Raw genomic sequence first — 72,087 nt, forward strand, 5'->3', positions numbered from 1 at the left:
CTTATGCACTAAACTGAGTTACGCCCGGTCTGGGGGCGAGGGTGTATGCGGCGGAGGAGGAGCTAACTCTTTTTTTGTATACTTAGTGTCAGCCTCCAGACGGCAGAAGCACACACCCACAGTCTCTGTGTCCCCCAATGAGCGTCTCGGAGAAAAGGATTTTACGGTGAGTACTCACAAAAATCCATGTTTTCTCTCCTCAAACTAGGAGTATGGACTCTAAGTTAATTTGATATGTATAATCTGGATATGTAATGAATGTATGTACAATCCTAGTGAATTCAGTTTTGCATTATTGGAGGAATGTTATTTGTATTTGTTTGGTTTTTACAATAAAAATTGCCCCTATGTACAAGAATATTACTACTATAATACTGCCCCTATGTACAAGAATATAACTACTATAATACTGCTCCTATATACAAGAATATAACTACTATAATACTGCTCCTATGTACAAGAATATAACTACTATAATACTGCCCCTATGTACAAGAATATAACTACTATAATACTGCTCCTATGTACAAGAATATAACTACTATAATACTGCTCCTATATACAAGAATATAACTACTACTAGATTATGGCCCGATGCTATCGCATCGGGAGGATGCGATAGCATCACACCTCTTGCCATGTTAACCCTCAACACACACTCCTATCAACCTTTCACCATCTCCACTCACTCTTTCACTCCACATACGACCCCTTCTCTCACTCCGTCTCTCATACTCACGCCGTCATCGCCGCTGCTCCACGATCCCCGACATCTTCTTCCGCCGGCGCCATCCTGGATCCCGACGTCGTCCACGCCGGCGACATGTTCTTGCGGCGACGCCATCTTGAGTATCGTGAAATCCCGCGATAGTCAAGATAGCGTCGCCGGAAGAACATGTCGCCGGCGTGGACGACGTCGGGATCCAAAATGGCGTCGGCGAAATCTCGCGAGTTTTCGCCGACGCCATTTTGGATCCCGACGTCGTCCTCGCAGGCGACATGTTCTTGCGGCGACGCCATCTTGACTATCGCGGGATTTCGCCGATCCAAAATGGCGTCGCCGCAAGAACATGTCGCCGGCGTGGACGACATCGGGATCCAAAATGGCGTCGGCGTAATCTCGCGAGATTTCGCCGACGCCATCTTTTTGGATCCCGAGTCGTCCACGCCAGCGACATGTTCTTGCGGCGACGCCATCTTGAATCTCGCGGGATTTCACGAAATCCAAGATGACGTCGCCGCAAGAACATGTCGGCGGCCTGGAGAACGTCTGGATCCAGGATCGCGGCGGCGGAGGAAGATGTCGGGGCAGCGACGATGACGGTGTGAGTATGAGAAACGGAGTGAGAGAAAGGAACGTATGTGGAGTAAAAGAGTGAGTGGAGGTGAAAGGTGAGAGGAGTGTGTGTTGAGGCGGTGTGGTGTGTTGAGGGTTAACATGTGCGTGTGTGTGGTGACGTCACCGGTTACAACTGGACGGAAGTTGTTACAACCGGAAGCTGCTTAGGGCATTTATTATTATAGATGATGAGGAAGAAGCCGTCTGTTGTTGGCGGTGATGGCGTGTAGAGGCTTCTTCAGCCAATGTAATAGACTTAGAGTTAGGGGATTCGTGTGTGAGACGACGGCGTTTATAAGCCTTAATCTTGTCAAGTCGATGCTTTTTTTCCTCAGGAGTCTCATTAGCACGGCGTTGTTTTTGTCGTAGTGCTAAAGCTGCTTTCCTTTCACTGGCATTGGCATACTGTGCATCGGTATTGAATGGTGGTATTGATAGGGCAGAAACAGATTGCTGATTAGTTATGTCAGTGAACGGCATATGGGATGAAGTGTAGCAGTAAATTGTTCCACATGCTGATGTGGAAGCATCCTGTTGTGAGTCTAATAATAATGATGAGGAAGAGGCCGTCTGTTGTCGGCGGTGACGGCGTGCAGAGGCTTCTTCAGCCAATCTTATGGATTTAGAGTTAGGGGATTCGTGTGTGAGGCGACAGCGTTTATAAGCCTTAATCTTGTCAAGGCGATGGTGTTTTTCCTCAGGAGTCTCATTAGCACGGCGTTGTTTTTGTCGTAGTGCTAAAGCTGCTTTCCTTTCACTGGCATTGGCATACTTTTTGCTATGACTCATGTTGGCACAGGTAAAGGAGTCTATTTGGCAGTTATCTGGCAGTGAAGAAGGCGTCCTGGAGTATTGTAGAGTAAACAGATACTAATTGACCCTGTAATTGCCCAGCAGTAGTTATGAAGTGGTAGTGGCAAATTGGCCCTGTAGTTAGACACCGGCAGAGGAGCAAGGCAGCAGTAGTTATGGCGGTAGAGGCAAATTGATCCTGTAATTAGACACCAGCAGAGGAGCAAGGCAGCAGTAGTTATGGCGGTATTGGCAAATTGATCCTGTAATTAGACACCGGCAGAGGAGCAAGGCAGCAGTAGTTATGGTGGTACAGGCAATGCCAAGCGTCCGCACAGCAAGTCGGCGTGAGGTAAATGACGCAATTTCACGAATGCAAGATGGCGTCGGCGAAATCTCGCGAGATTTCGCCGACGTCGTTAAGGCTGTGTGCACACGCTGCGGATTAGGTGCGGATTCATCTGCGCGGATTTTGTAAAATCCGCAGGTGAAACCGCAGGTCAAAAGACCTGCGGTTTTACCTGCGGATTGCTCTGCGGTTTTGCCCTGCGGTTTTTCATCTCCTCAATAGAGGAGATGGCAAACTGCAGGAGAATCCGCAGAAAGAATTGACATGTCAATTCTTTCTGCGGATTGAAAACCGCAGATAATCCGCTCGGAAAATTCCGCACCGTCTGCACTGCGGTTTTTGATTCCCATAGGGAATCATGGTACTGTACACTGCAGCAAAAACTGCTGCGGGTCCGCAGCGGCCAAAACCGCTGCGAAACCGCAGTGGCCAAAACCGCTGCGGAACCGCAGCAAAATCCGCAGCGTGTGCACACAGCCTCACACCTCTTGCCATGTTAACCCTCAACACACCACACCGCCTCAACACACACTCCTCTCACCTTTCACCTTCACTCATGTCCACTCACTCTTTCACTCCACATACGTTCCTTTCTCTCACTCCGTTTCTCATACTCACACCGTCATCGTCGCTGCCCCGACATCTTCCTCCTCCGCCGCGATTCAGGATCCAGACGTTCTCCAGGCCGCCGACATGTTCTTGCGGGACGCCATCTTGGATTTCGTGAAGTCCCGCGATATTCAAGATGGCGTCGCCGCAACAACATGTCGCTGGCATGGGCGACATCGGGATCCAAAATGGCGTCGGCGTAATCTCGCGAGATTTCGCCGACGCCATCTTTTTGGATCCCGATGTCGGCGGCCTGGAGAACGTCTGGATCCTGGATCGCGGCGGCGGAGGAAGATGTCGGGGCAGCGACGATGACGGTGTGAGTATGAGAAACGGAGTGAGAGAAAGGAACGTATGTGGAGTGAAAGAGTGAGTGGACATGAGTGGAGGTGAAAGGTGAGAGGAGTGTGTGTTGAGGCGGTGTGGTGTGTTGAGGGTTAACATGTGCGTGTGTGTGTGTGTGTGTGTGTGTGGTGACATCACCGGTTACAACTGGACGGAAGTTGTTACAACCGGAAGCTGGTTAGGGCATTTATTATTATAGATAATACTGCCCCCTATATACAAGAATATAAGTACTATAATACTGCTCCTATGTACAAGAATATAACTACTATAATACTGCCCCCTATATACAAGAATATAACTACTATAATACTGCTCCTATGTACAAGAATATAACTACTATAATACTGCCCCCTATATACAAGAATATAACTACTATAATACTGCCCCCTATATACAAGAATATAACTACTATAATACTGCCCCCTATATACAAGAATATAACTACTATAATACTGCCCCCTATATACAAGAATATAAATACTATAATACTGCTCCTATGTACAAGAATATAACTACTATAATACTGCCCCCTATATACAAGAATATAACTACTATAATACTGCCCCCTATATACAAGAATATAACTACTATAATACTGCCCCTATGTACAAGAATATAACTACTATAACACTGCTCCTATGTACAAGAATATAACTACTATAATACTGCCCCCTATATACAAGAATATAACTACTATAATACTGCCCCCTATATACAAGAATATAACTACTATAACACTGCTCCTATGTACAAGAATATAACTACTATAATACTGCCCCCTATATACAAGAATATAACTACTATAATACTGCCCCCTATATACAAGAATATAACTACTATAATACTGCTCCTATGTACAAGAATATAACTACTATAATACTGCCCCCTATGTACAAGAATATAACTACTATAATACTGCCCCCTATATACAAGAATATAACTACTATAATACTGCTCCTATGTACAAGAATATCACTACTATAATACTGCTCCTATGTACAAGAATATAACTACTATAATACTGCCCCTATATACAAGAATATAACTACTATAATACTGCCCCTATGTACAAGAATATAACTACTATAATACTTCCCCCTATATACAAGAATATAACTACTATAATGCTGCTCCTATGTACAAGAATATAACTACTATAATACTGCCTCTATATACAAGAATATAACTACTATAATACTGCTCCTATGTACAAGAATATAACTACTATAATACTGCCTCTTATGTACAAGAATATAACTGCTATAATACTGCCCCCTATGTACAAGAATATAACTACTATAATACTGCCCCTATATACAAGAATATAACTACTATAAAACTGCTCCTATGTACAAGAATATAACTACTATAATACTGCCTCTTATGTACAAGAATATAACTGCTATAATACTGCCCCCTATGTACAAGAATATAACTACTATAATACTGCCCCCTATGTACAAGAATATAACTACTATAAAACTGCTCCTATGTACAAGAATATAACTACTATAATACTGCTCCTATGTACAAGAATATAACTGCTATAATACTGCTCCTATGTACAAGAATATAACTACTATAATACTGCCCCTATGTACAAGAATATAACTACTATAATACTGCCCCTATGTACAAGAATATAACTACTATAATACTGCCCCTATGTACAAGAATATAACTACTATAATACTGCCCCTATATACAAGAATATAACTACTATAATACTGCCCCTATATACAAGAATATAACTACTATAATACTGCCCCTATGTACAAGAATATAACTACTATAATACTGTCCCTATGTACAAGAATATAACTACTATAATACTGCCCCCTATATACAAGAATATAACTACTGTAATACTGCCCCTATGTACAAGAATATAACTACTATAATACTGCTCCTATGTACAAGAATATAACTACTATAATACTGCCTCTTATGTACAAGAATATAACTACTATAATACTGCCCCTATATACAAGAATATAACTACTATAATACTGCCCCTATGTACAAGAATATAACTACTATAATACTGCCCCTATGTACAAGAATATAACTACTATAATACTGCCCCTATGTACAAGAATATAACTACTATAATATTGCCCCCTATATACAAGAATATAACTACTGTAATACTGCCCCTATGTACAAGAATATAACTACTATAATACTGCCCCTATGTACAAGAATATAACTACTATAATACTGCCCCTATGTACAAGAATATAACTACTATAATACTGCCCCTATGTACAAGAATATAACTACTATAATACTGCCCCTATATACAAGAATATAACTACTATAATACTGCCCCTATATACAAGAATATAACTACTATAATACTGCCCCTATGTACAAGAATATAACTACTATAATACTGTCCCTATGTACAAGAATATAACTACTATAATACTGCCCCCTATATACAAGAATATAACTACTGTAATACTGCCCCTATGTACAAGAATATAACTACTATAATACTGCTCCTATGTACAAGAATATAACTACTATAATACTGCCTCTTATGTACAAGAATATAACTACTATAATACTGCCCCTATATACAAGAATATAACTACTATAATACTGCCCCTATGTACAAGAATATAACTACTATAATACTGCCCCTATGTACAAGAATATAACTACTATAATACTGCCCCTATGTACAAGAATATAACTACTATAATATTGCCCCCTATATACAAGAATATAACTACTGTAATACTGCCCCTATGTACAAGAATATAACTACTATAATACTGCCCCTATGTACAAGAATATAACTACTATAATACTGCCCCCTATATATAGAAGAATATAAGTACTATAATACTGTCCCTATGTACAAGAATATAACTACTATAATACTGCTCCTATGTACAAGAATATAACTACTATAATACTGCCTCCTATGTACAAGAATATATCTACTATAATACTGCCTCCTATGTACAAGAATATAACTACTATAATACTGCCTCCTATGTACAAGAATATAACTACTATAATACTGCCCCTATGTACAAGAATATAACTACTATAATACTGCCCCTATGTACAAGAATATAACTACTATAATATTGCCCCCTATATACAAGAATATAACTACTGTAATACTGCCCCTATGTACAAGAATATAACTACTATAATACTGCCCCTATGTACAAGAATATAACTACTATAATACTGCCCCTATGTACAAGAATATAACTACTATAATACTGCCCCTATGTACAAGAATATAACTACTATAATACTGCCCCTATATACAAGAATATAACTACTATAATACTGCCCCTATATACAAGAATATAACTACTATAATACTGCCCCTATGTACAAGAATATAACTACTATAATACTGTCCCTATGTACAAGAATATAACTACTATAATACTGCCCCCTATATACAAGAATATAACTACTGTAATACTGCCCCTATGTACAAGAATATAACTACTATAATACTGCTCCTATGTACAAGAATATAACTACTATAATACTGCCTCTTATGTACAAGAATATAACTACTATAATACTGCCCCTATATACAAGAATATAACTACTATAATACTGCCCCTATGTACAAGAATATAACTACTATAATACTGCCCCTATGTACAAGAATATAACTACTATAATACTGCCCCTATGTACAAGAATATAACTACTATAATATTGCCCCCTATATACAAGAATATAACTACTGTAATACTGCCCCTATGTACAAGAATATAACTACTATAATACTGCCCCTATGTACAAGAATATAACTACTATAATACTGCCCCCTATATATAGAAGAATATAAGTACTATAATACTGTCCCTATGTACAAGAATATAACTACTATAATACTGCTCCTATGTACAAGAATATAACTACTATAATACTGCCTCCTATGTACAAGAATATATCTACTATAATACTGCCTCCTATGTACAAGAATATAACTACTATAATACTGCCTCCTATGTACAAGAATATAACTACTATAATACTGCCTCCTATGTACAAGAATATAACTACTATAATACTGCCTCCTATGTACAAGAATATAACTACTATAATACTGCCCCTATGTACAAGAATATAACTACTATAATACTGCCTCTATATACAAGAATATAACTACTATAATACTGCCCCCTATGTACAAGAATATAACTACTATAATACTGCCCCCTATGTACAAGAATATAACTACTATAATACTGCCCCCTATGTACAAGAATATAACTACTATAATACTGCTCCTATGTACAAGAATATAACTACTATAATACTGCCTCCTATGTACAAGAATATAACTACTATAATACTGCCTCCTATGTACAAGAATATAACTACTATAATACTGCCTCCTATGTACAAGAATATAAGTACTATAATACTGCTCCTATGTACAAGAATATAACTACTATAATACTGCCCCCTATATACAAGAATATAACTACTATAATACTGCCCCTATGTACAAGAATATAACTACTATAACACTGCTCCTATGTACAAGAATATAACTACTATAATACTGCCCCCTATATACAAGAATATAACTACTATAATACTGCCCCCTATATACAAGAATATAACTACTATAATACTGCCCCTATGTACAAGAATATAACTACTATAACACTGCTCCTATGTACAAGAATATAACTACTATAATACTGCCCCCTATATACAAGAATATAACTACTATAATACTGCCCCCTATATACAAGAATATAACTACTATAACACTGCTCCTATGTACAAGAATATAACTACTATAATACTGCCCCCTATATACAAGAATATAACTACTATAATACTGCCCCCTATATACAAGAATATAACTACTATAATACTGCTCCTATGTACAAGAATCTAACTACTATAATACTGCCCCCTATGTACAAGAATATAACTACTATAATACTGCCCCCTATATACAAGAATATAACTACTATAATACTGCTCCTATGTACAAGAATATCACTACTATAATACTGCTCCTATGTACAAGAATATAACTACTATAATACTGCCCCTATATACAAGAATATAACTACTATAATACTGCCCCTATGTACAAGAATATAACTACTATAATACTTCCCCCTATATACAAGAATATAACTACTATAATGCTGCTCCTATGTACAAGAATATAACTACTATAATACTGCCTCTATATACAAGAATATAACTACTATAATACTGCTCCTATGTACAAGAATATAACTACTATAATACTGCCTCTTATGTACAAGAATATAACTGCTATAATACTGCCCCCTATGTACAAGAATATAACTACTATAATACTGCCCCTATATACAAGAATATAACTACTATAAAACTGCTCCTATGTACAAGAATATAACTACTATAATACTGCCTCTTATGTACAAGAATATAACTGCTATAATACTGCCCCCTATGTACAAGAATATAACTACTATAATACTGCCCCCTATGTACAAGAATATAACTACTATAAAACTGCTCCTATGTACAAGAATATAACTACTATAATACTGCTCCTATGTACAAGAATATAACTGCTATAATACTGCTCCTATGTACAAGAATATAACTACTATAATACTGCCCCTATGTACAAGAATATAACTACTATAATACTGCCCCTATGTACAAGAATATAACTACTATAATACTGCCCCTATGTACAAGAATATAACTACTATAATACTGCCCCTATATACAAGAATATAACTACTATAATACTGCCCCTATATACAAGAATATAACTACTATAATACTGCCCCTATGTACAAGAATATAACTACTATAATACTGTCCCTATGTACAAGAATATAACTACTATAATACTGCCCCCTATATACAAGAATATAACTACTGTAATACTGCCCCTATGTACAAGAATATAACTACTATAATACTGCTCCTATGTACAAGAATATAACTACTATAATACTGCCTCTTATGTACAAGAATATAACTACTATAATACTGCCCCTATATACAAGAATATAACTACTATAATACTGCCCCTATGTACAAGAATATAACTACTATAATACTGCCCCTATGTACAAGAATATAACTACTATAATACTGCCCCTATGTACAAGAATATAACTACTATAATATTGCCCCCTATATACAAGAATATAACTACTGTAATACTGCCCCTATGTACAAGAATATAACTACTATAATACTGCCCCTATGTACAAGAATATAACTACTATAATACTGCCCCTATGTACAAGAATATAACTACTATAATACTGCCCCTATGTACAAGAATATAACTACTATAATACTGCCCCTATATACAAGAATATAACTACTATAATACTGCCCCTATATACAAGAATATAACTACTATAATACTGCCCATATGTACAAGAATATAACTACTATAATACTGTCCCTATGTACAAGAATATAACTACTATAATACTGCCCCCTATATACAAGAATATAACTACTGTAATACTGCCCCTATGTACAAGAATATAACTACTATAATACTGCTCCTATGTACAAGAATATAACTACTATAATACTGCCTCTTATGTACAAGAATATAACTACTATAATACTGCCCCTATATACAAGAATATAACTACTATAATACTGCCCCTATGTACAAGAATATAACTACTATAATACTGCCCCTATGTACAAGAATATAACTACTATAATACTGCCCCTATGTACAAGAATATAACTACTATAATATTGCCCCCTATATACAAGAATATAACTACTGTAATACTGCCCCTATGTACAAGAATATAACTACTATAATACTGCCCCTATGTACAAGAATATAACTACTATAATACTGCCCCCTATATATAGAAGAATATAAGTACTATAATACTGTCCCTATGTACAAGAATATAACTACTATAATACTGCTCCTATGTACAAGAATATAACTACTATAATACTGCCTCCTATGTACAAGAATATATCTACTATAATACTGCCTCCTATGTACAAGAATATAACTACTATAATACTGCCTCCTATGTACAAGAATATAACTACTATAATACTGCCTCCTATGTACAAGAATATAACTACTATAATACTGCCTCCTATGTACAAGAATATAACTACTATAATACTGCCCCTATGTACAAGAATATAACTACTATAATACTGCCTCTATATACAAGAATATAACTACTATAATACTGCCCCCTATGTACAAGAATATAACTACTATAATACTGCCCCCTATGTACAAGAATATAACTACTATAATACTGCCCCCTATGTACAAGAATATAACTACTATAATACTGCTCCTATGTACAAGAATATAACTACTATAATACTGCCTCCTATGTACAAGAATATAACTACTATAATACTGCCTCCTATGTACAAGAATATAACTACTATAATACTGCCTCCTATGTACAAGAATATAACTACTATAATACTGCCTCTATATACAAGAATATAACTACTATAATACTGCCTCTATATACAAGAATATAACTACTATAATACTGCCCCCTATGTACAAGAATATAACTACTATAATACTGCCCCCTATGTACAAGAATATAACTACTATAATACTGCCCCCTATGTACAAGAATATAACTACTATAATACTGCTCCTATGTACAAGAATATAACTACTATAATACTGCCTCCTATGTACAAGAATATAACTACTATAATACTGCCTCCTATGTACAAGAATATAACTACTATAATACTGCCCCTATGTACAAGAATATAACTACTATAATACTGCCTCTATATACAAGAATATAACTACTATAATACTGCCCCCTATGTACAAGAATATAACTACTATAATACTGCCCCCTATGTACAAGAATATAACTACTATAATACTGCCCCCTATGTACAAGAATATAACTACTATAATACTGCTCCTATGTACAAGAATATAACTACTATAATACTGCCTCCTATGTACAAGAATATAACTACTATAATACTGCCCCTATGTACAAGAATATAACTACTATAATACTGCCTCTATATACAAGAATATAACTACTATAATACTGCCCCCTATGTACAAGAATATAACTACTATAATACTGCCCCCTATGTACAAGAATATAACTACTATAATACTGCCCCCTATGTACAAGAATATAACTACTATAATACTGCCCCTATATACAAGAATATAACTACTATAATACTGCCCCTATATACAAGAATATAACTACTATAATACTGCCCCTATGTACAAGAATATAACTACTATAATACTGTCCCTATGTACAAGAATATAACTACTATAATACTGCCCCCTATATACAAGAATATAACTACTGTAATACTGCCCCTATGTACAAGAATATAACTACTATAATACTGCTCCTATGTACAAGAATATAACTACTATAATACTGCCTCTTATGTACAAGAATATAACTACTATAATACTGCCCCTATATACAAGAATATAACTACTATAATACTGCCCCTATGTACAAGAATATAACTACTATAATACTGCCCCTATGTACAAGAATATAACTACTATAATACTGCCCCTATGTACAAGAATATAACTACTATAATATTGCCCCCTATATACAAGAATATAACTACTGTAATACTGCCCCTATGTACAAGAATATAACTACTATAATACTGCCCCTATGTACAAGAATATAACTACTATAATACTGCCCCCTATATATAGAAGAATATAAGTACTATAATACTGTCCCTATGTACAAGAATATAACTACTATAATACTGCTCCTATGTACAAGAATATAACTACTATAATACTGCCTCCTATGTACAAGAATATATCTACTATAATACTGCCTCCTATGTACAAGAATATAACTACTATAATACTGCCTCCTATGTACAAGAATATAACTACTATAATACTGCCTCCTATGTACAAGAATATAACTACTATAATACTGCCTCCTATGTACAAGAATATAACTACTATAATACTGCCCCTATGTACAAGAATATAACTACTATAATACTGCCTCTATATACAAGAATATAACTACTATAATACTGCCCCCTATGTACAAGAATATAACTACTATAATACTGCCCCCTATGTACAAGAATATAACTACTATAATACTGCCCCCTATGTACAAGAATATAACTACTATAATACTGCTCCTATGTAAAACTGAAACTGAAACTGAATGGGAAGAGACACAGATTAGATATTAGAAATAGCTTTTTGACAGTTAGAGTGATCAATGAGTGGAACAGGCTGCCACGAGAAGTGGTGAGTTCTCCTTCAATGGAAGTCTTCAAACAGAGGCTGGACAGACATCTGACTGGGATGATTTAGCGAATCCTGCTTTGAGCAGGGGGTTGGACCAGATGGCCCAGGAGGTCCCTTCCAACTCTACGATTCTATGATTCTATGTACAAGAATATAACTACTATAATACTGCCTCCTATGTACAAGAATATAACTACTATAATACTGCCTCCTATGTACAAGAATATAACTACTATAATACTGCCTCCTATGTACAAGAATATAACTACTATAATACTGCCTCTATATACAAGAATATAACTACTATAATACTGCCTCTATATACAAGAATATAACTACTATAATACTGCCCCCTATGTACAAGAATATAACTACTATAATACTGCCCCCTATGTACAAGAATATAACTACTATAATACTGCCCCCTATGTACAAGAATATAACTACTATAATACTGCTCCTATGTACAAGAATATAACTACTATAATACTGCCTCCTATGTACAAGAATATAACTACTATAATACTGCCTCCTATGTACAAGAATATAACTACTATAATACTGCCCCTATGTACAAGAATATAACTACTATAATACTGCCTCTATATGCAAGAATATAACTACTATAATACTGCCCCCTATGTACAAGAATATAACTACTATAATACTGCCCCCTATGTACAAGAATATAACTACTATAATACTGCCCCCTATGTACAAGAATATAACTACTATAATACTGCTCCTATGTACAAGAATATAACTACTATAATACTGCCTCCTATGTACAAGAATATAACTACTATAATACTGCCTCCTATGTACAAGAATATAACTACTATAATACTGCCCCTATGTACAAGAATATAACTACTATAATACTGCCTCTATATACAAGAATATAACTACTATAATACTGCCCCCTATGTACAAGAATATAACTACTATAATACTGCCCCCTATGTACAAGAATATAACTACTATAATACTGCTCCTATGTACAAGAATATAACTACTATAATACTGCCTCCTATGTACAAGAATATAACTACTATAATACTGCCTCCTATGTACAAGAATATAACTACTATAATACTGCCCCTATGTACAAGAATATAACTACTATAATACTGCCTCTATATACAAGAATATAACTACTATAATACTGCCCCCTATGTACAAGAATATAACTACTATAATACTGCCCCCTATGTACAAGAATATAACTACTATAATACTGCCCCCTATGTACAAGAATATAACTACTATAATACTGCTCCTATGTACAAGAATATAACTACTATAATACTGCCCCTATGTACAAGAATATAACTACTATAATACTGCCTCTATATACAAGAATATAACTACTATAATACTGCTCCCTATGTACAAGAATATAACTACTATAATACTGCCCCTATGTACAAGAATATAACTACTATAATACTGCCTCTATATACAAGAATATAACTACTATAATACTGCTCCTATGTACAGGGATATAAATACTATAATACTGCCCCCTATATGATAATATACCCTCTCTAATGCTGCTGTGCAGGTACATGATGTACTGTTGTGCTAGCAGTAGGCCTTGTATAGGTGAAGGTCTACGGGTGGTGGATTTTGGTGTTTCGGATCGCTGCCGTTTGCACTGACTCTGCCTTTCTTCCTTGCAGCATGATTGTGATAATAATCCTCCTTGTTGCGGCCATTGCCCTCATCATCGGCCTCAGTGTTGCTGGTAAGGTTTCTTACACACAGATGTTTCCATCAGATCTGGTTGTATGATGTGACGCTCATCATCCTCCATTCTCTCCTCAGGTAACAGCAGCGCTAACGATGTGACGACCGTCAATGCGGTTGGACAGATCAGTGGGACGGTGATTCTCAGTTGCACTTTCACCCCAGATGTGAAGCAATCCACTGATGTCCTGTGGGAGAAGGTGGGAGACACTGGGGTCGTGTACAAATATGAGAATGGTAAAATATCATTGTCGGACCAGAACTCAAACTACAAGAGTCGGACGTCACTCTTCCTTAATGAGCTGTCGGTGGGAAATGCCTCTCTGATGATGAGCAGCTTGATGGTGGCGGATTCTGGAGTCTACAAGTGTACAATCACCAATTCCAACGGGAAGGGCGATAACAAGCTGAGTCTCAATGTAGGAGGTGAGCTAAAAGTAGTGGGGGGTCTTCAGGAGAATATCTTTTTTACTTTAGGAGTATAGCTGTGTGTTCAGGAGTATAGCTGTGTCTTCAGGAGTATAGCTGTGTCTTCAGGAGTATAGCTGTGTCCTCAGGAGTATAGCTGTGTCTTCAGGAGTATAGCTGTGTCTTCAGGAGTATAACTGTGTCCTCAGGAGTATAGCTGTGTTTTCAGGAGTATAGCTGTGTCTTCAGGAGTATAGCTGTGTCTTCAGGAGTATACCTGTGTCCTAAGCTGTATAGCTGTGTCCTCAGGAGTATAGCTGTGTGTTCAGGAGTATAGCTGTGTGTTCAGGAGTATAGCTGTGTGTTCAGGAGTATAGCTGTGTCTTCAGGAGTATAGCTGTGTCTTCAGGAGTATAGCTGTGTCTTCAGGAGTATAGCCGTGTCTTCAGGAGTATAGCCGTGTCTTCAGGAGTATAGCTGTGTCCTCAAGAGTATAGCCGTGTCCTCAGGAGTATAACTGTGTGTTCAGGAGTATAGCTGTGTGTTCAGGAGTATAACTGTGTGTTCAGGAGTATAGCTGTGTGTTCAACAGTATACCTGTGTCCTAAGCTGTATAGCTGTGTCTTCAGGAGTATAAATGTGTCCTCAGGAGTATAAATGTGTCCTCAGGAGTATAGCTGTGTCCTCAGGAGTATAGCTGTGTCCTCAGGAGCATAGCCGTGTCCTCAGGAGCATAGCCGTTTCCTCAGGAGTATAGCCGTGTCCTCAGGAGTATAGCTGTGTCCTCAGGAGTATAGCCGTGTCCTCAGGAGTATAGCCGTGTCCTCAGGAGTATAGCCGTGTCCTCAGGAGTATAGCTGTGTGTTCAGGAGTATAACTGTGTGTTCAGGAGTATAGCTGTGTGTTCAACAGTATACCTGTGTCCTAAGCTGTATAGCTGTGTCTTCAGGAGTATATATGTGTCCTCAGGAGTATAAATGTGTCCTCAGGAGTATAGGTGTGTCCTCAGGAGTGTTGCTGTGTCTTCAGGAGTATAGCTGTGTACTCAGGAGTATAGCTGTGTCCTCAGGTGTATAGATGTGTTCTCATGAGTATAGCTGTGTCTTCAGGAGTATAGCTGTGTGTTTAGGAGTATAGCTGTGTCCTAAGCTGTGTAGCTGTGTCTTCAGGAGTTTAACTGTGTCCTCAGGAGTATAACTGTGTGTTCAGGAGTAGAGCTGTGTTTTCAGGAGTATAGCTGTGTCTTCAGGAGTATAGCTGTGTCTTCAGGAGTATAGCTGTGTGTTCAGGAGTATAGGTGTGTGTTCAGGAGTATAGCTGTGTCTTCAGGAGTACAGCTGTGTCTTCAGGAGTATAGCTGTGTCTTCAGGAGTATAGCTGTGTCCTCAGGTGTATAGATGTGTTCTCATGAGTATAGCTGTGTCTTCAGGAGTATAGCTGTGTCTTCAGGAGTATACCTGTGTCCTAAGCTGTATAGCTGCGTCTTCAGGAGTATAACTGTGTCCTCAGGAGTATAACTGTGTTTTCAGGAGTATAGCTGTGTCCTCAGAAGTATAGCTGTGTCCTCAGAAGTATAACTGTGTCCTCAGGAGTATAGCTGTGTCCTCAGGAGTATAGCTGTGTCCTCAGGAGTATAGGTGTGTCCTCAGGAGTATAGCTGTGTGTTCAGGAGTATAGCTGTGTCCTCAGGAGTATAACTGTGTCTTCAGGAGTATAGCTGTGTCTTCAGGAGAATAGCTGTGTCCTCAGGAGTATAGCTGTGTCTTCAGGAGTATAGCTGTGTCTTCAGGAGTATAGCTGTGTCTTCAGGAGTATAGCTGTGTCCTCAGGAGTATAGCTGTGTCCTCAGGTGTATAGATGTGTTCTCATGAGTATAGCTGTGTCTTCAGGAGTATAGCCGTGTGTTCAGGAGTATAGCTGTGTGTTCAGGAGTATAGCTGTGTGTTCAGGAGTATAGCTGTGTGTTCAGGAGTATAACTGTGTGTTCAGGAGTATAGCTGTGTGTTCAACAGTATACCTGTGTCCTAAGCTGTATAGCTGTGTCTTCAGGAGTATAAATGTGTCCTCAGGAGTATAAATGTGTCCTCAGGAGTATAGCTGTGTCCTCAGGAGTATAGCTGTGTCCTCAGGAGTATAGCTGTGTCCTCAGGAGCATAGCTGTGTCCTCAGGAGCATAGCCGTGTCCTCAGGAGCATAGCCGTGTCCTCAGGAGTATAGCCGTGTCCTCAGGAGTATAGCCGTGTCCTCAGGAGTATAGCCGTGTCCTCAGGAGTATAGCCGTGTCCTCAGGAGTATAGCCGTGTCCTCAGGAGTATAGCTGTGTGTTCAGGAGTATAACTGTGTGTTCAGGAGTATAGTTGTGTGTTCAACAGTATACCTGTGTCCTAAGCTGTATAGCTGTGTCTTCAGGAGTATATATGTGTCCTCAGGAGTATAAATGTGTCCTCAGGAGTATAGGTGTGTCCTCAGGAGTGTTGCTGTGTCTTCAGGAGTATAGCTGTGTCCTCAGGAGTATAGCTGTGTCCTCAGGTGTATAGATGTGTTCTCATGAGTATAGCTGTGTCTTCAGGAGTATAGCTGTGTGTTTAGGAGTATAACTGTGTCCTAAGCTGTATAGCTGTGTCCTCAGGAGTATAACTGTGTGTTCAGGAGTATAGCTGTGTCCTCAGGAGTATAGCTGTGTGTTCAGGAGTATAGCTGTGTGTTCAGGAGTATAGCTGTGTCCTCAGGAGTATAGCTGTGTCTTCAGGAGTATAGCTGTGTCTTCAGGAGTATAGCTGTGTCCTCAGGAGTATAGCTGTGTCCTCAGGAGTATAGCTGTGTCCTCAGGTGTATAGATGTGTTCTCATGAGTATAGCTGTGTCTTCAGGAGTATAGCTGTGTGTTTAGGAGTATAGCTGTGTCCTAAGCTGTGTAGCTGTGTCTTCAGGAGTTTAACTGTGTCCTCAGGAGTATAACTGTGTGTTCAGGAGTAGAGCTGTGTTTTCAGGAGTATAGCTGTGTTTTCAGGAGTATAGCTGTGTCTTCAGGAGTATAGCTGTGTCTTCAGGAGTATAGCTGTGTGTTCAGGAGTATAGGTGTGTGTTCAGGAGTATAGGTGTGTGTTCAGGAGTATAGTTGTGTCTTCAGGAGTATAGCTGTGTCTTCAGGAGTATAGCTGTGTCCTCAGGTGTATAGATGTGTTCTCATGAGTATAGCTGTGTCTTCAGGAGTATAGCTGTGTCTTCAGGAGTATACCTGTGTCCTAAGCTGTATAGCTGCGTCTTCAGGAGTATAACTGTGTCCCCAGGAGTATAACTGTGTTTTCAGGAGTATAGCTGTGTCCTCAGAAGTATAGCTGTGTCCTCAGAAGTATAACTGTGTCCTCAGGAGTATAGCTGTGTCCTCAGGAGTATAGCTGTGTCCTCAGGAGTATAGCTGTGTCCTCAGGAGTATAGGTGTGTCCTCAGGAGTATAGCTGTGTGTTCAGGAGTATAGCTGTGTCCTCAGGAGTATAGCTGTGTCTTCAGGAGTATAGCTGTGTCTTCAGGAGTATAGCTGTGTCCTCAGGAGTATAGCTGTGTCTTCAGGAGTATAGCTGTGTCTTCAGGAGTATAGCTGTGTCTTCAGGAGTATAGCTGTGTCCTCAGGAGTATAGCTGTGTCCTCAGGTGTATAGATGTGTTCTCATGAGTATAGCTGTGTCTTCAGGAGTATAGCCGTGTGTTCAGGAGTATAGCTGTGTGTTCAGGAGTATAGCTGTGTGTGCAGGAGTATAGCCGTGTCTTCAGGAGTATAGCCGTGTCCTCAAGAGTATAGCCGTGTCCTCAGGAGTATAACTGTGTGTTCAGGAGTATAGCTGTGTGTTCAGGAGTATAGCTGTGTGTTCAGGAGTATAACTGTGTGTTCAGGAGTATAGCTGTGTGTTCAACAGTATACCTGTGTCCTAAGCTGTATAGCTGTGTCTTCAGGAGTATAAATGTGTCCTCAGGAGTATAGCTGTGTCCTCAGGAGTATAGCTGTGTCCTCAGGAGTATAGCTGTGTCCTCAGGAGCATAGCTGTGTCCTCAGGAGCATAGCCGTGTCCTCAGGAGTATAGCCGTGTCCTCAGGAGTATAGCCGTGTCCTCAGGAGTATAGCCGTGTCCTCAGGAGTATAGCCGTGTCCTCAGGAGTATAGCTGTGTGTTCAGGAGTATAACTGTGTGTTCAGGAGTATAGCTGTGTGTTCAACAGTATACCTGTGTCCTAAGCTGTATAGCTGTGTCTTCAGGAGTATATATGTGTCCTCAGGAGTATAAATGTGTCCTCAGGAGTATAGGTGTGTCCTCAGGAGTGTTGCTGTGTCTTCAGGAGTATAGCTGTGTCCTCAGGAATATAGCTGTGTCCTCAGGTGTATAGATGTGTTCTCATGAGTATAGCTGTGTCTTCAGGAGTATAGCTGTGTGTTTAGGAGTATAACTGTGTCCTAAGCTGTATAGCTGTGTCCTCAGGAGTATAACTGTGTGTTCAGGAGTATAGCTGTGTCCTCAGGAGTATAGCTGTGTGTTCAGGAGTATAGCCGTGTCTTCAGGAGTATAGCTGTGTGTTCAGGAGTATAGCTGTGTCCTCAGGAGTATAGCTGTGTCTTCAGGAGTATAGCTGTGTCTTCAGGAGTATAGCTGTGTCCTCAGGAGTACAGCTGTATCCTCAGGAGTATAGCTGTGTCCTCAGGTGTATAGATGTGTTCTCATGAGTATAGCTGTGTCTTCAGGAGTATAGCTGTGTGTTTAGGAGTATAGCTGTGTCCTAAGCTGTGTAGCTGTGTCTTCAGGAGTTTAACTGTGTCCTCAGGAGTATAACTGTGTGTTCAGGAGTAGAGCTGTGTTTTCAGGAGTATAGCTGTGTTTTCAGGAGTATAGCTGTGTCTTCAGGAGTATAGCTGTGTCTTCAGGAGTATAGCTGTGTGTTCAGGAGTATAGGTGTGTGTTCAGGAGTATAGGTGTGTGTTCAGGAGTATAGCTGTGTCCTCAGGAGTATAGCTGTGTCTTCAGGAGTATAGCTGTGTCTTCAGGAGTATAGCTGTGTCTTCAGGAGTATAGCTGTGTCCTCAGGTGTATAGATGTGTTCTCATGAGTATAGCTGTGTCTTCAGGAGTATAGCTGTGTCTTCAGGAGTATACCTGTGTCCTAAGCTGTATAGCTGCGTCTTCAGGAGTATAACTGTGTCCTCAGGAGTATAACTGTGTTTTCAGGAGTATAGCTGTGTCCTCAGAAGTATAGCTGTGTCCTCAGAAGTATAACTGTGTCCTCAGGAGTATAGCTGTGTCCTCAGGAGTATAGCTGTGTCCTCAGGAGTATAGGTGTGTCCTCAGGAGTATAGCTGTGTGTTCAGGAGTATAGCTGTGTCCTCAGGAGTATAGCTGTGTCTTCAGGAGTATAGCTGTGTTTTCAGGAGTATAGCTGTGTCCTCAGGAGTATAGCTGTGTCTTCAGGAGTATAGCTGTGTCTTCAGGAGTATAGCTGTATCTTCAGGAGTATATCTGTGTCCTCAGGAGTATAGCTGTGTCCTCAGGTGTATAGATGTGTTCTCATGAGTATAGCTGTGTCTTCAGGAGTATAGCCGTGTGTTCAGGAGTATAGCTGTGTGTTCAGGAGTATAGCTGTGTGTTCAGGAGTATAGCTGTGTCTTCAGGAGTACAGCTGTGTCTTCAGGAGTACAGCTGTGTCTTCAGGAGTATAGCTGTGTCTTCAGGAGTATAGCTGTGTGTTCAGGAGTATAACTGTGTGTTCAGGAGTATAGCTGTGTGTTCAACAGTATACCTGTGTCCTAAGCTGTATAGCTGTGTCTTCAGGAGTATAAATGTGTCCTCAGGAGTATAGCTGTGTCCTCAGGAGTATAGCTGTGTCCTCAGGAGCATAGCTGTGTCCTCAGGAGCATAGCCGTGTCCTCAGGAGTATAGCCGTGTCCTCAGGAGTATAGCCGTGTCCTCAGGAGTATAGCCGTGTCCTCAGGAGTATAGCCGTGTCCTCAGGAGTATAGCCGTGTCCTCAGGAGTATAGCTGTGTGTTCAGGAGTATAACTGTGTGTTCAGGAGTATAGCTGTGTGTTCAACAGTATACCTGTGTCCTAAGCTGTATAGCTGTGTCTTCAGGAGTTTAACTGTGTCCTCAGGAGTATAACTGTGTGTTCAGGAGTAGAGCTGTGTTTTCAGGAGTATAGCTGTGTTTTCAGGAGTATAGCTGTGTCTTCAGGAGTATAGCTGTGTGTTCAGGAGTATAGGTGTGTCCTCAGGAGTATAGGTGTGTCCTCAGGAGTATAGCTGTGTCCTCAGGAGTATAGCTGTGTCTTCAGGAGTATAGCTGTGTCTTCAGGAGTATAGCTGTGTCTTCAGGAGTATAGCTGTGTCCTCAGGTGTATAGATGTGTTCTCATGAGTATAGCTGTGTCTTCAGGAGTATAGCTGTGTCTTCAGGAGTATACCTGTGTCCTAAGCTGTATAGCTGCGTCTTCAGGAGTATAACTGTGTCCTCAGGAGTATAACTGTGTTTTCAGGAGTATAGCTGTGTCCTCAGAAGTATAGCTGTGTCCTCAGAAGTATAACTGTGTCCTCAGGAGTATAGCTGTGTCCTCAGGAGTATAGCTGTGTCCTCAGGAGTATAGGTGTGTCCTCAGGAGTATAGCTGTGTGTTCAGGAGTATAGCCGTGTCTTCAGGAGTATAGCTGTGTGTTCAGGAGTATAGCTGTGTCCTCAGGAGTATAGCTGTGTCTTCAGGAGTATAGCCATGTCTTCAGGAGTATAGCTGTGTCCTCAGGAGTATAGCTGTGTCTTCAGGAGTATAGCTGTGTCTTCAGGTGTATAGCTGTGTCTTCAGGAGTATAGCTGTGTCCTCAGGAGTATAGCTGTGTCTTCAGGAGTATAGCTGTGTCCTCAGGAGTATAGCTGTGTTCTCATGAGTATAGCTGTGTCTTCAGGAGTATAGCTGTGTGTTTAGGAGTATAGCTGTGTCCTAAGCTGCGTAGCTGTGTCTTCAGGAGTTTAACTGTGTCCTCAGGAGTATAACTGTGTGTTCAGGAGTAGAGCTGTGTTTTCAGGAGTATAGCTGTGTTTTCAGGAGTATAGCTGTGTGTTCAGGAGTATAGCTGTGTGTTCAGGAGTATAGGTGTGTGTTCAGGAGTATAGCTGTGTCTTCAGGAGTATAGCTGTGTCTTCAGGAGTATAGCTGTGTCCTTAGGTGTATAGATGTGTTCTCATGAGTATAGCTGTGTTTTCAGGAGTATAGCTGTGTCTTCAGGAGTATACCTGTGTCCTAAGCTGTATAGCTTCGTCTTCAGGAATATAACTGTGTCCTCAGGAGTATAACTGTGTTTTCAGGAGTATAGCTGTGTCCTCAGAAGTATAGCTGTGTCCTCAGAAGTATAACTGTGTTTTCAGGAGTATAGCTGTGTCCTCAGGAGTATAGGTGTCTCCTCAGGAGTATAGGTGTGTCCTCAGGAGTATAGGTGTGTCCTCAGGATTATAGCTGTGTCTTCAGGAGTATAGCTGTGTCTTCAGGAGTATAGCTGTGTCTTCAGGAGTATAGCTGTGTCCTCAGGTGTATAGATGTGCTCTCATGAGTATAGCTGTGTCTTCAGGAGTATAGCTGTGTCCTCAGGAGTATAGGTGTGTCCTCAGGAGTATAGGTGTGTCCTCAGGAGTATAGCTGTGTCTTCAGGAGTATAGCTGTGTCCTCAGGAGTGTAGCTGTGTCCTCAGGTGTATAGATGTGTTCTCATGAGTATAGCTGTGTCTTCAGGAGTATAGGTGTGTCCTCAGGAGTATAGCTGTGTCTTCTGGAGTATAGCTGTGTGTTCAGGAGTATAGCTGTGTCTTCAGGAGTATAGCTGTGTCTTCAGGAGTATAGCTGTGTGTTCAGGAGTATAGCTGTGTGTTCAGGAGTATAGCTGTGTCCTCAGGAGTATAGCTGTGTCCTCAGGAGTATAGCTGTGTCTTCAGGAGTATAGCTGTGTCTTCAGGTGTATAGATGTGTCTTCAGGTGTATAGATGTGTCCTCAGGAGTATATCTGTGTCCTCAGGAGTATAGCTGTGTCCTCAGGAGTATAGATGTGTCCTCAGGAGTATAGCTGTGTCTTCAGGAGTATAGCTGTGTCTTCAGGAGTATAGCTGTGTCTTCAGGAGTATAGCTGTGTCTTCAGGAGTATAGCTGTGTCTTCAGGAGTGACAAAGAAAAATGGATTTTCCTGCTCTTACATCTATAAAATTAATCTTTTTATTTGAAATTAATTTAAAAACAGGAGAATCCATCATCAGGATAAAACCCTACACATTTCTGGTGTACACAACACCCTTAGTCATAGGAATCATGTGCATGGCTGTGACATCAGGAGTATAGCTGTGCCTTTAGGCTTATGGCTGTTTCTTCAGGGGTATGTCTGTTTCTTAGAACATGGCTTTGTCTTCAGATGTAATGCTTTGTCTTCTGGAGTATAGCTGTGTCGGCTGTGTCCTCAGGAGAATAGCTGTGTCCTCAGGAGTATAGCTGTGTCCTCAGGAGTATAGCTGTGTCCTCAGGAGTATAGCTGTGCCCTCAGGAGTATAGCTGTGCCCTCAGGAGTATAGCTGTGCCCTCAGGAGTATAGCTGTGCCCTCAGGAGTATAGCTGTGCCCTCAGGAGTATAGCTGTGCCCTCAGGAGTATAGCTGTGTCGGCTGTGTCCTCAGGTGTATAGCTGTGCCCTCAGGAGTATAGATGTGTCCTCAGGAGTATAGATGTGTCCTCAGGAGTATAGCTGTGCCCTCAGGAGTATAGCTGTGTCCTCAGGAGTATAGCTGTGCCCTCAGGAGTATAGCTGTGCCCTCAGGAGTATAGCTGTGTCGGCTGTGTCCTCAGGTGTATAGCTGTGCCCTCAGGAGTATAGATGTGTCCTCAGGAGTATAGATGTGTCCTCAGGAGTATAGCTGTGTCCTCAGGAGTATAGCTGTGCCCTCAGGAGTATAGCTGTGCCCTCAGGAGTATAGCTGTGTCCTCAGGAGTATAGCTGTGTCGGCTGTGTCCTCAGGAGTATAGCTGTGTCCTCAGGAGTATAGCTGTGTCGGCTGTGTCCTCAGGAGTATAAATGTGTCCTCAGGAGTATAGCTGTGTCCTCAGGAGTATAGCTGTGCCCTCAGGAGTATAGCTGTGCCCTCAGGAGTATAGCTGTGCCCTCAGGAGTATAGCTGTGTCGGCTGTGTCCTCAGGTGTATAGCTGTGCCCTCAGGAGTATAGATGTGTCCTCAGGAGTATAGATGTGTCCTCAGGAGTATAGCTGTGTCCTCAGGAGTATAGCTGTGCCCTCAGGAGTATAGCTGTGCCCTCAGGAGTATAGCTGTGCCCTCAGGAGTATAGCTGTGTCGGCTGTGTCCTCAGGAGTATAGCTGTGTCCTCAGGAGTATAGCTGTGTCGGCTGTGTCCTCAGGAGTATAGCTGTGTCCTCAGGAGTATAGCTGTGTCGGCTGTGTCCTCAGGAGTATAGCTGTGTCCTCAGGAGTATAGCTGTGTCGGCTGTGTCCTCAGGAGTATAGCTGTGTCCTCAGGAGTATAGCTGTGTCCTCAGGAGTATAGCTGTGTCCTCAGGAGTATAGATGTGTCCTCAGGAGTATAGCTGTGTCTTCAGGAGTATAGCTGTGTCTTCAGGAGTGACAAAGAAAAATGGATTTTCCTGCTCTTACATCTATAAAATTAATCTTTTTATTTGAAATTAATTTAAAAACAGGAGAATCCATCATCAGGATAAAACCCTACACATTTCTGGTGTACACAACACCCTTAGTCATAGGAATCATGTGCATGGCTGTGACATCAGGAGTATAGCTGTGCCTTTAGGCTTATGGCTGTTTCTTCAGGGGTATGTCTGTTTCTTAGAACATGGCTTTGTCTTCAGATGTAATGCTTTGTCTTCTGGAGTATAGCTGTGTCGGCTGTGTCCTCAGGAGAATAGCTGTGTCCTCAGGAGTATAGCTGTGTCCTCAGGAGTATAGCTGTGTCCTCAGGAGTATAGCTGTGCCCTCAGGAGTATAGCTGTGCCCTCAGGAGTATAGCTGTGCCCTCAGGAGTATAGCTGTGCCCTCAGGAGTATAGCTGTGCCCTCAGGAGTATAGCTGTGCCCTCAGGAGTATAGCTGTGCCCTCAGGAGTATAGCTGTGTCGGCTGTGTCCTCAGGTGTATAGCTGTGCCCTCAGGAGTATAGATGTGTCCTCAGGAGTATAGATGTGTCCTCAGGAGTATAGCTGTGCCCTCAGGAGTATAGCTGTGTCCTCAGGAGTATAGCTGTGCCCTCAGGAGTATAGCTGTGCCCTCAGGAGTATAGCTGTGTCGGCTGTGTCCTCAGGTGTATAGCTGTGCCCTCAGGAGTATAGATGTGTCCTCAGGAGTATAGATGTGTCCTCAGGAGTATAGCTGTGTCCTCAGGAGTATAGCTGTGCCCTCAGGAGTATAGCTGTGCCCTCAGGAGTATAGCTGTGTCCTCAGGAGTATAGCTGTGTCGGCTGTGTCCTCAGGAGTATAGCTGTGTCCTCAGGAGTATAGCTGTGTCGGCTGTGTCCTCAGGAGTATAAATGTGTCCTCAGGAGTATAGCTGTGTCCTCAGGAGTATAGCTGTGCCCTCAGGAGTATAGCTGTGCCCTCAGGAGTATAGCTGTGCCCTCAGGAGTATAGCTGTGTCGGCTGTGTCCTCAGGTGTATAGCTGTGCCCTCAGGAGTATAGATGTGTCCTCAGGAGTATAGATGTGTCCTCAGGAGTATAGCTGTGTCCTCAGGAGTATAGCTGTGCCCTCAGGAGTATAGCTGTGCCCTCAGGAGTATAGCTGTGCCCTCAGGAGTATAGCTGTGTCGGCTGTGTCCTCAGGAGTATAGCTGTGTCCTCAGGAGTATAGCTGTGTCGGCTGTGTCCTCAGGAGTATAGCTGTGTCCTCAGGAGTATAGCTGTGTCGGCTGTGTCCTCAGGAGTATAGCTGTGTCCTCAGGAGTATAGCTGTGTCGGCTGTGTCCTCAGGAGTATAGCTGTGTCCTCAGGAGTATAGCTGTGTCGGCTGTGTCCTCAGGAGTATAGCTGTGTCCTCAGGAGTATAGCTGTGTCTTCAGGAGTATAGCTATGGGGGTGGTTACAGCTACATAATGTGACGAGGGTTTGGGGCACATGTTCAGAGTGTATGGTCACATGGTCTGTGATGTAAAGTCCTGGAAGGCCTGTGTGTTGGAAGGTCCTAGGAGTGGACGACATCCTGAAGAGCACATGGAGAGACTGTATGTGCAGAGTCTGTGACGGCACTGCGTTGGGGAATCTACCGTCCTTCTGAGGGTCTGGACTGTCAGGAGTGCCCTGGTCGCAAGGACGGTGATCTCAGTAAGGCGGTGATCTCAGTAAGACAGCTTCCCCAGGTGTGAGGACTGACAAGGAGTCAGCGTATCGAGCAGGAGCTCCAGAAAGGAGGTTATAATAACAGCAGACAAGTATCTGCCATTGGAACAGACTGTTGGTGCTTGTTGTGTTCCATGGATGTTAATGAACTGTTCGGCGTGCGGTCACCCACGGTAACTGGACGAAGTGTGAAGTCCGGCGTGTTTAGTGACTGCGAGTTAAAGCCGTATATTATAAAGTGCTGTGAACTATGTGTTAGGTCTGTGATGTGCAACATGGCATACGGAGCGGTTTATGATGTCTAAATAAACCAAATAGACGGTTTTGTGAGGAAAATGTGCCTGTGTGCCTTCATCCCGTTGCCAAGTGAGTGTCCGCCAACACATGCAGTAAGCGCTGTCTTACACTATTTAAGGGGATATGGGAGTGCTTACCAACCAACACCAGCTGACCAGCCTAAAAGAAGCTGCCAGCAAGAAACAGACATTAACTCTTGCTGGATCAAAAGGAAAAAACAACATTCAAATATCAGCAGAACCAGAGCGGCGACAAATCCCATAATGAATCGTGATAGCACCTGCCTTTCTACGAGGGGCCTCTGGAACCTGAAAACCGGACTTCACCAGAAATGACATACGGCAAGGATGCACCAACCTACTAGGATTCACCTCCGTAGTCATCTGATCCTCAGATTTAGGGCAAATGTAGCCCGATGGTGATAGTAATAACATAGGCTCCGGAGGCGCAACAAATCTCCAGAGCAATGACCTGTGGAATACGTTGTGTACGTGCATTCCTGAGGGTAACTCCCGCTGGAAAGTACCTGGGCTGACAACGGCAGACACCCGAAGGCCCAATCACCCTCAAACTCCAGGTCCCAGATGCATACTTCCACCTGATGTTTTTAGTGGACACCCACAGGTACTCATTCACAGACAGGTCCGGACCCGAACACGCACGTTTGGCACAAGATGGTCATCTCCTTGAGGGACAGAGAACAGAGGCATCCTCCTATGTCACCAAACTCATACCCTCAGGATACTGAGAAGGAACCACCACCCTCCCCTCACCACTCTTTCCAGGAAGACACCGAGATTCAGAGTTTTCCGCAGTAGCACCTTCACTTTCTCCACCAGAGAAGAAGGGGTAGATTTAAGAAGGACGGCAGAGATTGTAGCTCCCAGGCAAAACTTGCCCCAACTGACTACTTCTCTGGATCGCCAATCTATGACCAGATTGTGTTTCTTCAGCCAGGGAAGGCCTAAAATGACGGGAGTACGCAATCCCTCCAAGACGTAGCATGACATGGACTCTTCATGAAGAGTCCCTATGCGCAAGTTCACATTATGTACGACTTGGGTCAAACTCTTCTGGCTGAGAGGAACAGAGTCAATAGCACAAATAGGAATGGCTCTCACCAACGTCCTACCCATCAGACCATGAGTCTGAGCAAAACGAGAATCCACCAAACTGACTCCAGCTCCACTTTCCACAAGAACTGGAATAGTCTCAGTTTTATCACCAACCACTATTTCCGCAGAAATGATAAATGGAGATGTAAAAGTCGAGGAAATGTACACACTCTGGTCATCTCCCTCCACACGACAAGGGAGGGGAGCATGGCTTTTGTGATGGAGTACCAATTTTGGTGCGAAACGGACAGAGTTTAATATAATGATCAGTCAGACCGCAGTAAAAACATGCCCCCGTCCTGCAGTGAACTGCAGGCAGCCTAGTATGAATGGAGACACCCCCAACTGCATGGGTTCATCTGTCAGCACCTCTGTGTCCTCCTTCCTAGGAAGAATAACAGGGGCAGAGTTGGTGTGAGGCGTCTATCCACCTGGATAGCAAGAACCAGGCGTCCTCCAATGACCTTGGTGTAGGATACTGAACCAGAGAATCCTGAAGCCTAGCTGACTGACCCTGACAAAAATGACTGCTAAGGGCAGGGTCATTCCACTGAGTGTCAGCGGCCCATCTCTGGACCTCCGAGCAGTACTCCTCATCCGACTGGGCCCCCTACTTGATCTTATGGAGTTTAGACAGGAAGATGCCATCAGGATCACCATACACCAGGGCCAGAGCCACAAAAAGCTCATCTACAACTGCAAAGATGGAGAGTCGGTTGGTAGGGAGAAGGCCCAGGACTGGGGATCATGTTCAGGATTTTTCGCTTTTTTTAGCATTTTTCCCTGCAAAAACGCTTAAAAAACGCATACATTAAGCATCCCATTATTAGAATGCATTCAGCAATTTTTGTGCCTGTAGGGAAGGTGACCTGACGGATGGACATGTTAGAATAGAGAAAGATAGGTGTCAGTTACTACAGTGGGGAAACAGCTGAGAAAGTGTAGTGGACGTGCAGTACCTTGGGTTGACCATTAGAGGGCAGGGAGGAGTGTGAGCAAAGGACTTGACATCAGCTTAGGGCTTTAGAAACCGTTGGTCATGGGGGGCGGAGTTACAGGGAACCAGGAAAGATATAAATTTGAAGGAGGGTTCCAGAAAGTTCCAGTCCCCAGGGGGAGCTCCAGTGACAGGAGGACTGCGACAGTCTGTGCACTGGGAGGAAAACCAAACCAGGGGGACTGAGGAGAGAGAACGTCAGGGGGGTGGTCCTGACAGAACCGCAGAAGGGACGAGGCACGGGGTGAAGGACACCATATGTGTAACGACGAAACTGACCAGTAAAGTGCTGATGGTGTACGGGCCTAAAGCGGCCACAGTGACTGAGCTGACAGGATCGTCACAGCGTGAAAAGGGGCGGTACGTATAAATACGTCCCTGGTGTAACGTATGGTGTATGAAGCGGCCATGGACACAGAGGGCCGTGAGAGAGAGAGATATTGCGGTGTGCTGTGAGGGCCGTCAGTCGGACGGTGAACAATAAACTTGGACCTGTTGCACCCAGAATCTGTCTCCAGCCCACGAACCCTACATGCCCATGCTGCGTTTTTTTCCGCAAATGAATTATCTATTAACTATTCTATCCTATACGCGGCATCTGCCGGCTCTCTATCCATCTATCTTGTTACGATTGCGGACGTAGCGTGGTTTACCCAGCCAACGCTCCCACTTTGTCGAACAATAACAACGACGGGGTAAGCATCCAATGTGGACCCACTGGACCACAGGGGGGACCCAGGCCTACCCAAACGAGGGAAGGGTAGCGACCGGGGTCTGTGACAGCTAAGCTTGTGGACAAGATGGCCATATGCAGGACTAAAAGAAACCGCACAACTTCAGGTATGAAGAAACATAAAGTTTACTTAAATAAAGCAAAAAGACATCTAAACAGGCTCCCGATTACGCACATCACGAAGGGTACACATCTCAGGTTGACAGGCGAAGCAAGAGGTCATCACGGCTTGACGCAGTCCAGGGTTATCTGGGATGGGCTTCCTAAGAGGACTTCACACTTAGGCGTCAGGAGTGGCACAGGCACAGCAGGAGAACATCAGACACCGACCTCGGACTAGCTTGAGACGATGGCAAGAGGTCATCACTGGTTGACGCAGTCCAGGGACATCTGGCATGGACATCCTAGGATGACCTCTCTCTCGGCCCACAGGAGAGGCACTAGCTCAGCAGGAGAACATCAGACACCGACCTCGAATTAGCTTGAGACGACGGCAAAAGGTCATCACGGGTTGACGCAGTCCAGGGACATCTGGCATGGACATCCTAGGATGACCTCTCTCTCGGCCCACAGGAGAGGCACTAGCTCAGCAGGAGAACATCAGACACTGACCTCGAATTAGCTTGAGACGATGGCAAAAGGTCATCACGGGTTGACGCAGCCCAGGGACATCTGGCATGGGCATCTTAGGAGGACCTCTCTCTCAGCCCACAGGAGAGGCATTGGCTCAGCAGGAGAACATCAGACACTGACCTCGGGCAGACTTCAGACGATGGCTAGGGTCATCAAGGGTTGATGCAGTCCAGGGTTATCTGGCAAGGGCATACTAGGATTGCCTCTCTCTCAGGCCTAGGACAGGCACAGCAGTTGAACATCGGACACCGACCTTGGACAGCCTTCAGACAATGACAGGAGCCATCACGAGTAAGACCCCAGGGAACCAACAGGAACAGGACATCAGAACATAAGCAAGACACGGATAGCACAGATCCAGGAACGTTGGCACTACAGCACCGGGCATCGGCTGGTCAGGTCCAGGGCTCACTGGCGGGATCGTCACCGGGGAAAAGAGCTGCAGACCCAGGAACCACGAAGGAGGAATCCATCCAGGAACACAAGCGGGACCGACTCAAGGGCACAAGTTGGACCACCAGGACCACGGACTGGACATCTGGACACAGGCTGGACATCGGAACACGGACAGACATCTAGAATCAGGCAGGACATCAGGATTCAGGTAGGACAACAGGACTCAGGTAGGACATCTGGACATCAGGAAACAGGCAGGTCATCTAGAGATCAGGACTCAGGTAGGACATCTAGACATCAAGGCACGAGCTGGACGTCAGGGCACAAGCCGGACATCTGACAGCGATCGGCAAGCTCCGGGCATCAGGCAGCGAAGGATAGGATCTGGACATTTGGCGGAGGACGTCAAGCACCGAACATCTGGGAGCAGTCATCAGACACCGGACATCAGGCCGTGGTCATCAGGCTCCAGACAAGAGGCCACGGTCGTCAGACTCCGGACATCTGGCAGTTATGTAAAAAGAGACTCAAGCAGTCTGGTGCAAGCACCGCCGGGTTGGACTGGAACCGGCCGGGGATTGCACCAAATAGCAAGCTGAGTACAGAGTAGTAGAAACTCAGCAGAAACTCCGGACTCCAACTTCCAAGATGAACCCAGGTATATTCACAGAAAGTCAGTTAGCAAAAAGTCACAGTCATTGGGTATAGGGTTCAAGACACTGAATGACTTCAGGAACAACACACAGCAGGAATCAGGACAAGGACTTTGGTACCAACATATACACAGGGCAAGTCCAGGAACACAGACATCAGCTGTCCCAAAGCTGATAACAGACTGAACAGAAATGGATCTAGGTACTCTGCCCCCAGAGGAGGCGGAAAACAGGCATCAGCTTTCCTAGAACGGAATGCAGGCAGGATAGGAGCTGAACACCAAACACTCATAGCAAGACTCAGAAACTTAATGCAAAGCTCTGGCAACACCCCACAGGACAGGGGAATTTTATATAGGAGCTGCCCCTCAGCAATAGGCTGGGAGCAGCAATTCAAGCACACATCCATTCCTCATAAAAGCAGGGGAGGTGTGGCCGCACGCACCCTAAGCTCAGCCAGAAACAAATTAACATAGCAAAGGACACCTGGCAGCGACTGCAAGCCTGGACACATGTGGTAAGTCATGCACAACTGCAGAGGACCTTGCAACCCGCGGGTAGCTTCCACAGCGGCAGCCAGGGACTGCACATGTGGGTGGTCATGCAGCGCAGCGAAGACACTCAGGCACGTACGGCTACACAGCGGAGCTGGGAACTGAGCAGCGTCCATACAGGTAACTGACAATAGCATTCCAGCTCATTATGGAGAAAAGAGCGAAGAGTTAAAGCAGAGATATGCTGAGTAACACCGGGAAAACAGAGTACAAACACAGCGGCGTTACATATATATATATATATATATATATATATAATATACATACACACAGTGTGTCCGTAAAGTCATGGTGCACTTGTGACCAGTCACCGGAAAGCAACTAAAGATGATAGAAATGTGAAATCTGCTGCAAATAAAATAAAACCTCTCCCAGTCTCAGACCTCTTCATGTGGGCTCCATGTGCTGCCCTACACACACCCAGACGATAGTGAAGTTCCTGCCACACACGGGTCAGGACGTCTGGAGTAACGGAGTCAATAACGTCTGGGATTCTCTGTGCTAACTGATTAATGTCGTTGATATGTTCCATGCACACATGTTGCTTCACATAACCCCAAAAGTAAAAGTCTAAGGGCATCAGATCCGGGAACCGTGGTGGCCATGGCTGGACAGAACCCCTGCCTGTCCACCGCCGGGGGAATGCTCTATCCAGAAACTCACGAGCAATGGTGGGTAGTGTGGAGGAGCGCCGTCCTGCTGAAAGATGACACCTTCTGGAAATTGTGGCACGATATACAATTCCAACATGTCAAGACGTGTGTTTGCCGTCACAGACTGCTCCGCGAAAAAAAATGGGCCTATCACCTTATCAAGCATCAGGCCACCCCACACGTTCACTTCATGGGTGTTACGTTCGGACTCAACATAGGCCTGAGGATGTTCAGCAGCCCATATCCGGACAATGAACATGTCCACAGATATGGAACCATCTCGCTTCGGTGTAATTGTCGAGCACACACACGCACAGATGTTCTAGGGCTCCTTAGGTTGCTATCCCGTATAGCCTCTGCAGACTCGTCAATCATAGAATCGTAGAGTTGGAAGGGACCTCCTGGGCCATCTGGTCCAACCCCCTGCTCAAAGCAGGATTCACTAACTCATCCCAGTCAGATGTCTGTCCAGCCTCTGTTTGAAGACTTCCATTGAAGGAGAACTCACCACTTCTCATGGCAGCTTGTTCCACTGACTGATGGCCGCCAGAACGGGGCGTCTCCACCAAACTGCCGGCTTCCATTAACTGCTTATCCCATCGAGTAATGTTATTCCTCTGTGGTGGCGTTTCGCTATAAACGATATTCACAAAGCACTTTGGTCACTGATTCAAATTTAGCGAGCCACAGAACACACTGAACTTTCCTCTGCGCCGTCCACATCTCGCTGTATCACGGTGCTACGTCATCATCTGCGCATGTGCACGCGCTGCCACCTCATCCCACAGACTCCGGGAGGGTTATTCTCTCTTATTTGGAGCAGATTTCCCATTTCTGTCGTCTTTTGTTGCTTTCCGGTGACTGGTCACAAGTGCACCACGACTTTACGGACACACTGTGTATATATATATATACACATGGTACGATGTGCACAGTTGTGCTTTACAATGCGATTTTAACATGAGCTGATATATACAGAGAACGGCTCTATGTAAAGCCTCATGTTAAAATCACATTGCATCCGGATTGCATACACACGTCACATGGATGCTCAGTGGAAAAATCGCACGGAAAGCGCATTACACAAAGCACTCGTCCTGTTTTTCGGTCCGGAAATCGGACCTTTTTTCCTCACATATGGGTATGAGCCCTAACTTTGATACCTTTCACTGCTTTAAAACTTCACGGCCTTGTGCACACATTGAGTATTTGGGGAGTTTTTTACACCAATATTTATAAGCCAAAACCAAGAGTGGAACGGTCAGAGGAAAAGTAGAACAGAGGCCCGTCACCACTTCTGCATGTATCACCCACTCCTGGCTTTGGCTTACAGACACGGGTGAAAAACTCACCAAACACTGAATATGTGCATGTGGCCTTCCAACAAAAATATACGGTATATGTTTTACTGATTTTTATTCACTCTGGTTATTTTACATCAATTTCTCTATATGGTTATGGATTCTATACTGTACGAGTAGTGAGACTGTGGATTCTATATTGTACGAGTAGTGAGACTGTGGATTCTATATTGTACGAGTAGTGAGACTGTGGATTCTTTACTGTACGAGCAGTGAGACTGTGGATTCTATATTGTACAAGCAGTGAGACTGTGGATTCTATATTATACGAGCAGTGAGACTGTGGATTCTATATTGTACGAGTAGTGAGACTGTGGATTCTTTACTGTACGAGCAGTGAGACTGTGGATTCTATATTGTACAAGCAGTGAGACTGTGGATTCTTTATTATACGAGCAGTGAGACTGTGGATTCTTTATTATACGAGCAGTGAGACTGTGGATTCTATATTATACGAGCAGTGAGACTGTGGATTCTATATTGAATGAGCAGTGAGACTGTGGATTCTTTATTATACGAGCAGTGAGACTGTGGATTCTATATTATACGAGCAGTGAGACTATGGATTCTTTACTGTACGAGCAGTGAGACTGTGGATTCTATATTATACGAGCAGTGAGACTGTGGATTCTATACTGTGTACTAGCAGTGAGACTGTGGATTCTTTACTGTACGAGCAGTGAGACTGTGGATTCTATATTGTACAAGCAGTGAGACTGTGGATTCTTTATTATACGAGCAGTGAGACTGTGGATTCTATATTATACGAGCAGTGAGACTGTGGATTCTATATTATACGAGCAGTGAGACTGTGGATTCTATATTATACGAGCAGTGAGACTATGGATTCTTTACTGTACGAGCAGTGAGACTGTGGATTCTATATTGTACGAGCAGTGAGACTGTGGATTCTATATTATACGAGCAGTGAGACTATGGATTCTTTACTGTACGAGCAGTGAGACTGTGGATTCTATTTTATACGAGCAGTGAGACTGTGGATTCTATACTGTGTACTAGCAGTGAGACTGTGGATTCTTTACTGTACGAGCAGTGAGACTGTGGATTCTATATTGTACAAGCAGTGAGACTGTGGATTCTTTATTATACGAGCAGTGAGACTGTGGATTCTATATTATACGAGCAGTGAGACTGTGGATTCTATATTGTACGAGCAGTGAGACTGTGGATTCTTTATTATACGAGCAGTGAGACTGTGGATTCTATATTATACGAGCAGTGAGACTATGGATTCTTTACTGTACGAGCAGTGAGACTGTGGATTCTATATTGTACGAGCAGTGAGACTGTGGATTCTATATTATACGAGCAGTGAGACTGTGGATTCTATACTGTGTACTAGCAGTGAGACTGTGGATTCTATACTGTGTACGAGCAGTGAGACTGTGGATTCTATATTGTACGAGCAGTGAGACTGTGGATTCTTTACTGTACGAGCAGTGAGACTGTGGATTCTTTACTGTACGAGCAGTGAGACTGTGGATTCTATATTATACGAGCAGTGAGGCTGTGGATTCTTTACTGTAGAAGCCGTGAGACTGTGGATTCTTTACTGTACGAGCAGTGAGACTGTGGATTCTATAGTGTAAGAGAAGTGAGGCTGTGGATTCTTTACTGTAGAGGCCGTGAGACTGTGGATTCTATAGTGTAAGAGCAGTGACGCTGTGGATTCTTTACAGTAGAAGCGGTGAGACTGTGGATTCTATACTGTATGAGCAGTGAGACTGTGGATTCTATATTATACGAGCAGTGAGGCTGTGGATTCTATAGTGTAAGAGCAGTGAGGCTGTGGATTCTTTACTGTCGAAGCCGTGAGACTGTGGATTCTATACTGTACGAGCAGTGAGACTGTGGATTCTTTACTGTAGAAGCCGTGAGACTGTGGATTCTATACTGTACGAGCAGTGAGACTGTGGATTCTATATTGTACGAGCAGTGAGACTGTGGATTCTTTAATGTACGAGCGGTGAGACTGTGGATTCTATAGTGTAAGAGCAGTGACTCTGTGGATTCTTTACTGTAGAAGCGGTGAGACTGTGGATTCTTTACTGTAGAAGCGGTGAGACTGTGGATTCTATACTGTATGAGCAGTGAGACTGGATTCTATAGTGTAAGAGCAGTGACGCTGTGGATTCTTTACAGTAGAAGCGGTGAGACTGTGGATTCTATGCTGTATGAGCAGTGAGGCTGTGGATTCTTTACAGTAGAAGCCGTGAGACTGTGGATTCTATACTGTGTATGAGCAGTGAGACTGTGGATTCTATATTGTACGAGCAGTGAGGCTGTGGATTCTTTACTGTACGAGCAGTGAGACTGTGGATTCTTTACTGTAGAAGCAGTGAGACTGTGGCTTCTTTGCTGTAAGAGCAGTGAGATTATGGATTCTTTACTATTGCAGCAGTGAATCTCCAAACCGCTCGGCTACAACCTAATGTAATAATGGCCAGTTCACTAAACAAGTTCCTGGACGGCCTGGATGCCTTTCTTGTGAAATATAATATTACAGGTTATGGGTAGTAGTTTCCGTAATTCAACGTTAATCCAGGAAACGCATCTGAGTGCCATATGTGGAGTCGAGAAGGAATTATTTTCCTAGCATGGTGGCTCAGTGGTTAGGAACATCTGCAAGGAGTTTGTATGTTCTCCCCGTGTTTGTGTGGGTTTCCTTCGGGTTCTCCTGTTTCTTCCCACATTCCAAAGACATACTGATAGGGAATCTAGATTGTGAGCCCCATCGGGGACAGTGATGATAATGTCTGTGAAGTGCTGTGGAATTAATGGCGCTATATAGATGAGTAAAATAAATAATTATCATCGGCCTAATGGGATATTTGTCTTCCTCCTGATGAACATGTTGAGATGTAGGTTGAACTCGATGGACTTGTGTCATCTTTTCTAGTGCTGGGCGGATACCTGGATGTTCAGGTCTAGCGGGTTAGACTGAACAGTTAAAAAAAAGTTTGGGTTCGGGTAGCAGAACAGTATCCGGATCTGGACCCAGATCCCATTCACTTGATGACAGCACGGCTAACACTGCTTCTGATCGGCGGTAAAATCATTTCAGCCAGTCAGAGAGCTGCCGTTCCCACGCTGTCCAGCGAGCGTGAGCCAGTCGCTGTGATCGGAGGTATAAAGTTTACCTCTAGTCACTTGAGTCGGCTGATGGGACTACTACTATCAGCCTGCGCCTGGTGCCGCTAATAACAGTGAGAGCAAGAGCGGCTGATGGGAGTATTCATCACCCGCCACCTGCATTGTCAACAAATATTTTTTTATTAGTCTGTGACCATTTTATCCCTTTATTCATTGTTGCTTTTTTGTTTTTTAATTTTCTTTAACTAGTGCCACTTCCTCATCCATTGTGCTTACTGCACCCTCCAGCTCTGCCCTTCTCGTTGGCCTTTTCTACAATACATCTTTTTACTTGGTTCTCAAAGGTGACATCAATCCCACAAATATGAACCCCACTTGCCACCGCTACAGCTCAAGTGGGAAGAGCCAGGGAAAGCGCCAGAATTGGCACATCTAATAGCCTTTTCTGGGCGGCTGCGGGCTGCTATTTTTAGGCTGGGGAGAGCCAATATCCATGGCCCCTTACCAGCCTGAGAATATCAGCCCCCAGCTGTCAGCTTTAGCAAGGCTGGTTGTCAAAAATGGGGCGGACCCCAAGCTGTTTTTTAAATTACTTATTTAAATAAAAAAAAACAGCATGGGGACCGCTCTATTCTTGATAACCAGCCTTGCTGAAGCTGACAGCTGAAGGTTGCAGACCCTAGCTGTGAGTTTTGCCTGGCTGGTTATCAAAAATACAAGGGAACCCACGCATTTTTATAAAAAATTATGTATTTATTTATGGCGCAGGCTCCGGCTGATGAATAACACCACTCCTGCTTTCTCTGTTATTAGCGGCAGCAGCTGATGGGAGAAGCCGACACCTCTGTGACCGAAGGTAAACTTTTGACCTCTGATCACAGCGGTTCTCTGACAGGCGGTGATGATATTACCACCAATCAGAAGCGGTGTTTCCTGTGCTGTCATGTGCATGACAAACACCCGGTGTTCGGGTAACACAGATTTCCTGGTGAAGTTGGGTGTCTGTGCTGGAGCAGTAGGTGTTCGGCACGGACACAGAACTTTACTGTTTGGATTCTCCCATATTTAGTCTTGTCACCTTAGAGAAGTTCTCCAGTGAACAAGTTATCACTCGTCTATTTCTGTCAGCCCCATAGAGATGAAGGTGACGGTCAGGCATACGCTCTGCCGCTATAGCCTTACAGGGGTAAAAGTGTCAGCTCTGCTGAGTGTTGCTGGTCCCAGCGGTCAGATCCTCACAGGCCGCTGATACGTTATATATCGAGGACTCATGCGTGTCCATATCTTCTCCAGCTTTCTCTGATCTGACAGTGACAAACACCTCACGTACCAGCCTGCACTGTGACTCCCCCACCTGGTACCCTAAACCCACTGTCAGCTGGGTCAACATCACCTCTGCCAGTGACATCACCAACTCTTCCGTCACCGACTATGTGGACGGCCTCAACGACGTGGTGGAGGTGGTCTCTGATTTCAATGGAGTAGAGAAAAACATTCAGTACAGATGTGTGATCAACAACAACCTAGCTCGTGCCGAGGGGGACGCCATGCTCACAGGTGGGTAACGATGACATCACGTCTCTGAAATATTGGAATAACTAAATGAATGATGACATCACAGATGGTTCAGTTCTGAATGATGACACAGAAGTCTCTGAAAATAAAGGGAGGAGGCACATCTTGAGTGCATGATGTTGATTAGTAATATCTGAATGATGACATCACAGGTGTATAGTATATGAATGGTGACATCATAGGAGTGTAATATGTGACTGATGACATCACAGGTGTATAGAATATGAATGTGACATCTTAGGAGTGTAATATGTGAATGATGACATCACAGGTGTAAAGTATATGAATGGTGACATCATAGGAGTGTAATACGTGACTGATGACATCACAGATGTATACTATATGAATGGTGACATCATAGGAGTGTAATGTAAATGATGACATCACAGGTGTATAGTATATGAATGTGACATCATAGGAGTGCAATATGTGACTGGTGACATCACAGGTGTATAGTATATGAATGGTGACATCATAGGAGTGTGATATGTGACTGAAGACATCACAAGTGTATTGTATATGAATAGTGACATCATAGGAGTGTAATATGTGACTGGTGACATCACAGGTGTATAGTATATGAATAGTGACATCATTGGAGTGTAATATGTGACTGGTGACATCACAGGTGTTTAGTGTATGGATGGTGACATCACAGGAGTGTAATATGTGACTGATGACATCACAGGTGTATAGAATATGAATGGTGACATCACAGGAGTGTAGTATGTGACTGATGACATCATAGATGTATAGTATATGAATGGTGACATCATAGGAGTGTAATATGTGACTGGTGACATCACAGGTGTATAGTATATGAATAGTGACATCATAGGAGTGTAATATGTGACTGATGACATCACAGGTGTTTAGTGTATGGATGGTGACATCACAGGAGTGTAGTATGTGACTGGTGACATCATAGATGTATACTATATGAATGGTGACATCATAGGAGTGTAATATGTTACTGAAGACATCACAAGTGTATTGTATATGAATAGTGACATCATAGGAGTGTAATATGTGAATGATGACATCACAGGTGTAAAGTATATGAATGGTGACATCATAGGAGTGTAATACGTGACTGATGACATCACAGATGTATACTATATGAATGGTGACATCATAGGAGTGTAATGTAAATGATGACATCACAGGTGTATAGTATATGAATGTGACATCATAGGAGTGCAATATGTGACTGGTGACATCACAGGTGTATAGTATATGAATGGTGACATCATAGGAGTGTGATATGTGACTGAAGACATCACAAGTGTATTGTATATGAATAGTGACATCATAGGAGTGTAATATGTGACTGGTGACATCACAGGTGTATAGTATATGAATAGTGACATCATTGGAGTGTAATATGTGACTGGTGACATCACAGGTGTATAGTATATGAATAGTGACATCATAGGAGTGTAATATGTGACTGGTGACATCACAGGTGTTTAGTGTATGGATGGTGACATCACAGGAGTGTAATATGTGACTGGTGACATCACAGGTGTTTAGTGTATGGATGGTGACATCACATGAGTGTAATATGTGACTGGTGACATCACAGGTGTATAGTATATGAATGGTGACATCATGGGAGTGTGATATGTGACTGAAGACATCACAAGTGTATTGTATATGAATAGTGACATCATAGGAGTGTAATATGTGACTGGTGACATCAAAGGTGTTTAGTGTATGAATGGTGACATCACAGGAGTGTAATATGTGACTGATGACATCATAGATGTATAGTATATGAATGGTGACATCATAGGAGTGTAATATGTGACTGATGACATCACAGGTGTATAGTATATGAATGGTGACATCACAGGAGTGTAATATGTGACTGATGACATCATAGATGTATAGTATATGAATGGTGACATCATAGGAGTGTAATATGTGACTGGTGACATCACAGGTGTGTTGTATATGAATGGTGACATCATAGGAGTGTAATATGTGACTGATGACATCACAGGTGTGTAGTATATGAATGGTGACATCATAGGAGTGTAATATGTTACTGAAGACATCACAAGTGTATTGTATATGAATAGTGACATCATAGGAGTGTAATATGTGACTGGTGACATCACAGGTGTTTAGTATATGAATAGTGACATGATAGGAGTGTAATATGTGACTAACATCACAGGTGTTTAGTGTATGGATGGTGACATTACAGGAGTGTAATATGTGACTGATGACATCACAGGTGTATAGAATATGAATGGTGACATCACAGGAGTGTAGTATGTGACTGATGACATCATAGATGTATAGTATATGAATGGTGACATCATAGGAGTGTGATATGTGACGGAAGACATCACAGGTGTACAGTATATGAATGGTGACATCATAGGAGTGTAATATGTGACTGGTGACATCACAGGTGTATAGTATATGAATAGTGACATCATAGGAGTGTAATATGTGACTGATGACATCACAGGTGTTTAGTGTATGGATGGTGACATCACAGGAGTGTAGTATGTGACTGGTGACATCACAGGTGTATAGAATATGAATGGTGACATCACAGGAGTGTAGTATGTGACTGATGACATCATAGATGTATAGTATATGAATGGTGACATCATAGGAGTGTGATATGTGACGGAAGACATCACAGGTGTACAGTATATGAATGGTGACATCACAGGAGTGTAATATGTGACTGGTGGCATCACAGGTGTATTGTATATGAATGGTGACATCATAGGAGTGTAATATGTGACTGATGACATCACAGGTGTATAGTATATGAATGATGACATCATAGGAGTGTAATATGTGACTGATGACATCACAGGTGTATAGAATATGAATGGTGACATCACAGGAGTGTAGTATGTGACTGATGACATCATAGATGTATACTATATGAATGGTGACATCATAGGAGTGTAATATGTGACTGGTGACATCACAGGTGTATAGTATATGAATAGTGACATCACAGGAGTGTAATATGTGACTGGTGACATCACAGGTGTTTAGTGTATGGATGGTGACATCATGGGAGTGTGATATGTGACTGAAGACATCACAAGTGTATTGTATATGAATAGTGACATCATAGGAGTGTAATATGTGACTGATGACATCACAGGTGTATAGTATATGAATGGTGACATCATAGGAGTGTAATATGTGACTGGTGACATCAAAGGTGTTTAGTGTATGAATGGTGACATCATAGGAGTGTAATATGTGACTGATGACATCATAGATGTATAGTATATTAATGGTGACATCATAGGAGTGTAATATGTGACTGATGACATCACAGGTGTATAGTATATGAATGGTGACATCATAGGAGTGTAATATGTGACTGATGACATCATAGATGTATAGTATATGAATGGTGACATCATTGGAGTGTAATATGTGACTGGTGACATCAAAGGTGTTTAGTGTATGAATGGTGACATCACAGGAGTGTAATATGTGACTGATGACATCATAGATGTATAGTATATGAATGGTGACATCATAGGAGTGTAATATGTGACTGATGACATCACAGGTGTATAGTATATGAATGGTGACATCACAGGAGTGTAATATGTGACTGATGACATCATAGATGTATAGTATATGAATGGTGACATCATAGGAGTGTAATATGTGACTGGTGACATCACAGGTGTGTTGTATATGAATGGTGACATCATAGGAGTGTAATATGTGACTGATGACATCACAGGTGTGTAGTATATGAATGGTGACATCATAGGAGTGTAATATGTGACTGATGACATCACAGGTGTATAGTATATGAATGGTGACATCATGGGAGTGTGATATGTGACTGAAGACATCACAAGTGTATTGTATATGAATAGTGACATCATAGGAGTGTAATATGTGACTGGTGACATCAAAGGTGTTTAGTGTATGAATGGTGACATCACAGGAGTGTAATATGTGACTGATGACATCATAGATGTATAGTATATGAATGGTGACATCATAGGAGTGTAATATGTGACTGATGACATCACAGGTGTATAGTATATGAATGGTGACATCACAGGAGTGTAATATGTGACTGATGACATCATAGATGTATAGTATATGAATGGTGACATCATAGGAGTGTAATATGTGACTGGTGACATCACAGGTGTGTTGTATATGAATGGTGACATCATAGGAGTGTAATATGTGACTGATGACATCACAGGTGTGTAGTATATGAATGGTGACATCATAGGAGTGTAATATGTTACTGAAGACATCACAAGTGTATTGTATATGAATAGTGACATCATAGGAGTGTAATATGTGACTGGTGACATCACAGGTGTTTAGTATATGAATAGTGACATGATAGGAGTGTAATATGTGACTAACATCACAGGTGTTTAGTGTATGGATGGTGACATTACAGGAGTGTAATATGTGACTGATGACATCACAGGTGTATAGAATATGAATGGTGACATCACAGGAGTGTAGTATGTGACTGATGACATCATAGATGTATAGTATATGAATGGTGACATCATAGGAGTGTGATATGTGACGGAAGACATCACAGGTGTACAGTATATGAATGGTGACATCATAGGAGTGTAATATGTGACTGGTGACATCACAGGTGTATAGTATATGAATAGTGACATCATAGGAGTGTAATATGTGACTGATGACATCACAGGTGTTTAGTGTATGGATGGTGACATCACAGGAGTGTAGTATGTGACTGGTGACATCACAGGTGTATAGAATATGAATGGTGACATCACAGGAGTGTAGTATGTGACTGATGACATCATAGATGTATAGTATATGAATGGTGACATCATAGGAGTGTGATATGTGACGGAAGACATCACAGGTGTACAGTATATGAATGGTGACATCACAGGAGTGTAATATGTGACTGGTGGCATCACAGGTGTATTGTATATGAATGGTGACATCATAGGAGTGTAATATGTGACTGATGACATCACAGGTGTATAGTATATGAATGATGACATCATAGGAGTGTAATATGTGACTGATGACATCACAGGTGTATAGAATATGAATGGTGACATCACAGGAGTGTAGTATGTGACTGATGACATCATAGATGTATACTATATGAATGGTGACATCATAGGAGTGTAATATGTGACTGGTGACATCACAGGTGTATAGTATATGAATAGTGACATCACAGGAGTGTAATATGTGACTGGTGACATCACAGGTGTTTAGTGTATGGATGGTGACATCATGGGAGTGTGATATGTGACTGAAGACATCACAAGTGTATTGTATATGAATAGTGACATCATAGGAGTGTAATATGTGACTGATGACATCACAGGTGTATAGTATATGAATGGTGACATCATAGGAGTGTAATATGTGACTGGTGACATCAAAGGTGTTTAGTGTATGAATGGTGACATCATAGGAGTGTAATATGTGACTGATGACATCATAGATGTATAGTATATTAATGGTGACATCATAGGAGTGTAATATGTGACTGATGACATCACAGGTGTATAGTATATGAATGGTGACATCATAGGAGTGTAATATGTGACTGATGACATCATAGATGTATAGTATATGAATGGTGACATCATAGGAGTGTAATATGTGACTGGTGACATCAAAGGTGTTTAGTGTATGAATGGTGACATCACAGGAGTGTAATATGTGACTGATGACATCATAGATGTATAGTATATGAATGGTGACATCATAGGAGTGTAATATGTGACTGATGACATCACAGGTGTATAGTATATGAATGGTGACATCATAGGAGTGTAATATGTGACTGATGACATCACAGGTGTATAGTATATGAATGGTGACATCATAGGAGTGTAATATGTGACTGATGACATCACAGGTGTATAGTATTTGAATGATGACATCGTAGGAGTGTAATATGTGACTGGTAACATCACACGTGTGTTGTATATGAATGGTGACATATACATATACAATACAGACTTGCGCAAAATGTTTTCATCTTTTGGCGTTTCACGTGAGGTCAGATGCCCCTGATTCATGGTGAGGTGCATGTCTGGCTTGTACCTCTGTGGACCACGATGTTCTACAGTAATCTGACTGGAGTAAGATTTCTGGCGTAAGGAACACCACAGCATCGTGTCATGCCCCCCGCCGCACCGTGTCATGTCCCCGCCGCATCGTGTCATGCCCCCCGCAGCATCGTGTCATGCCCCCGCCGCATCTTGTCATGTCCCCCGCCGCATCGTGTCATGCCCCCCGCCGCATCGTGTCATGCCCCCCGCCGCACCGTGTCATGTCCCCGCCGCATCGTGTCATGCCCCCCGCCGCATCGTGTCATGCCCCCGCCGCATCGTGTCATGCCCCCCGCCGCATCGTGTCATGCCCCTGGCCCTGCAGCATCATGTCATGCCCCCCGCAGCATCGTGTCACGCCCCCCGCAGCATCGTGTCATGCCCCCGCCGCATCGTGTCATGTCCCCGCAGCATCGTGTCATGCCCCCGCCGCATCGTGTCATGCCCCCCGCAGCATCGTGTCATGCCCCCCGCAGCATCGTGTCATGCCCCCCGCAGCATCGTGTCATGCCCCCCGCAGCATTGTGTCATGCCCCCGCCGCATCGTGTCATGTCCCCGCCGCATCGTGTCATGTCCCCGCCGCATCGTGTCATGTCCCCGCGGCATCGTGTCATGTCCCCGCAGCATCGTGTCATGCCTCCACCGCATCGTGTCATGTCCCCGCCGCATCGTGTCATGTCCCCGCAGCATCGTGTCATGTCCCCGCAGCATCGTGTCATGTCCCCGCTGCATCGTATTATGCTCCAGCCGCATGTGTCTTACCCCCGCTGCATCCCATCGTGCCTCTGCCGCATGGTGTCACGCTCCCTGCCGCATGGTGTCATGCCCCAGCTCCATCTCATCGTGCCCCTGCCGCATTGTCATGCTCCCCGCCACATTGTACCATGCCCCTGCTGTATCATGCCATTCCCCTGCCGCATGGTGTCATGCCCCCGCTCCATCCCATCGCGCCCCCGCCACATCATGTCATGCCCCCTGCCGCATCCCATTGCGCCCCAGCTCCACTTAGCTCTGCCCATTTTGATGTAGCTGGAAGAAATTGGCGAAGTCGCAAAATTTTTATGGAACTCCGACTTCAGACAAAATTTTGAGACTTTTTCAATGTAATTTACACATAATTCTGGCAGAATTGCTTTGATGAGTCTGACCTCAGAGGCATGCATCTTAATATTCGAGGCTGTGTACTCTGTGCAGACCGGCGCAGCGCAGGCTTGGGCCATGCAGAGTCGTGATGAGTTGGTCCCATCATCGCGCTTTCTCCTCACTTTTATCTTTGGATTTTATTCACAGATTCTGGCCTGAAAACACAAACCCGTCTGCTGATCTTGAGCTCAGGTCAGACGACGTCTCCTTCCCGTCTCCTCTTGTGCTTTCTTATCCTGATCTTCCATCTTGGAGCTGAGAACATGTAGACAACGTCCATTACTAGCAGGTGAGTAGAAAATCAATGTGCGACTGTGTTCTCGATCTCTGCCCCCGAGTGTCTGGAGCCAGAGGTACGCCAGTAACCCCTTACATCAGGACAAGGACTGGTGGGCAGCAGGCTGTCTACTCTGAGGTCTTCAGGTTCTTCTGCACCTGGAAGTGTCCACATACATGTGAAGGTGGCAGAGAAGGTGGCACCGGCTGAAGACCGGACTCCATGTCTTGTATGTAACGGATTGTTTGGCCCCCAATGTGCCCGAGGGTTACAGAATTGTTCTAACAGTGTCATCGCTATAGGACGCTTCTGTCATATCCATAACTGGGGACACACTGTAGGAGAGTTAAAGGGGTTCTCTGGTGAAAACAATTTATGCCTTATGCACAGGATAGGTGATGACTTATTGATTCTGGGGGGTTTGACCACTGGAACCTGCACTGATAGGCGGAGTGGAGAAGCAGGCAGCAGGCATGCCTCCCAGGGCTATGGGGTACTCAGTACCGGGCCGCTGTCAGCGGGATGTGTCACAGCAGCGGTGACCCGATCCGTGGCCCTGGGCGCCCAAGTAATGGGGGAATGTAGTTAATGGAATAGTTCGTGACGCCACCTGTGGTGCTCAGCAAGGGAGGTGTTAACCCGACGCTGCATGCAGATCCACTGGGACTGATGGTAGGGTGCAGCAAGGATGTAAAAGCTCCCCACAGGTGAAGCAATAGTCCCAGGGCAGTGTAGAAGTGGTTTGCACGGGGATGTAGCAGTGCCGTAAGGGTAGGAAGCAGACAAGACACAGCGGGGTGCAAGTTCTGTACCTTTACTTGATAACTGCAGTCCAGGGTCCTGATTACAGATGGTACTGGAGCAGGCTAGCCTGGAAGCAATTCAGGGATTCTCTCTCAGCAGATGGGCTGTGCAGTCTCCTTCCTAGCGCTTGTATGAATGAAGTACTTCTAGTACTGAGTTACACTGGAGTTCCTCCTCACTGATGTTCCCAAGAACTCTACTTGTATGGCAGACAGCTGTACCCTGCTTTAGGGACTTCCTTCTCCTGAGTCCCGGCTCACTATCCAAGTTGCTGTTGTGCCCCAAGTCTTAGATGGGAGTAGTGCATTTACAGCCGACTACTCCACCGGTGTCTGCTGCAGAACCATAAGTGTCCATACAACCTCGGGGACCGGGCCCCGGCCTTGCGCCCAGAACCTATAGGCAGGGTCCTTCCTCTAACCCACATCCTCTCTGTTCTCTTATACTCCTTTGTTCCGTACTTGTCTTTCTCTCTTATGGAAGTTTAGATTACAGTTCTATGTCTTTCTCCTTCTTTTCCTTTCCCATGCCAGCTGGCTCAGTGTTATGAATGGGTTACCGAGGAGGACAGCAAAAAGCTAAGTCCCAGAAAACCAGAGTGGTTGGTAACTATGCAGATTGCAGATCCCTGATCTTAACCACACAACTAGCAGTAGCAGTGGAGCGTTCCTACGATGATCTAGACGCCTAGTCACCGCCGGAGGACTACATGAGCCTAAAGCAAGAAAAGGGAAAACTAACTGCCCCAGAGCAGACCCCAAAGGACTAGATAGCCCCCACACATGTATTGACGGTGAAACAAGATGAAAACACAAACACAGGCAGGAAAATAGCCTGAGCAAACGATGGGGCCCAAACTAAAAATACAGAACAGGAAAAGAAAGACACTGTCTGCAATCTGCCAAAAACCCTACAAAATAATGTCCAACACTTCTGATAACAAAATTAACCCTGAAGTCACTAGACTTCTCCCACTATATCAGCACTCTGAAATATTCTGAGACAGAGCAAAAAGAGGCCAATCTAATAAGGGACCAAAAAACAAATTGGCAAATACAGATAAATAAGAGTGGAAATTCAGCACAGCCCCCAGCCGGGGCTGGCAGACCACACAAAAAACTGAATAGACCCACAAAATCAAGTGTGAACATTAGCAAAAACACTTAGAGCTGAAAACCAAGACCTGACAGCCAGAAGCAATCACCAGCACTGACTTAGGGAGTTGGCTGTCTTAAATCCAGTCTAAGATTCCTGAGGTCCAATCGTCATCATCATTATCAGGTGGTATATCTCCACTGATTAAATCAGCCCCGCCACCTCCTGTCACCACCAGAGGGAGTCCGGAAGGAGAACTCACTACTGGTGGACCAGAGAATGAACTCACAACAGTACCCCCCCCTTGAGGAGGGGTCACCGAACCCTCATCCACACCACCAGGCTGATCAGGATGGGCCCGGTGAAAAGCACGAACCAATGTATTGGCATGAATATCGGAGGCAGAGACCCAAGAATTATCCTCCTGGCCATAACCCTTCCATTTGACCAAATACTGGCGTCTCCGTCTAACCAAACGAGAATCCAATATTTTCTCTTCCTCATATTCCATATTGCCTTTAACCAACACAGGGTCAGGAGGTGCTGCCATAGGAACCACTGGCTCAACAAACCTCTTCAACAGAGATTTGTGAAATACGTTATGGATCTTGAACGTAACTGGAAGAGCCAATCGAAAAGAAACATGATTAAGAATCTCCAAAATTTTTTAAGGTCCAATAAATCTTGGCTTAAATTTTGGAGATGCAACCTTCATAGGAATATTCTTAGATGACAACCAGACCATATCACCCAGTTTAAACCGGGGACCAATGGTCCTATGTCGGTTGGAAAATCGCTGGGCCTTTTCCTGAGAGAGTGACAACTTATCCACCACTTGGTCCCATATCAACTCAATTGCACAGTCATAACTCCTATGAGGAGGCAAAGACGCAGACTTACTCTCACTAAATACATCAGAGAAGTCAGCCAGATAATCAGGAATATCATGAGACTGAGGAGAGGTGGAGAAAACAGGAGCGTCCCTAACAACACACTGACAACCCCAACTCACCACAGACCCAGATTTCCAATCCAAAACTGGGTTATGAGTTTGCAACCAGGGAAAACCCAGAACAATAGTATCATGCAAATTATACAGCACCAGAAATCTACAATTTTCTTGGTGGTCTGGGGCAACTCACATTATCACCTGGGTCCAAAACTGAGCTTTATTCTCCGCCAAAGGAGTAGCATCAATACCCCTCAAAGGAATAGGCGTCCACAGAGGCGTCATGGGCAAACCACAACGTTTAGCAAAGTCCAAATCCATCAGATTCAACGCTGCTCCTGAATCCACAAAAGCCTTAGTGGAAAACGTGGATAAGGAGCAGATCAGAGTAATTGCCAAAAGAAACTTAGGTTGTACACTGCCCACAGCAAATGTGTGTGCAAAACGTTTCTCTCGTTTAGGGCAGACAGAAATAGTATGAGAGGCATCTCCACAGAAAAAACACAGCTTATTACGCCTTCTAAACTCCTGACGTTGCACCCTAGACAAAACCCCATCACATTGCATAGGTTCTGACATTTGTTGAAAAGGTGGCTGCGCCTCCCGTGTAGTTTTACGTTCACGTAAACGCCGATCAACTTGAATGGCTAATGACATAGAATCATCCAGACCAGAGGGAACAGGAAATCCCACCATAACATCTTTTACGGTCTCTGACAAACCTTTCCGAAAGAGGGCTGCCAATGCACTATCATTCCATGTAGTAAGGACCGCCCACTTTCGGAATTCTTGACAGTATAACTCTGCAGAATCCTGACCCTGGTTTAATGCCAACAGGGTTCTTTCAGCTTGATCAGCAGCATTAGGTTCATCATACAGCAACCCCAAGGCTTGAAAAAATGCATCCACATTAGTCAAAATAGGATTTTCAGGTGTCAGAGAAAAAGCCCAATCCTGGGGATCGCCGCGCAGCAAGGAGATGACAATTTTAACCTGCTGCACAGAGCTCCCCGATGAGTTAGGCTTCAAGGCAAGAAATAATTTACAATTATTCTTAAAATTCAGAAATTTAGACCGATCCCCAAAAAACATATCAGGAGTAGGGATCTTAGGTTCAGCAGCATGTGACTGTATGAGGTAGGTAGAAATTCCCTGTACTTCAGCAGCAAGTTGCTCCACACGATCAGACAATTACTTAATCTCCATTAGGAAAAAAATAAAAAATCCTCCTACGGCGCCAGAGGAAAAAAGAGGAAAAAATATAAAAAACAAAAAAAACAAATTCCGACACTACGATGATCTAGATGCCTCGTCACCGCCGGAGGACTACATGAGCCTAAAGCAAGAAAAGGGAAAACTAACTGCCCCAGAGCAGACCCCAAAGGAATAGATAGCCCTCACACATGTATTGACGGTGAAACAAGATGAAAACACAAACACAGGCAGGAAAATAGGCTGAGCAAACGATGAGGCCAAAACTAACTATACAGAACAGGAAAGGAAAGACACTGTCTGCAATCTGCCAAAAACCTTACAAAATAATGTCCAACACTTCTGATAACAAAATTAACCCTGAAGTCACTAGACTTCTCCCACTATATCAGCACTCTGAAATATTCTGAGACAGAGCAAAAAGAGGCCAATCTAATAAGGGACCAAAAAACAAATTGGCAAATACAGATAAATAAGAGTGGAAATTCAGCACAGCCCCAGCCGGGGCTGGCTGAACACACAAAAAAGTGAATAGACCCACAAAATCAAGTGTGAACATTAGCAAAAACACTTAGCTTTGAGAAGGCTGGAACAGAGCTGAAAACCAAGACCTGACAGCCAGAAGCAATCACCAGCACTGACTTAGGGCGTCGGCTGTCTTAAATCCAGTCTAAGATTCCTGAGGTCCAATCGTCATCATCATTATCAGGTGGTATATCTCCACTGATTAAATCAGCCCCACCACCTCCTGTCACCACCAGAGGGAGTCCGGAAGGAGAACTCACTACTGGTGGACCAGAGAATGAACTCACAACAGCTCAGGTCACTGAGGCAGCTGCAGCACTCCTTCCTCCGTCCCTTCTTCCAGGGATCCCCACTCCTATCCGAGTGGCTTCCTTCTCTCCAACCTCCTGTCATACTCTCCTGACTCAGACTGACTCCTGTAATTCTAAACCTTCCCGCTCTTGTATGTATTCTCAACTCCACCCACCTCCCAGCACGTTTATTGTTCCAAGCAGGGTACCACCAAAGGTGCTCTGCTACCCTCTGAGCAAGGAGCCGCAATGTCGTTTTGCTAAACTACTCTATTGTGTGGGGTGTGAGTGTTGGAGCGTGGAAAGGAGTTCCCACCTTACCTGGATGGTGGGGCACTATACCTTATGAGAAGGTGCAGTACCTCTGTGGCGGCCGAGCCTCAGAGGCGCCACACTTGACCACCGCTCCAGTCATTCCATATCAGACACAAGAGCTGAGCTTAGCTTTTTCTGGAAATCCATAAAGAATGAATGGAGCAGTTTTAGGGCATCTGACCTCCCACGCCATTATGTAACACGGAAAAAATGCCCCATCGGGAATTAAAATTCCCCATTCTGTTGATTGTTGCGTGTCCTAGTGGTCAGACCCAAACCAATTAATGCGTTGTCCCCTATCTTGGATTCACTGGAGACCCCAATAAGGATTAGTTTGAAGGTCCTGGACCAGGGGAGAGTCTGGTTAATAAAATGGAAACACAAGTGAGAGTTCAATAGGAGGACGCTGTAGAGTGTGTGAACCGTAGTTATAGCAAGAATCCACCGTGGTATTGACAGCAGCAGAAGGGGTAAGAACATCAGTGTAAAGGGAGAGGAGGACGCTGGTGCTCCAGAATAGGTCCACCGAGAGGAAGATCAGTACAGCAGGGTACTGAGCCAAAGAGTCCACTGGAGGAGTACCCTGAGACGGCGAGATAGTGAGACTGGGGCAAGTGTAGCCCGGGTCCCAGAAGTGAAGATATCGTGGGCTAGCAGGACAGGAGCACTAAGGTTGGGCCGGGAAGATGGAGCTTCAGGAAGAATTTGGGACAATAAAAGCAGTTCTGAAGGTATTCTCAAGAGTTGAGCTGCCGCAGTACCCACTAAGATCTGTCTCCTGTTCTCTGTACGTAGCACAATCCACACTAAATAAACGTTTGTTTCAGCAATCTGTAGACTCTGTCTCTCTTGTCGTGATGTAACTAAGAGTCTCCAAGATCATGGAAGAGATGTGTTGACACTGATGTTTGGGGGCGGTGGGGTGTACCTTGGCCAGTGCACCCCGTACATGTGTGTGCGAATCACTGATAAGTGTACTCCACTATACCACAATAACTAATGCCCGTTTTATCTCCCAGGTCTCGTGCAGTCTATGGCTGATGGTGCTCTAGATGGTCCTCATCTTCTCACGGACATTTCAGTGACTTCTCTTCCCACCAGTGTTCACCTTCCTCCTCACCCCTGGGAGTCCTTATGGGCACATTGGCACAGATCTTCTACGTTGATGTAATTTCATTGGTGTCACCATGAGGTTGTCAGGAGACATCTGGCAGTACGAGAGCTCCCAAGTCCTGGAGATCATGTCTCAGGGATATCTATCTCCTGAAGGGAAGGATAAGTCCTCAATGCAGGTGTGAAGAGCTACAAAGGACACAAGAAGAATCGGTACCTGGACAGAAGCCAGTCAGTATCCAAAGCTGAGGATGGGATCCACACCAGCGAAGCTGCGGGACATTGTACGAGTTGTGTTCACAATTATGGCTTCACAAGTAGATATACATGACTCAGAGATATCAAGGAACAGCGTCTTCCAGCAGCACAGAGCTTATAAGGAGAGGGATGCGTCTCCTGTGTGAGGCCTTAGCCCAGTCGTTACATAGAGGAAGGAGCAGGGTCCCTGCAGCACAGAGGATGTCAGGAGAGGAATGTGATGACTTTTTTCAACAAGATGAATGTGATCTCTTCCCCCTCTTTTGCAGACCCCATTGCTCCACATTAATGCCTGTCCCTGGATGTGTAGAAAGCTTTTATTTTTCTATTAAGGAAACAGCCGTTATTTATTACCCATGATCCTCTCTGCTTCTTGTATCACAAACTGCAGCATGGAAATAAAATCGTATATTAAATCCTTTAACTGTGGTCATTGCGTTCTAGGGGTAAAACCATGGCGCATATGTAACTCACCCAGTCACAGTGGTAGAGGATGTATACGGTATATATGACATACCCCGTACAACTCTTCACACCACCAGGTGGTCATAGCTGGCACTGCAGGTGCAGCGTCAGCACCAGTATAAAGCCAGAACTGTCAAGACTTAAAGGGATTGTCCAATGCTAGGATGACTCCTTCTTGATCTAATGTTTGACGCCGAAAAAATAAAAATATGTTCCAGTGGCTCTTGTGTGGTTGTTATGTGGCGCCCCTGAGGCTCAGTCGCCACAGAGGTACTGCACCTTCTCCTAAGGTGTAGTGCCCCACCAACTGGGTAAGTTGGGAACTCCTTTCCTCACTCCAACACCTGCATCCCACACACAGGATAGTTCAGCACAGGACCACATTGCGGCTCCTTGCTTAGAGGGTAGCAGAGCACCTTTCGTGGGTCCTTGCTTCGTAACACGAGATGTGCTGGGAGGTGGGTGGAGTTAGTCATAAAAGAGAGGGAAAGTAAGGAAGTGCAGTTAGTTCAGTCTGAAGCTCAGGATGAGAGCAGGCTGACAAGAGGTCAGTCTGACGGGAGGTCAGGCGGAGGAAAGACAGTCAGTCAGTCAGGAGAGGCTGAGGACTGGTCTTAGTGGAAAGAGCTCCCGAGGAAAGGAATAGAAGAAGGAGTGCTGCAGCTGCCTCAGTGACCTGAGCCAGCTGGCACGGGAAAGAGAAGAGAAGGAGAAAGACGTAGAACTGCAACCTAAGCTTCCATAAGAGAGAAGGAACAGCGCGGAACGAAGGCGTAGGAGAACAGAGAGGAGGAGTGGGTTGGAATAGGAACCCTGCCTATAGGTTCTCTGCGCAAGGCCGGGGCCCGGTCCCCGAGGTTGTATGGACACTTATGGTTCTGCTGCCGACACCGGTGGAGTAGTGGGCTGTAAATGCACTACTCCCATCCAAGACTTGGGACACAACAGCAACACGGATAGAGAGCCGGGATCTTGGAGCATCCCCGAGCAGGCTACAGCTGTCTGTCATACAAGTAGAGTTCTAGGAACATCTAGCAAGGAGATATTCCAGGGTAACTAAGTAAACAAAAAGCAAAAAACACAAATATAACTAAAAAGTAAAAAATATACTGCAAATAATGCATAAAGGTAATGATAATAATAAGGGTATTTAGTAAACATAATTTTGATCAAAATAATGTACAAGCCATCCCGCCACGTCACGGCAACCCTTGTGGGACAGTCCCTACTCTAGTATTTAAAACCTTTTCACTTGCCAAGTGGCGTGAATGTGAACAAGGGTCGAGCGGCTGAACCACTAGTAACAGCTTAGGCCAGACTGGATGGCTTTCCCAGCTCAGAAAAAGGGCGGTCACACCCCTATATGCACTGAATGCACAATGAAATGAATAAAACAAATCTGAACTGAGAAAAGTAAGTTAATGTGTATGCACAATGTAAGTGCATATTAACACATGACCATTAACCGGAGAAAACAAAAAGCAAAAAACACAAATATAACTAAAAAGTAAAAAATATACTGCAAATAATGCATAAAGGTAATGATAATAATAAGGGTATTTAGTAAACATAATTTTGATCAAAATAATGTACAAGCCATCCCGCCACGTCACGGCAACCCTTGTGGGACAGTCCCTACTCTAGCTCTTTCTGAGCTGGGAAAGCCATCCAGTCTGGCCTAAGCTGTTACTAGTGGTTCAGCCGCTCGACCCTTGTTCACATTTACGCCACTTGGCAAGTGAAAAGGTTTTAAATACTAGAGTAGGGACTGTCCCACAAGGGTTGCCGTGACATGGCGGGATGGCTTGTACATTATTTTGATCAAAATTATGTTTACTAAATACCCTTATTATTATCATTACCTTTATGCATTATTTGCAGTATATTTTTTACTTTTTAGTTATATTTGTGTTTTTTGCTTTTTGTTTTCTCCGGTTAATGGTCATGTGTTAATATGCACTTACATTGTGCATACACATTAACTTACTTTTCTCAGTTCAGATTTGTTTTATTCAGGGTAACTAAGTACTGCAGTGCTTCACCATTAAAGGCGCATTGGCGGAGTCGTTCAGAAAGGCACATGTTGGCGGGGTGTTGGCAGGGAAAGTCCTATCTTGCCTGGAGGTTGGCTGAGCCTCTGCCACCGGAGGACACGGTACTGAAGCAGGCACCTGTGTGCACTACGAACTGTGAGTAAAGCTTTGAAACTGCAAGCTCTGGTGTCCTCCGTTCCTTCTCGCATCAGCACCGCTACATCTGGGTATCAGCATCCACACCATTCTGTGCCTCTCCTCATCTATTGCACCTACACTGCCCTGGGACTACAGTTTCACCTGTGGGGAGCTACACCATCTTTGCTGCACCACACCATCGGTCCCAGTGGATCTGCATGCAGCGTTGGCTTAACATCTTTCTTGCCAAACACCACGAGATGCGTCACAAACTATCCATATAAACTATATCACAAAACCACCATTGATTTGGGCGCCCAGGGCCACGGACCGGGTCACCGCCACCGCAGCACATCCCCCTGACACCGGCCCAGCACCGAGTACCCCACAGCCCTGGGATGGAGGGCGACCCAACTTAGTGTCACGAACAGGATGATGAGACCCGATACCATCGGGTTCTGTGCGCCTGAGATTTATTGGACTTTGTATTTTTGAAAATGTGTAGAAGACCTGATTTGATAGACTGTAAAATGGACATTAGAAATGGCCGCTGGCGTTGGGAAGAAGGGCGTGAAGAGATGGGAGGTCCTAAGAAAGGCCCGCGAAGAGTATTGGGCCTTCCCTGCCTGAATTACTATGTGACAGCGACATGGCCCACCCCCCGAGGGGTTCGTATACTGGCTTGGTATGGAGGCGCGGGAAGAAGGCGCCGCCCCCGGGAGGAGGGGCAGAAGAAGCCAGTGGCGGGAAAGGGGCCGAGGCAGGAAGGAGAGCGCCATGATGGAAAAGGAAGATAAGACAGAAGAATGAGGGGGGGGAATCACCCTTACCCAGGCCGCCCCTGCGGAGACTGCGACCGCTGATACATCATCAGCAGCGGCCGCCACCACCTTACACCCGATACTGCCATTGGGTGAGTCCCGTCCAGAGAAGATATATGCGGGCGCTGGAGCAGAATGGAGGTCCAGGACCGCGTCCCCGCCTGGACCGGGCGCGGTTGCACCGACTTCTACCAGCGACCCTGGCCGAGACTGGCCTGGCCCCAGCCTGGATCCAATTGCGATCTATCCCATCAGTCACTCCGGGAGTTGCGGCTGCAGCCATCTGCCTCCAGGTACCGGAGCCGGACCCGCGGCTGGAAACGCCAGGTACGATTACCGCCCCGGGGGTGACCTTAGCTTTGGGAGCGGAACCTACGGATAGAAATGGCCCAGTTGATCTCCGCCGACGACCCCCGACTGCGGTACCACTGACTGAAGTCCCAATGGACACTGAGGAATCAGACCCCGAGGAACTAGCGGCAGAGCCGGCTGAATCCCCATCAGCCACAGAGGTGCCAACAGCAGATGTGCCATCCCCGCAGGCAGTTGACGTTTCAATGGCCCTTTCTATTACCCTGACCAGTCCCTATCTAACCCTGTGGGAAGCAGAATATATGCGGCTAGCAAGAAACTAGAATCAAGATGAAGACATTACATCTGGTAGCAGTTCCAGTTCAGCTTCCAGAACCCCAGGAGGGGACCACCATTAGAAAATTTTCCTCTACAAATCTCCTTACCCAGGAGGGTTAGTTGCACCAGTTGTGCCTTTTTGTTCATCATGGTTGCCTAGTTTTTGATTGGCAGCGTTGTTTCTGATTGGAACTGAGGAGATCATGGACGCTGTATGATCCAAAACATTCTTGTAAATAGTTTGCACCTCTTTAGGTGCTCTCTCTTGGTTTTACATAAAAAGACACTTTGCGAAGATAATGTTTTGAATGGACACTTTTCGAAGATGATGTCTACCTTAAAGGACACTGCAAGAAATCCCGACTGGGAGCGGTGTCCAGCACTTACAAGAATCTTTGAACTGTGTTATTATAAAGTATTTGATAATGTGCTTTATTAGTAACTGAGAAATAGCTTTTATAGTAATGTCTGATATAGAGATGAGCAATTTGAATAAAGAATTGAAAGTGACAGGTGACGGACCAGGTATATGTGGTCAGCGTCTTGCGTCTAGAAGAAAGAGAGAAAATTGACAGAATGAGAGAGAACTGATAAAGAAAACGTGTTGCAGAGAATAGCACTTTGAATTGAGAATTGCACTTAGAATTAAAAATTTTAGATAGTTAAATAAGAATTGTTGGTAACGTTCAAGATGAGCACCTCCTATACTAGGAAGATTAGTATAAGAAAAGTTTGTTATGCATTACAAAATTTTTGTATGTTTCTTTGCTGTTTACTTTGTTTACCTTGCAGCCCGCGGATGTGCTGTGTTTAACGGGGGGGTATGTGGTGCCCCTGAGGCTCAGTCACCACAGAGGTACTGCACCTTCTCCTAAGGTGTAGTGCCCCACCATCCAGGTAAGGTGGGAACTCCTTGCCACACTCCAACACCTGCACCCACACACAGGATAGTTCATCATAAGACCACATTGCGGCTCCATGCTTAGAGTGTAGCAGAGCACCTTTCGTGGGTCCTTGCTTTGTAACACGAGATGTGCTGGGAGGTGGGTGGAGTTAGGTACTGTATAAAAGAGTGGGAAAATAAGGAAGTGCAGTTAGTTCAATCTGGAGCTCAGGCTGAGAGCAAGCTGACAAGAGGTCAGTCTGACGGGAGGTCAGGCGGAGGAAAGACAGTCAGTCAGGAGAGGCTGAGGACTGGTCTTAGTGGAAAGAGCTCCCGAGGAAAGGAATAGAAGAAGGAGTGCTGCAGCTGCCTCAGTGACCTGAGCCAGCTGGCACGGGAAAGAGAAGAGAAGGAGAAAGACGTAGAACTGCAACCTAAGCATCCATGAGAGAGAAGGAAAAGTACGGAACGAAGTAGAGAGAACAGAGAGGAAGAGTGGGTTGGAATAGGAACCCTGCCTATAGGTTCTCAGCACAAGGCCGGGGCCTGGTTCTCGAGGTTGTATGGACACTTATGGTTCTGCAGCAGACATCGGTGGAGTAGTTGGCTGTAAATGCACTACTCCCATCCAAGACTTGGGACACAACAGCAACATGGATAGAGAGCCGGGATCCAGGAGCATCCCCGAGCAGGCTACAGCTGTCTGTCATACAAGTAGAGTTCTAGGAATGTCTAGCAAGGAGGTATTCCAGGGTAACTAAGTACTGGAGTGCTTCACCATTAAAGGCGCATTGGCGGAGTCGTTCAGAAAGGCACATGTTGGCGGGGTGTTGGCAGGGTAAGTCATATCTTGCCTGAAGGTTAGCTGGGCCTCTGCCCCGGAGGACACGGTACTGAAGGAGGCACCTGTGTGCACTACAAACTGTGAGTAAAGCTTTGAAACTGCAAGCTCTGGTGTCCTCCGTTCCTTCTCACATCAGCACCGCTACATCTGGGTATCAGCATCCACACCATTCTGTGCCTCTCCTCATCCATTGCACCTACACTGCCCTGGGACTACAGCTCCACCTGTGGGGAGCTACACCATCTTTGCTGCACCACACCATCAGTCCCAGTGGATCTGCATGCAGCGTTGGCTTAACATCTTACTTGCCAAACACCACGGGTGGCGTCACGAACTATCCATATAAACTATATCACAAAACCACCATTGATTTGGGCGCCCAGGGCCACGGACCGGGTCACCGCCACCGCAGAACATCCCCCTGACACCGAGTACCCCAATGCCCTGGGACAGAGGGCAACCCAGTTATGACACGTGAGCCTGGAGCCCAGTCAGTGCTGGCATCACTGCCCTCGCAACAGGAAGCCAGCGCTGCGGCTGCAATCTGACTTGCCATCATCCAGGCCTCCGCTCACACGTCTGAGATTCCGTCCCTTTATCCAGACCTCCGCTCACACGACTGAGATTCCATCCCTTTATCCAGGCCTCCGCTCACTCGTCTGAGATTCTGTGGCGCCCCCAGGAGTATGGTTGCCACAGTGGCTTTGCCTTCCTCCAGGGGAGGGTAATGCCAGGCTTGGAGGCAATGATGGATCTCTCTCACAGTCAATCCTTACATGCAACACAGTTCCACTCCAGGCCAGCAGGGGGAACTCTGAACCAGGATTAAGAGGAGCAGTGCCCTCTGAGGGCCAGGAGGAAGGGAGTTGTTAGTCTGCGGAGGGTGAAGTGTGCAGACATGGAGAGCGAAGCTGGAGGTTGAGCTGCAGAAGGCGAGCTTCCTCAGCTTGAGAGCGCATGAACTGGAGCCTGGTCTCCACGGTGGTACGGATGCTAACGGTCCTGCCACAGATACCAGAGGAGTAGGAGGCTGTAAATGTCCTGCTCCCATCTAAGACTTGAGGCACAACAGCAAAACTGATAGAGAGCCAGGAGTAAGGAGTACCAGAGAAAGGCTACAGCTGTCTGCCATGCAAGTAGAGTTCTAGGAACATCTGACAGGAGGAACTTCAGATTAACTAAGTACTGGAGTGCTTCACACCACACAAGCGCTAGGAAGGAGACTTCACAGCCTGTCTGTGAGAGAATCCCAGAGTTGCTTCCAGGCTAACCTGCTCCGTTACCATCTGTAATCAGGACCCTGGACTGCAGTTATCAAGTAAAGGTACAGAAATTGCACCCCGCTATGTCTTGTCTGGTTCCTATCCTTCCGGCACTGCTACATCCCCATGCCGACCACATCTACACTGCCCTGGGGCTACAGCGTCCACCTGTGGGGAGCTATACCATCTTTGCTGCACCACATCATCAGTCCAAGTGGATCTGCACGCAGCGGTGGCTTAACATCTTACTTGCCAAACACCACAGGTGGCGTCACGAACTATCCATATAAACTACATCATAAACCACCATTGATTTGGGCGCCCAGGGCCACGGACCGGGTCACCGCTGCTGTGACACGTCCCGCTGACACCGACCCGGTACCGAGTACCCCACAGCCCTGGGAGGGCGACCCAATTTGGCGTCACGAACAGGATTACGGAGCCCGGTATCCCCTGGGTCCTGTGTGCCATAGACTGTGTTTAAAGACTGTGTGTAAAAATTTGGCGCCAATTGCCGCGCTGCTTGGCACGCGCGGGAAGAAAGAGGGGCAGCCTTCGTGGGCGGAGCCTGCCACAGAGCGCGAAGCGGTGAAGTGCCGCGCGGGAAGAGAGGACAGCGCGCGAGAGGAGGAGGGGCTGAGGCCTACAGCCCGGAGCGCCGGGTCTGCGAAGCAGCTGCCGGTGAGCACACACAACCCCCGGCCCTGGCTAACGTCCACTGGGGGGGAGAAGATGTCCGCGCCAGACGGCAATGCAGCGGCCGGCACCGACCCAGCAGTACCGCCAGGAGGAGCGCCCGCCGCAGCGGTCCCCATCATGCCGATGTCTATGCCCTACATACCGGGAGTGGCCTGGCTACCGCAGTACTCGGGTGAGTCACATACCCTGAGTGAATTTAAAGAAAGACTGTGCAGCTTGTTTAAAGTTTACCCCCTGTCTGAAAGCCAGAAAGTGAATATCCTGATTGGACAGCTAACGGGTGGGTAATATCCACACGTTATGAAGAATTCAAGGTATTAAACTTTAGATATGTTTTATTCTTCGTCCTCCAGCACACAGCATAACACTTGCATTCCCATGCTACCAGAAGTGAAACTGAAACTTCCCTTCTCATCCCTCTTGTCTCCACCCTCCAAGTCCCATAAGTCTGGCTTGCTTAAAGAGACAGATCTAATTATTATACATTACATCATCCCCTTTTTTTTTTTTTTTTTTTATAAATAATCTATATTACTGATAAATGCAACAACATGAAAACGTCCAAAGAAATCATATGTCCGTTTTGTCTTATTTGTTCAATTCTAAAACCAGAGAAACAAACAACAACAAAAAAACAAACAAAACTGTAGTTACACTTCTTCAATAAGCCTCGATGGAGCTCTTCTCTCTCGTGTAGGATAACGTCTGGGCTCATTGAAAGAGTTCATTGTTGATGGACCAGCTACCTCTTGTTGGTCCTCTCCACCATCAGATACCAAATCTTCCACCAAAGAGAGTTCATTGTCATCATTCTGCGGTATGACTTTAAATTATGAAGAATTTCGCGTTATGGAGTGTCCATCTCGTTCAGCTGTGATCATGCTGCCTTTCCTTTTGGTAACATAATATTTTGCAGGACCATATACAGGTGAGGTCTTGTTGGTTGGTCTTTGACGTACCACCACGACATCCCCTCTTTCGATGGCACTTGACTGTGTCCTTCGCCTTCTGTCTGCATAACGTTTCATGGCTTGTTTGTTGGAGAAATCTGTGGATCTCAATGAGGAGTCACTCGGTCGGGGATGGCTGGTCACATCAGGGAGACGTATACGCAGGGTTCTGCTGAACATTAAATGAGCTGGAGCAGCATTAGTAGTGGAGTGTGGCGTATTGCGGTAATTACGCATGAATTTGTATAATGACTGTTTCAGTGGGATGTGCTCCAGACTCGCTGCCTTGATACGTTTCCCCAGAGTGCGCATAAAACGTTCCACAATTCCATTGGCTTGCGGCCAGCAAGGTGTGATTTTCCTGTGATTGAATCCCAAGTATTCAGAAAATTGTGTAAACACATGTCCATTGAATGGAGGTCCATTGTCTGTTTTGACCACTTTTGGAATACCATATGCCGAGAAAATGTCGTCCAGCTCTGGTATGACATTATTGGCAGATGTTGAAGAGATAAATGAAATAACAGGGTATCGAGAATATTCATCAATTGTTACGAGAATGTATTGGCCATTTGGCAATGGTCCATATATATCGACTGCCACTTCCTCCCAGACAGCAGTGGGTAACGGAGACATTTGTAATGGCTCTAAGTTTGATGATGAGTCATTAATTGACAAGTAGAACAGCGTCTAATCTTTTCTTCCACCAAGTGATCCATATTTGGGAACCACACTTTTTCTCTGAGTAACTTCTTTGTGCCAACAATTCCTAAATGACCTTCATGTGCTATCTGTATGACTAAGTTACCCAAAGTCTTAGGTACGACTAGTTTGGTACCTCGAAGAATGAGGTGTTCTTCAGTGACTGATAATTCCTCACGTACGTTTGAGAATAGTTTTAACTCTTTCAGATCAATCTCAGAATCAGGAAATTTTTCTTTTTGAATTTCATGCCACCTTCGATTTTGGATGATTTGTATTAGGGCACAGAGTGTCTTGTCTTTTGTTGTTTCATTTATAAATTGATCAAGAGAAAGTGCTTTTGGCACGGCATGATCTGTAACAAAACGTAGGTATTCTTCAATAGAGGAATGCACAGGTATATCATCATTAGTAGGATGTCTTGAAAGATAATCAGCCGGATTGCTGTATTTTCCAGGTTTGTGAACAATGTTATAGTTGTAGTCCTGTAGACGTAGGCCCCATCGTTCAATTCGTGCAGGCATTTTAGCTCTGGGATTTCCAAAAATTGTAAGAAGTGCTTGATGATCTGTGACAATGGTGAAGGGAGCTCCATAGAGAAATAAGTGAAAGTGTTCACATCCCCAGACAACTGCCAAGCTTTCTTTTTCAGGTTGAGAATATTTTCTTTCAGTGTTTGTTAAGCTCTTACTTGCATAAGAAATGATGTGAGGATTTTGAATGTTATCCTTGTATTGCGCTAGAATAGCACCCAGTCCCACGGGACTGGCGTCCACAATCAGTTCAGTTCGAAGAGCTGGATCAAAATAAGCCATAGTGGTTGTCGAGCAGAGTTCATTTTTAATTGTTTCAAAAGAGGCCTGACAGCCTTGAGACCATTGAAAAATACAACTTTGTTTTGTAAGTTCCCGTAGTGGATTGCTGAAAAATTCGGAATATATCTAGCACAGTAACTTGCCATTCCAAGGAAAGAACGCACTTCACTAGCATCCTGTGGAATTGAGGCTGTTCTGATAGCTTCCACTTTCTTGGGGTCTGGTTGTACTCCTTTTGCCGAGAAGATGTGACCATAGAATTCTAATGAACCCTTGTCAAACTCGCACTTCTCTTTGTTTAAAGTGAGTCCAGCAGAAAGCAGGCATTCGAAGATAGCATATAGAGCACGATTATGCTCAGCTTGAGTTTTACCAAAAACCAATATGTCATCACTGTAATTAAAGGCATTTGGGATGTGTTGAATGACACTCCTTATTGCATCCTGAAAAATTTCTGCTGCTGAGCAGACTCCAAAAGTCAATCTTTTGTATCTTATGATGCCCACATGGGTTGAAAATGTGGTCAAATATCGGGACTCTGGACTCAGTTCTAATTGATGATATCCCTTATGGAGGTCGAGCTTTGAAAAGACGGTGGCTCCATTTAATAAATGAGTAATGTCATCAATCGTAGGTGAGATATGTCTTTCCCTCTGGATAGCGGTGTTGGGCAGGCGCATGTCAACACACAGTCTCACTTGATCAGGAGTCTTTGGTTTTGGAACTACCACAAGTGGAGAGACCCATGGAGTGGGACCAGTAACAGTTTCAATAACGTCCTCATCCATGAGCAATTGAAGTTCCTTTTCTACCTTTTGTCTCAGGTGAAATGGAATACGCCTGTGAGGCTGGGCTACTGGACGAACATTGTCATCCACATGAAGGTGTACTTGAGAGTCCTTTAGTTTTCCCAAACCACTAAATAGGGAGGGAAAGCTGTTCACCATAGTTTGTACATCCATATCCGCAGGGTCAGTTATGGTATGAATAATCTGGATGAGCCCTAGCTCCAAGGCAGTGTGATAGCTGAGAAGACAGCCTCCCGATCCTTGTAATGTGTGGAAAGTGGTTTTCTGCCTGTTTTCTTTATATCTAATTTCAGCATCAAATTGTCCCATTATAGCTAGAGGTGTTTTAGATCCATAAGGAAAGATTTTAGTCTGCACTTGTTGTAAGACTGGCCTTGTTTTCAATTGTTCATATGTAGTGCCATCTATGATATCCACTGAAGCTCCTGTATCTATTGTAAAGGTAATGTCAGTGTTGCAGATTGAGAGTGTAACACAGGGAGACTGTACTGAACCAGTGACAGAGGTAGTGAACACATAGTTCTCAGTCGCAGACATTTCTTCTGTGTCCTGATTTATTACTTTTACATCTGCAGATTTTGTCATAGGCAGCGGAGGCTTGTAGTGCGCTGATTTGCAAACAGCTGCAAAATGATTCCCTTTTCCACATTTACTGCAGGTTTGTCCCATAGCTGGACATTTGTTCTGGTGGTGAGGGAAATCCTGTCCACATCTATAACATTTCTTCTGTTTCTGGGCTTGTTTGTCTGGTAAATTTTTCTGTTTGAGATTATGCACATGTAATTTATCCCCATTCTCCATTACAGTAGCCTGATGATCTGCTATTTCTATAGCACGGGCCATTTTGAGCAAATCATGTAGAGAGAGATCCGGCTGCAGAGCCTTACGCCTTAGGTTATTAGACGAGCAGGTGACAATTATTTGAGTTAGGATTTCATCACCTACATCTGTAAAGGCACATCCATGTGCTAACTCTTTCAGCCGTGTGACATAAGTGTCTATGGACTCTTCTGGAAGCTGCTTGGCAATCCTGAATTTATATCTTTCATATCTGATATTCTGTTTGGGGTTGAAGTAGCCAGTGAGAGCTTTAGTGCAGTTGTTGTATGTGTCTGTTTCTGCTGCAGGTAACGTACTGTGTATGTCATAGACTCCTGTGCCTGCACAATGCAGGAGCAAAGCTCTCTTTCTTTTCTCCTCCTTTATGTCCATGGCTTCTAGGAAATTCTCAAATCTGTTTAGCCATTTTCTCCAGTTATGGGAGAGATTAATGACATCAGTCATATCGAATTGTAGGAATGTGTGCAAGTAGTCAGCCATGATAGAGTCTCTCAGTGGTGCTGGCGTGTGAAGCGGTAAAATAGAGTCCGTACTCACAGCAGTAGGTGACTATATCCCATCCTCGTCGCCAGTTGTAATATCCACACGTTATGAAGAATTCAAGGTATTAAACTTTAGATATGTTTTATTCTTCGTCCTCCAGCACACAGCATAACAGTTGTATTCCCATGCTACACAGAAATGAAACTGAAACTTCCCTTCTCATCCCTCTTGTCTCCACCCTCCAAGTCCCATAAGTCTGGCTTGCTTAAAGAGACAGATCTAATTATTATACATTACAGGGTGCATCACTGAGGGAGGTGAAAGCTTGGCAGGCTACCGATAAGGAGACTGTTGCAAAGATCCTGGCCAAGCTGAAGAGCACTTTTGATACCCACACTGCAGCTGAAATCAAGATGAGGTTCTTTGGCTGTAAACAGAAGGCGCAGGACAGTATCAGGGACTATGCCCTCAACCTGCAGGAGGCGCTGCGAGCAGTTAAGCAAGTTGTTCCTGACAGTGTGAAGGAAGATAAACTGTTGAAGGAGCAGTTCATTGAAGGACTCCTGTCCAGTACACACAGGGGGCAGCTACGCATCCTAACCATGCAAGCCCCTGATCTGAACTTTGCTGATTTTAAGGACAGAGCTATACGGGTACTGCAGGAACCCACTGACAGCCGTCCGGCGCTCCAGAGGCGCCCAGCGATCACCTACCATCAGGAAACAACGCCTTTTCCTTCCATCCCTGTGGAGGCTGATGCCCAAACTCTGGATAAAGATCCAACAGAGGAGCTGCGTCTTCAGGTCCAGGAGCTGACCAAAGGAATGGCTGCACTTACCAAAACCGTGCAGTCCCTGCAGGATTCCTCCAAAGAAAAGGTCCAGCTTGCTTCCAGTCCAGATGATGTCCCGTGGCTCCAGAGGAGGAGAGCCCCGCCACTTCGAGGAAGGAACAACGATCGCTATGATCAGGCCGGACGTCCCATCTGTCGGCGCTGCTACAAGGCAGGCCATCTGGCCAGGTACTGTCCTTTAAACGAGCAACCCCTGGGGCAGAGGGCCAACCCCCAGGAGTAGGATTCCCAGGCCCAAAGAACTGGAGAGCCAAGTATATGGGAGGGAGACCGATCCTTCCTGTGGTGATTGACGGCATCCCCATGAACGCTTTGCTAGACACTGGCTCCCAGGTGACCACTATGCCGTACATTCTTTACAAGAGGTATTGGGCTGATTCTGAACTTACCCGTGGCCCAACTGATGAACTGACAGTAGTTCCCAGTAATGGTCAGTCTTTGCCGCAGATTGGATGTAAAGAGATTACTGTTAAAGTGGGGCGGGTAGAGCTAAAGTCTCAAGGTCTGATAGTTGTTCATATTGATCGACGTGAATGTAATCCCATGATGACTCTTGGTACAAATGTAATTGAAAACTGTCTGTCCGAGATTATTGTCTTGTTGCAACAGGTGGCTGAGACTGCTGGTTCCAGTGAACAACGAGTCCTGCAGAAGGAGATCCGAGCCCTGATGCAAAGACAGCACGTAGAACTCTCTGGCGGAGAGATTGGCAGCGTCAGAGTGAGTGATGCTTTCCCCATTGCAATACCCCCCAGATGTGAAATGTTGGTTTGGCGTCGGGCAGCTATAGGTCTTAGAGGGAGAGATTACCAGGCATTGGTAGAGCCAGTATACTCCGAGTGCAGGCCCACTGTCCTGACAGCCAGAGGAGTGGTTGATGTCAGAAAAGGGAGAGTACCTGTACGTCTTTTGAATTGTGGGGAGGAAGAGGCCACAATACCTCGGTACACCACAGTTGCTAAGCTGCTCACAGTTAATAACAACTCTTTGCAGGCAGCAGAGCCCTTGGTCTCATCCGACCAGGTGGAGGACAATGGCTTTGTGAAGCAGCCAGAGGAGTGGTGCCAGTAACTGCAGGTGGGGACTGACTCTACACCTTCATACCAGAAAAATGGGGTTTACAGAGTGACACAAGAGTATGAGCGGGTATTCAGCAAACACCCACTAGATTTTGGGCAGGCAAAAGGGCCACCCATAAAGGAGAGGTACAGACCTATTGTAGGGAAGGTGACCTGACGGACGGACAGACTTGTCAGAATAGAGAAAGGAAGGTTTGCACAGTTTAGACAGGTGTCAGTTACTACAGTGGGGAAACAGCTGAGAAAGTGTAGTGGACGTGCAGTACCTGGGTTGACCATTAGAGGGCAGGGAGGAGTGTGAGCAAAGGACTTGACATCAGCTTAGGGCTTAGGAAACCGTTGGTCATGGGGGGCGGAGTTACAGGGAACCAGGAATTATATAAATACTGAGGGAGGGTTCCAGAAAGTTCCAGTCCCCCAGGGGGAGCTCAAGTGACAAGAGGACTACAACAGTCTGTGCACTGTGAGGAAAACCAAAGCAGGGGGAACTGAGGAGAGAGAACGGCAGGGGGGTGTTCCTGACAGGAAAGTACCGCAGAATAAACGAGGCACCGAGGTAAAACATACCGTACTGAGGGAGAGACGACTGTTCAGTAAAAGTACTGTTGGTTTACGGGCCTAAGGCGGCCACAGTGACGGATCTGACAGGAGCGTCGAAGAGTGAAGAGGAGACGGTGTGTGCATACACGTCCCCAGTGTAAAGTACGGTGTGCGGGAAGCGGCTCTGGAAACGCAGGGCCGATAAGTCAAAGTGAAGTGCATTGAAGTGCGGTGTACTGCGGAGGCCATAAAGTGGGCGGCAAGAGAATAAAACTTGGACCTGTTGTACCCGACATCTGCCTCCATCGTGTCTGTTACATCTCTGCGCGGTAAGAAAGGGACCACCCCCCCCCAGTCCGGCCCACGAACCCTACACTTGGCGTAGTCGGCAGGATCGCCACTGCTAAAACGTCATCTTCTGCGGCAGGCCTGCCTCAAAGAATGGAAAAAGACTTGGACTAATCTGCTTGGATTACAATCACCTGTGGATTACAAATTACCTACCTGTGGAATACAAATGGGGAGCGCTGTGGCGGATCTGTGTTGCCAGCAGAGGATCCGGGGCGGTACCAGGTACTGTGCAGTATGGCGGTATTGCTTCAGCGCAGAGGAGCGCTCCGGGTGTTCGCAGTTGTTCAGAATGGACTGGGACCCCCTCCAACGTAAACCAAAAGGAAGCTGTATGTGCCCGGAGACCGACGCTTCCATATATTGGACCCTGACAGGTGGGTGGAGAGGCCTGCCGACGCCCCACCCCACAGAGGGAGTGACACCGAAGAAAAGCTTGGGTGCGGCTGCTTGGCGCCATTCGATTGCTGCCCACCGGACGGTATGAGACACTGCAGGTGTCGGGGCATCGGCCGCCTGGAGTGGCAATGGCGGCGGGAGACTGAGCTGAGCCAGAAGACGTCATCCTCAGGTCCACGGGCAGGAAGCGGAGCCTGTGCAGAGCCAGAAGGAGTGGCCGCCTTGGATACTGGCGGAGAACTTCCCCGTGGAGTCCCTGAGCCTGGAGGCTAGGCCCGCTGGGCAACGAGTTGAGGAGCGAAGACTGCGGGAGGAGCCGCGGGGTGACGTGACGGAGGCCGCGGCGCCGGGGAAGGTGAGAGTTCCCCCGGCCCTGCCGGCGGCTTCACAAGCGGCCCCCACCATTCTGCCGTGGCACGCAGCCTCCAGCGTATCGGAAGGTCTGGCCGCGGAGGGCCCTATGGTGTACGCGGAGTTGAGCAAGGCCCCTGCCCCCGTCCTTGAGTCATCCCGCCCGGAGTCATCAGCGCAGAGCTCGGTTACAGAAGACGCGGCTGTGCTTCCCCGGCCAGTAACAGCTCCATCACCAGAACCAGCCGCCACCCCGACTCTGTTGGAGGTTTTGGATGCGGCCTACCCTGCGGCCGCTGCTATGCCGGCGCTAGAACCGGCTGCGGCCTTCTTGACAGGCCCTGTGACTCAGTCCTCCGGAAACACGGCTGCTCCCATCCGCCACCCGGCCCCAGCGGCTGCTGGGCCGCAGATATCATCGGCCGCCTCTGCCCCACGCTCTTTTTCGGCAAAGTCCCGCCCACCGGACTCTGGGACTGGCGCGGCAACCTCCGTTTGGGTCGCGGAGGTGATCAAGCAAAAGAAGGTCCGGGAGCAGGAGGTATGGAGCCTGCTCCACTCAAATGGGGAGGCTGGCATGGCGGTGAAGAGATCACGGGGACGGCTGGTATACACCAACGTTGACAGGGAGTACGGTTTCATCCATGATAAGACTGGCCAGAAGGTTTATGTGAATGTGGCCTCCATACGTCGCGGCCGGGCTGTGAAAGAAGGGGACTTAGTTTCCTATTATAAAGAATACTGCCCCCCCGCGGATATTATGCGGTGACAGTACTGGCGGAGCCCGAAGGAGGCGAACCCCCGTAAGAAGGACTTGTATGGACACTCCCGGTCCCCCAGGAGTTCCACGGCTGTGGAGCCCTTGCCACTGACCACTAAATAGTGGAAAAGACTGTTGAGAGTTCGGTGCACCATAGTGCAAGTTACAAAGAACAGTTTGCGTTAAGAAAAAAAAAATGTGTTGAGTATTGTTGGTATTATGTTATTCCTCTTACAGGATGGTTTGCGTTTAATTGAAAAGCCTGACAGAGCGGGAATATGGAAAAAGGAGTGTCCATGTCCAAGGAAGGGGGGAAGAAGGAGACATACAATGTTTTGTTGTAACATGTTGGTTATAAAAGCAAAAGAAAGTGGAAAAAAAAATATAAAATTTGGGTACTTGTGATGTTGTACAGTTGTTTTGTTGTATAATATGCACAAGGGAAATGTGTGGGTCTATGTGTGAAGAAGGTCTGGGAGACCGAGATGCCGACCATGACATATAATTGAAAGAAAGGTAAAAGAGATGGAAGACATGAGGAAGACAGCCGTCCTAGGTCAGGTCCCCGACACCACGGACACCCCTGAAGGGAGGAAGGCGGGCGCTGGTAATGATCTGGTAGGTGTGAGACCTAGATCATGGCGTACCGAATAGTGGAAGGTGACAGTAGGGGAGAATAGGGGAAGGTACACGCCGTAGATGGAATATGGGTGTACCTAGCCCAATTTGAAAGACGTTGTCATGTGGCATGCGCACTGGTGAGTAGCAGTAGGCTGCTCAGAGCATGGTGCTCCCAGTTTGGTTCGGCCCCCGCGGGTAGTGGGTTTGGCCCAACAACAGAGTGTAGGTGAAGCTTCAGAACGACAAAGGCAGGGATGACGATTGTCGAGGACGACAATAGACAAAGGAAGGGGGAGTGTAGGGAAGGTGACCTGACGGACGGACAGACTTGTCAGAATAGAGAAAGGAAGGTTTGCACAGTTTAGACAGGTGTCAGTTACTACAGTGGGGAAACAGCTGAGAAAGTGTAGTGGGCGTGCAGTACCTTAGATTGACCATTAGAGGGCAGGGAGGAGTGTGAGCAAAGGACTTGACATCAGCTTAGGGCTTAGGAAACCGTTGGTCATGGGGGGCGGAGTTACAGGGAACCAGGAATGATATAAATACTGAGGGAGGGTTCCCGAAAGTTCCAGTCCCCAGGGGGAGCTCAAGTGAAAAGAGGATTACGACGTCTGTGCACTCTGAGGAAAACCAAATCAGGGGGAACTGAGGAGAGAGAACGGCAGGGGGGTGGTCCTGACAGGAAAGTACCGCAGAATAAACGAGGCACCGAGGTAAAGCATAACGTACTGCGAGAGAGACGACTGTTCAGTAAAAGTACTGTTGGTTTACGGGCCTAAGGCGGCCACAGTGACGGATCTGACAGGAGCGTCGAAGAGTGAAGAGGGGACGGTGTATACATACACGTCCCCAGTGTAAAGTACGGTGTGTGGGAAGCGGCTCTGGAAATGGAGGGCCGATAAGTCAAAGTGAAGTGCATTGAACTGCGGTGTACTGCGGAGGCCGTCAAGTGGGCGGCAAGAGAATAAAACTTGGACCTGTTGTACCCAACATCTGCCTCCATCGTGTCTCTGTTACATCTCTGCGCGGTAAGAAAGGGACCACCCCCCAGACCGGCCCACGAACCCTATACTATACCCCCAACACAGTACCAGTGTGCTAAGAGTATGTTGAGGGAGATGAAGGAGGCTGGGGTTATCAGAGACAGTTGTAGCCCCTGGGCAGCTCCCATAGTTTTTGTAAAGAAAAAGGATGGTACCATGAGAATGTGTGTTGATTACAGGAAAATTAACAGCATTACACATAAAGATGTCTACCCAGTACCTAGAATTGAGGAATCATTATCAGCACTTAAAACTGCTAACTACTTTTCCACCTTGGATCTCACCAGTGGGTATTGGCAGGTTCCCGTGGCAGAGGCAGATAAGGAGAAAAACGCATTTACTACTCCAATGGGTCTCTGTGAGTTCAATTATATGCCATTTGGGCTCTGCACTGCTCCTGGAACATTTCAACGGCTGATGGAGTGCTGCCTGGGACACATGAACTTCGAGACGGTCCTGTTGTATCTGGATGATGTCATTATTTTCTCCAAAACCTATGAAGATCTTCTGGAACACCAGGCTGAAGTGTTTGAAGCTTTGTCCAATTTTGGCCTGAAGGTGAAGCCCTCCAAATGCCACCTCCTGAAGCCCAAGGTACAGTACCTCGGTCACGTGGTCAGTGCAGAAGGTGTGGCACCAGATCCTGACAAAGTTACAGTCATCCAGGACTGGCCGAAGCCCAGAAACCTTCATGAAGTGCGCCAATTCCTTGGACTGGTAGGCTACTACCGAAGACTCATCAAGGGCTTCACCGAAATAGCCACCCCTATGCAAAACCTGCTGTGGAGCAGTCAAAGAAGAACAAACAGAAAAATTCCACCTTTGAATGGACTGAAGAGTTGGAGAGATCCTTCACCCGACTGAAAATGGCCCTCACAGTTGACGAAGTTCTGGCCTACCCAGATTATGAGAAACCCTTTGTGCTGTACATGGATGCCAGCAATGTGGGACTAGGAGCAGTACTGTCGCAGGTACAGAATGGAAAAGAAAGAGTGATCTCCAACGCCAGCAGGAAGTTGCGTCCCACCGAAAGGAACCCTGATAACTACAGTTCTTTCAAGTTGGAGTTCCTTGCCATAATCTGGGCTGTCACCGAAAGGGTCAAACATTACTTAGCCTCAGCCAAGTTTACTATCTTCACGGACAACAATCCATTGACCCACTTGGACACTGCAAAGCTAGGTGCACTGGAACAGCGATGGATGGCTCGGCTATCTAAATATGAGTTTACCATCAAGTACCAGGCAGGGCACAAGAATGCCAATGCTGATGCGCTGTCCAGAATGCCGAACCTACCAGATGCAGGAGAAGACCCAGAGGCTCTTGAAGAAA

The 72,087-nt window shown here is 44.9% G+C and overlaps 1 protein-coding gene across 1 annotated transcript; it reads left to right on the plus strand.

Annotated features, from left to right (window-relative positions):
- The first annotated feature begins 14,406 nt into the window (after nucleotides 1-14,406).
- Nucleotides 14,407-52,777, plus strand: VTCN1 (V-set domain containing T cell activation inhibitor 1). Its single transcript, XM_073551083.1, has 5 exons — nucleotides 14,407-14,470; nucleotides 14,551-14,898; nucleotides 38,029-38,292; nucleotides 45,697-45,838; nucleotides 52,036-52,777. Exons 1-4 carry the CDS (start codon nucleotides 14,407-14,409, stop codon nucleotides 45,816-45,818), a joined length of 798 nt encoding a protein of 265 aa, XP_073407184.1. The 3' UTR covers nucleotides 45,819-45,838; nucleotides 52,036-52,777.
- Nucleotides 52,778-72,087: the final 19,310 nt, after the last annotated feature.

The sequence above is a fragment of the Dendrobates tinctorius genome, unplaced genomic scaffold (assembly GCF_039654945.1).
Source record: "Dendrobates tinctorius isolate UK_male_01 unplaced genomic scaffold, ASM3965494v1 ptg000172l, whole genome shotgun sequence".
Taxonomy (NCBI): domain Eukaryota; kingdom Metazoa; phylum Chordata; class Amphibia; order Anura; family Dendrobatidae; genus Dendrobates; species Dendrobates tinctorius.

Bases quoted from the DNA above. Each gene is read 5' to 3' on its own strand.
- VTCN1 (XM_073551083.1), top strand. From the start codon at position 14,407: ATGATTGTGATAATAATCCTCCTTGTTGCGGCCATTGCCCTCATCATC. The intron at 14,471-14,550 runs GTAAGGTTTCTT...TTCTCTCCTCAG, and splicing joins CATCGGCCTCAGTGTTGCTG to GTAACAGCAGCGCTAACGAT. The intron at 14,899-38,028 runs GTGAGCTAAAAG...TATCTTCTCCAG, and splicing joins GCTGAGTCTCAATGTAGGAG to CTTTCTCTGATCTGACAGTG.